The following is a 72,089-nucleotide window of genomic DNA, read 5'->3' on the forward strand; positions in this document are numbered from 1 at the left end:
AGTTCAGCGAAACTTCAAATCCTTCCCACGGGAGGAAAGAACCACCATAAAACTGGCCATTTGGTAAGTAGCATCTATGCAAGGGGAGAGGACATTACGTGGTGACTTTACATATGCGACACCCATGAAACACCCATCATTACTTTTCATTAAATTGCAGTACAACATATGTGTGATCCAGGGCCTAAGGCAAAGTGGATTAGAAAATAGCTATTTTAGCCCTGTTGACTTGCATTCAATTTTTTTATGTTCTTCCAGTGACCCATGAGTCGACCGGAAAGGAAACAGACTTAGGCCCTCTATCTCTGATCCGCTCCTCACGTGTTAACCTCTTTGACATGTCAATGGCTGTGAACAAAGAGAAACTTGTAAATAACTCATGAAAGAATAAAGTTAAATTCAAACAAAGCACACCATTGTTTTTCTTGTGAAATTCCCAATGAGTTTGATATGTCACATGACCCTCTTCCTATTGAAGAGACAAAAGTTGATACCAAGATGGCCAACTTCAAAATGGCCACCAGGATCACCACCCATCTTGAAAAGTTTGCCCCCTCACATATACTAATGTGCCACAAACAGGACATTAACAGCACCAACCACTCCCATTTTAATAAGGTGTATCCATATAAACGGCCCACCCTGTATTTCCAAATTCTTATAGGATAGAAATCATGGCGGTGCAAAAGTGGGTGTTGTGTGGGTCTTAAAAGAAGTGTGCAATGGCTAGAAAGGTGCAGAACCACCTACGCTTGCTTGCTGTGAGTGTTCATTCATACTGATAATAATGTCGTGTTTAATGGAAAATGATCTTAAATTAACCATCAGTATAGTCTTTGTGTAATAAACAGTTTTTTGATTTCAGGTCATCATGGAGACAGGAGTAACAGTCAACAGGACTGACGCTGTGGCTGCCTTACATCCCTGCTATGAGATAAATAATTTCAGTTACAAACTAACCACAACACCTTCTGCTGTATGTGTAATGTTGTATGGTTTCCTTACACTTTTGTCTCTTGTCACAGTGTGTGGGAATCTCCTTGTAATAATCTCTGTGTTTTACTTCAAACAGCTCCACACCCCTACTAACTCCCTCATTCTGTCTCTGGCTGTGGCTGACCTGCTTGTAGGGATTCTAGTGTTTCCTTTCAGCATGGCATTCTCTCTCAGCTCATGTATGCATCATGAAGGGTTGTTTTGTAAAGTCAGAGGCAGCTTTGATATATTACTCAGCACATGCTCTATCCTGCATCTGTGTTGTATTTCTATTGACAGATATTATGCCGTGTGTCAGCCACTAACATATACATTTAAAATCAACCGCCGTGTTGTATTCATCATGACTTCTTTTAGCTGGGGGGTTTCTGCTCTTGTTGGAGTTGGAGTGACAATTCCTAAACTAAGCAGTGAACAATGTGAGGAAACATGTTTTATTGATGAACTCATGGCAAACATAGTTGGACCAATATTGTCGTTTTACCTCCCAGTCGTCATAATGCTTTGTATCTACCTGAAGATTTTCCTTGTTGCACAGAAACAGGCACAACTCATCCAAACTAGGATGAAGTGTGGAGTAACTGCCAGCAAGATGGAAAGAAAGGCAACAAAAACTCTGGCTACAGTTCTGGGGGTTTTTCTCTTTTGTTGGACTCCTTTCTTTCTTTACATCACATTTCTTCCGTTTACTAACAATTCAGTACCGGTACCTGTGTTTGAAACACTTAACTGGCTTGCACTGTCAAACTCCATGCTGAATCCATTTATCTATGCTTTCTTTTACAGCTGGTTCAGGTCAGCCATTAAAACTATTGTGTCTCGAAAATTCATACAGTGTGATTTTACAAACATACGTTTGCAATAATTTAGTATTTGAGGTACGGAAATTCAGATTAGAAATCTGAAGGAAGAAATTTGAGAAAATAGAAATCTAGCTGGCAATATTCCTATGAAAGTAAACATTTTTATTAGATTTAATTGGTGTTCAAGAATATATTTAATTAACAAAATATTTTCACTGACTGAAAAAAAATCATTAATTAAAGTAATTCTTGGAAAATATATCCTGTGCTGTTATAGAGGCAGTGTGTGTGTGTGTGTGTGTGTGTGTGTGTGTGTGTGTGTGTGTGTGTTTGTGTGTGTGTGTGTAAATATATAGATGGTCTTCTGTTACTTCCTTTTTACATGTGGCGTTAGATGATGTTGCCCCTTTAAAAAAGAATAATTAAGCACAGGATGCTGGCTCCCTGGTTTAGTCCTGAACTAAGTACCTAAAAACAGAACTCTAGAAAATTAGAGAGCACATGACACTCTACACACCAGGAGGAGTCCTACTTATCTTGGAAAAATACTCTTGTGTTTTATAAAAAGCTACAAGCAAGAACAGCAAACTTTTGTCATTAACTGAGGAAAATAGGAATAATCCTAAATTTTTGGTTTTTGTCCCCATTTTAGACATGATCAGTCTATCCTTAGTAAATGGATACCGTAAATCCTCTAATATTGGCCTGTATTCAATTAACGGCCGGGTATCACATTTTGGCCGGTGTCGGCGGAGGTGAATAATGGCCGTTTTTTTATTGTGGTCGGGTGGAATGTGGTAACAAGCAAGTACCACAGGGGGGCGGTTGTGTCATCTGTCTCACTTTTGATTTGCCAGTGATAGACCGCGAGGGTAACTTTAACCATGGCAGGTGCGGAGACGAAGAGGAGGCGAAAATTTGATATCAAGTTCAAAGAGAACGTGCTGATTATGCTGCAGAACACTCTGGGAAGCAGTAGCAAGGGTTGTATGAACTAGTCGACTAGTGGACTTCACCGCTCTATAGTGACTTGTTATGCCTGTCATCGACTAGTCGCTGTCACGTGATAATGACCGGCAAGATGCAGTCCTCGGAAAAGACAGCAGCCTGCTGTCAGCAGGTGACAAGCTCCTGTGCATCGGGAGGCAACGCGCTGTGCCAGAGCGTCGGTACTGACACCCGCCGTAAAATGGACATTTAACCAAATTGTGACCTTTACCCTCTTGCAATTTAACCTTCCCCTCACCCCCATCCTAACCTTAACCAGCTTGCGCATGAAAAGCTCTGAATGTTGACGCGCTCCAGACATCTGCGTCCTGAGCACGGCCACAGTAACATTATCAAATTAGGTGTCGCCACCTCAAAAACAAATTTAACACGTTCATGTCGGCTCATTTCCTTTTATGTTTTCTGTTTTTTTATTTGTGCCTGATGCTTTTTGCTGCTGTGGAGCGGGGCGCATCACCTTGTCCTCCGGTGACGCACCTCACCGGTGCGGCCGGCGCACACCCCGCTGTTTTTGCGGTCGGTAGATCTTTTAGAACTGCAGTTCAAAGGTAACTCATAAGGTGAATATTGTGGCGAGCTCAGTCACGGAGGAGACAGAGGTTTCTTTGGGAGCACCCGTTTAATCTTACACACTTCAGCGCGGCCACAGCAACAACAACCAAAAAGGCACGCTCTCACCGGAAAAACAGTCGCCGAGAGAGCGCGTCACCCGTCACCATAGCAACATGACAACAAACACATAACTGTGATAACAGAACAAACCCCGAACAGCCCTGGCCTGCTACATGAACCCATGTAGTAGCCTAGTTTCTCTTTAGGACTGAGAGGAGATGCAGGAAGATAATAAACAGACAGGACAGAAAAATAGTCGGATAAAACAAGTTAGTTTTTGTACCTGGTGGTTGCAACAAACAGACACCACTGAAAGTAATCAGAAGTAAGGAACAGAAAATGAAATAATTATTTTAATGTTTAGAGCAGCAGGAACTCCGAGAGGCTGCAGGCACATCAGTGAGTTTGCGGCCGCTGCTCAGGGGAGGGGGGAGAGGGCTGAAGCAGAAACTACCGTTGTTAAAAGAAATGTGTTTAACTGAAAATGTGGGCACAATTTTAATTGTCAAAAACTCCAGCGAACCAACCGACCCCCCACCCCGCGCCGCTTCAGGTGTATGACGTCATCAACGACTACTCAAAGTCGACTCGATTTTCATTACTTGACTGTCGACTTTAAAAAAAATTAAGTCGTGCAGCCCCTAGTGGTCAAACATGCTAGTGGGGCTGCATGAGAACCTCGAGCGGGTGCCCAGCTTCTCCTGTCTCCTGTCCGGGAACAGTTGGAGCAGGCGTCTGGCTGTTCCTATTTCCCGGGGCAGCCGGCTGTACTCATGCTGGTCATTTGTGGATATCCAAGGGAGACCACAGAAACACTGCAGTTCTTTCTGTTGACACCGTTTCCCTTCTGAGTCGCTCAACCACATTTTCTTGCAAATAGTTTGCTGGTTGAATGGAGGAAATTCTGTGTGTTTACCATAACACTGCTTACTATAAGATGGGCTGAAATATAATGTGTTGGTGTGGCTAGTGGGTAAAAAAAAAACTACAGTTGTGGCCAAAAGTTTTGAGAATGACACAAATATTAGTTTTAACAAAATTTGCTGCTAAACAGCTTTTAGATCTTTGTTTCAGTTTCTATGATGCACTGAAATATGATTACAGGTACTTCATATGCTTCAACAATTACATGACATGTATGCAAAGAGTCAGTATTTGCTAGGCTGGCCTGCTGGACTCCTCCTCTGTTTAATTCTGCACAGAGAAAGGATCTGGGAACTCTCCTATTCAAATAACCCCACCCCCTGAGAATTCTAACTGAGCCAATCAGCGCTGAGTAGCATTCGTCACACGCCATAACGCCAAGTTTGTCATAATGTTACTTCCTCTTTACGTTTGGCATTAGATGATGTTGCCCCTTTAAAAAAGAAGGTAATTAGGGACAGGAAGTTGGCTCCCTGGTTTAATTCTCATTTACGAGCTTTAAAACTAAACTCTAGAAAATTGGAGAACATGGCGCTCTACTCACCATGAGGAGGCCTACCTATCCTGGAAAAATTGTCTTGTGCTTTATAAAAATAAGCTTCGACAAACTAGACAGCGTTAATTGAGGAGAATAAGAATAATCCTAAATTTCTTTTCAGTACAGTTGCTAAACTTAAACAGAATCATAGCTCTGAGCCATCTATTCCCTTAGCCCTCAGCAACAATGACTTCATGGGATTTTTTACAAGTAAAATTAATTCTATTAGAAACAAAATCTTTAGCATCCTCCCTAATGCGATTTCTTCTTCCTCAGTAAGTGAGGCAGCATCAGAGGTGACTGTAGAACCTCATCTGTGCTTGAACCGTTTTGATCCAGTTGAGCTTTCAGAGTTATCAAAAGTATTAGCTTCATCTAAACCTTCCACTTGCATTTTGGATCCAATCCCATTCAAATTATTTAAAGAAGCATTTCCTTTGGTTACTGCCCACATTCTAGATATAATCAATCTATCCTTAGTAAATGGATATGTACCACAGAATTTTAAGGTTGCTGTAATCAAACCTTCACTTAAGAAGCCTTCTCTGGATCCAGATGACCCAATGAATTATAGACCAATATCTAACCTTCCATTTTTATCCAAAGTCCTGGAGAAAATAGTGAGGGACCACAGATCTGCCCCCCAAAGATGTGTAGGAGATGGAGGGAGCTCCAAGTCCCAGAGATCCAGGCGCTGCCACAGAACACAAGAACCACAAGGAGACTGCAACCAGAAAGGCCCCCACCCCCCTCGAGAGGCACAGAGGATCGCCCCAGGGGGCCGCAACCAGCAGCCGGCAGAGTCTGGGGAGATATCAGCGGCAAGCCCACAGGCCCGCCCGCAGCCTCCCACCCCCTAGCTGGCTGAGCCTGGGACCCAGCGACCCGGGACCCAGGGGCAACCACCCCTGCCGGGGACCCAGCAGAGCCCAGGGACCCAGACCCAGTGATAGAACACATTAAATATGGAACCGTTATGTTGGGTTGTGGTTAAAACCATAATTTAGAATAACTGTTAAAACGAAAATACAGGAATTTTTGTTGTAGGAACAGTCATGTTAGTTTTGGGTTTATTTGTTATCTAAATATGCAAGACCAGAAAAAGTGATGTAAAACTTGTTAAGAGTCTCTTTATTTAGTACTTATCAATAGTTCTGACTTCTGTGTGTTGTTTGTGGGATGCTGACACTCAATACAAGCGAGTGAATAAAAGAACAGTGGTCCGGTTTTCCTGTGGTCATTTTCCTTATATTATCTCCCTTTTTAAGGGTAACATGTTGGAGGCACCACTGGGATCGTTTGGTGAGAGGACCCTTCACAAGTTCCTGTGCAACCCTTTTGCTGATCATCCCCTCAAAACAACCCAAGCGTCGCTAATAGGACAACGTGGAGGACTCCCGATGGCAGTTGACAATCTGTATCCTGAAGTGTGTTCTGACCACTAGGGGGCAACAAAAGTCAATTTGAGTCCACGGGGCTCCATTAAATGGTCTCTGGAAGCCTAAAAGTGCAACATGGAGTCTGGATTGGAAATTATTCAGTTGGAGATAAAAGGAGCATTGTATAACCTGACAGCTGAACAGTTAATTAAAACATGTATCACGCTGCAGATCTCAACACCCGAAAGAGAATCTTTAACTGGGAAAACACGCAGTCAGTTAATCTCGCATGTTATTAAATTTCTGGAGCGGGATGAGCTGGCTAATCTTGAAGATGAAGGGATGTCAGAATACCTCAGTATTTGGGACACAGTCAGTCAAGTAACTGTCCAAGAGGCATCTGAAGTTCAAACTGATGACCAAGAAAGCCTTCAAAAAGAGGTAGAAGCACTCAGATTGTCCTTACAACAAAAAGAAAAAGCAGTTCAGGATGTAATAAACAGGAAAACATCCCCGTGCCCACAGGCTCGAACTACACGTGCCACTCCAACATTTCCAGACAGTGTGATGTGGCGCAAAGACTTCAACATTATGGGTCAGATAGGAGAATCAGGCCAGAAGGATAGGCTGACATTCTCCAGCTTAGCAAGACAGATTGAAAGCGGACTTACTAAAGGCTATTCAGAGACAGATATTATTGATGCTGTGATCTGCGCAACAACTCCAGGTCTACAATTAAGGAGCTATCTGGAGGGCAAAGAGACTCTCACCCTACCTGCTCTCCGTAGGATCTTGAAGTCCCACTGCCAGGAGAGAGGTGCCACAGATTTATATAGGCAACTAACTTCTGAAGCTCAGCGCAGCAAAGAATCCCCCCAGAACTTCCTGATTACAGCGATGGATCTGAGGCAGAAAATTCTGTTTGCCTCTCAGGAAGCTGAGTCTGGCTTAAATATGACCCTGCTCTTGTTCAAAATTTATTCATGCATACGGTCAAGACTGGCTTGCAGAACGACAACATCAAAAGTGACCTTCAGCCTTACCTCACACAGCCTGACACACCAGATGAACTCTTGCTGGAGAAAGTGAACATTGCTTGCACAAACGAAAAGGAGAGACAAGACAAAAAGAAGCATGCTGCCCCATAAAGAGCAACTAGTGTGAGTACTGTCCAGTCTAGTGACCTGCAAACGGAGACTAAACCTTCCACTCAACAGAGTAGATCTAAATGTCCCCCGACTTGTTATCTGAGATCAAAGAGATGCGCTCTGACATGGTTTTATTGAACGATTTGAGAGCCGAAGTGTCCCAAATTAGGGAAACAATCCAACAAAAATAATACCACAGTACCAAAGCAACCTCCACAACGCCCAGAACAAGTGTCTGTATTAAGCCCAGCATTCTCATCCTCCGAACAGTCATCTTTCAGATCCATGTCGTCATTCTACCCTCGGCAACACCCAGAATTACTGCAGGAGAGCTGGCCTCAGTATGGGCCAGGACGGGTGAGAGACTGCACAATTCCAACAAAGGTTTACTCCACACAGATATTATCAAAGACCACGGCCACAACCTAGGTGCTTTGCTTGTGCTCAGGCCAATGAGGAACATTGCCAGCATTGTTTTAAATGTGGGAGTAGTGAGCATTTTAGGGCAGGTTGTAGAGCAGAAACAACAGTCAGCCTTTAGGGGCCCTTTAAACTAAGCGGGGTTGCCTCCTTGGGGCGTGGGGCAACCAAAGGAAATCACAAGTCCCACTGTTGCATGAACTGTGGAAAAAAGGAAATGAAGAGTGAATAAAACACTTTTCAATTTGTAGAACTGCATTTTATTGCTCAAAAAATGTCAGAAAACCCACTGGGCTGATCACAAAAATGACTGTAAGCCATATGCATGTTCAGGGGCTAGACAACAGGTCAGTCAACCACATGAACAATTAGAGGTCAAAAGAATTATAGCCCCCAACAAAAATCAAAGTGTAAAAGAACTGGTGGGAAAGAAATGCCTTATCAAATGCTTCCTGAATGGACAAAATACTCAGGCACTCTGGGACACAATTAATTATGATGGTAGCACTGTTGCCGCGCTGCAAAAAGGTTGCAGATTCAAGGCTTACATTTTACAAGCTTTTCTACACACTGTTAGTGTAACTCACCTTACCCAATTCAATACGATCTGTATCAGAAAAAGCAATAATTTTATAACTCTAGTCCATCCTTTTCTGTTTTTGTTTGTTTTCTTACGGTTGTTTTGTTTATTTTTCTGTCAACACAAATATTTAAAGCATATATGTGTCCATCTTGAACACAAGTCAAAATTGATTCAGGTCTGCTTTCATGGAAATGTTACTAGTTGTTTCCATAGTTTGTGTCTCAGAGTAACTTAATGTAATTTTGTGTTTGTAAGATCACATCGTAATATTTTTCCAGACATAATAATTTTAATAGCTGACCTGAACCAGCTGTAAAAAAACGCATAGATAAATGGATTTAGCATTGAATTTGACAGAGCTAGCCAGTTAAGTGTTTCAATCACAGGAACTCGACCTGGGTTGTGGGTAAAAGGCAGAGAAGTGAAACAGAGAAAGAAAGGAGTCCAACAAAAAAGAAAGACTCCCAGAACTGTAGCTAAAGTTTTTGTTGCCTTTCTTTCCATCTTACTGACAGTTGCTCCACACATCGTCCCTGTTTGGATGCTCCGTGCCTGTTTCTGTGCAACAAGGAAAATCTTCAGATACATGCTAAGTATTATAATAACTGGTAGATAAAAAGAAAATATAGGTCCAACTGTGTTTGCCGCAACTACATCAACAAAACACATTTCTTCACATCCTTCTTCTAGTCTGGATAATACCATGGCAATTCCAATAAGAGCAGAAAGCCCCCAACTTACAGTGATCATTACGACAACAACACGGTGGCTGATTTTAGATTTATATGTTAGTGGCTGACACACGGCATAATATCTGTCAATAGAAATACAGCATAGGTGTGAAATAGAGCATGTGCTGAGTAATATATCAAAGCTGTCTCTAACTTTACAAAATAAACTATCATTATATATACATGAGCTGAGAGAGAATGCCATGCTGAAAGGAAACACTAGAATCCCTACAAGCAGGTCAGCCACAGCCAGAGACAGAATGAGGGAGTTAGTAGGAGTGTGGAGCTGTTTGAAGTAAAACACAGAGATTATTACCAAGAGATTCCCGCACACTGTGACAAAAGACAAAAGTGTAAGGAAGCCATACAACATTACACATACAGCAGAAATGGTTGGGGTTAATTTAAAACTGAAAGGATCGACTAAAGAGCAGGGATTTAAGGTAAATACAGCAGTCTTGTTTAGAGTAATGTCTTTCTCCATGATGACCTGTTCAAAACAAGGTTTAGGAATGAAACTACAGACAGAAAACAACGCAACTCTGTGCTTCTATGTTGCTTGTCACACTGGACTACATGAGACCATATAAAAACCTACTCAACACCCAGTGGCACCACCATGTTTGTTGTCCAATAGGAATTGAGATCAACATCTTAGCTCATTCTAATCACAAATGAGCATGCGTTATGTATGTTCATGGATGTATTATGAAGTGTTTATCCAGAGACACTCAAATTTGAACTGCAGTTTTAAATTTAAGCAACTTTCTTGTACACTCAATAGCAGATTTTATTTGTATAAACAAGAGCTTCTGATGCAGTTTCACAGATTGTCATTTGGTAGGGTTATGTGCTCTAGGGATGCTAAGGAGATTTAAGGAGATTGAACCAAACACAAAGCTGGTAAAAAAAAAAAATTAAAAAATAGCTGAAAGCAGTGACTTTGACTAAACAAAGTAGCAGGGTGCAAAGTTGAAGCAGATGTTATGAACAAGACACTGAAGCATACAGAAAATAATGCTGCTATTATAAAGAGGGATGCAAACGTTTGGGCAGCCTCGTTAATCTTTAAGAAGGGTGACCTGAGGGTGTGTTCCAACTATAGGGGGATCACACTCCTCGGCCTCCCTGGTACTCCCCATGGTACTGGAGAGGAAGGTCCGATCGATAGTTGAATCTCAGATTGAGGAGGAGCAATGTGGTTTTCGTCCTGGCCGTGGAACTGTGGACCAGCTCTATACCCTTGCAAAGGTGATGGAGGGGGCATGGGAGTTTGCCCAACCAATCCACATGTGTTTTGTGGATTTGGAGAAGGCTTATGACCGTGTCCCCAGGGGCACCCTGTGGGGGATGCTCCAGGACTATGGGGTGGGTGGCTTTCTGTTAAGGGCCATTCAGTCCCTTTACCAGAGGAGCGTTAGTTTGGTCCGCATAGCCGGTAGTAAGTCGGACCTGTTCCCAGTGAGGGTTGGACTCCGCCAGGGCTGCCCTTTGTCACCGGTTCTGTTCATTACCTTTAAGGACAGAATTTCTAGGTGCAGCCATGGTGTGGAGTGTGTCGAGTTTGGTGGCAGGAGAATCCCGTCTCTGCTTTTTGCGGATGATGTGGTCCTCCTAGCTTCATCCAGCTCTGACCTTCAGCTCTTGCTGGGTAGGTTCGCGGCCAAGTGTGAAGCGGCTGGGATGAGGATCAGCACCTCCAAGTCTGAGACCATGGTTCTCGGCCGGAAAAGGGTGGCTTGCCAACTCCCGGTCGGGGGAGAGGTCCTACTTCAAGTGGAGGAGTTTAAGTATCTCGGGGTCTTGTTCACGAGTGAGGGTAGGAGGGATCGGGAGATCGACAGGCGGATTGGTTCGGCATCTGCAGTGATGCGGAAGCTGAGCTGGCCAGGCTCTCGATTTACTGGTTGATCTACGTCCCAATCCTCACCTATGGTCATGAGCTTTGGGTAATGACCAAAAGAACGAGATCGCGGATACAAGTGGCCGACATGAGTTTCCTCCGTAGGGTGGCCGGGCTCAGCCTTAGAGATAGGGTGAGGAGCTCGGACATTCGGGAGGGACTCGGAGTAGAACCGCTGCTCCGCCGGATCGAAAGGAGCCAGTTGAGGTGGTTTGGGCCTCTGGTCAGGATGCCTCCTGGATGGCTCCCTGGGGAGGTGTTTCGGGCATGTCCTGCCGGCAGGAGGCCCCCGGGTCGACCCAGGACACGTTGGAAAGGTTACATCTTCGACCTGGTTCGGGAACCCTTGGGGTCCTGCCGGAGGAGCTGGTGGAGAAGGCCGGGGAGAGGACAGTCTGGAGCTCCCTAGTTGGGATGCTGCCCCCGTGACCCGGACCCAGATAAGCGGAGGAAGACGACGATGACGAGGCTGGCGTTGGCATCGGAGAGGCTAGCCATTAGCGTGTCTAGGCTGGCCACTCGCTGGATTTCCTGCCCCCTCGACGGAACATTATCATGGATAGGCTGGCGTTAGCTTCGGAGAGGCTAGCCATTAGCATGTCTTGGAGAGTCACTTACTCTATAAGATTTTTTTTGTACAATTATATAGTTTTAAAATGATAACATCACAACTGAAATAATTATTAACCTGTAATTCAATACAAAGGATTTAAAATCCAAAGATGAAAAGTACAAACTAGTTAGCTCTGGCTTTTTCTCTGATATGTGCAAGAAAACCAAACTATGTAAAAAGAAAACACCATCAACCTGTAATTAAGAGCAAAATGGAGTTAACACAGCACCAAATCAGTGCTAACAGGCTGTCGGCTTTACAATATGCTTAAAGTTAATGTGTATAACAAAGCGTTCTGTCAAAGGAACAACTGTGATTGCTCGTTTCATAGTATGTCATCCGTTTATGGTATAGTGTTGAAACGGTCCTTGAAGCCCTGTCATAATGAATTTGAGTCGTGTAAAAAAAATACATGTATATATACTATGTATATATGTGTAGTTTTTTTTTAAATCAATCAGTTATCTGCTGATTCTGTGCAAATTAAAAAATATTTCTATAACAATGAATGAGTATTTTTTGTCTATGCTGAATACATTCAAGATGGATTTTGAATATTTACAATGTTGATTTAATCATTTGTCTAACTTAAGGAAATGCTTGTTCTTAAAAATAACAATGAAATAACAAAAGGATGCCTAGTTTTGCACACAAAAAAAACTAAATTAACTTTTCAAAAATGAATGAAAATTACTTTTATTCATCCCAGATGGAAATTTCAATGTTGTAGTATTTTTTTAATTACAAGTTCAAAGCAAGCTTCTCATAAATTTGTGGTTTTCTCCTACATCTTATTGTCAATGTTCATCCAGTTAAAATCCTTTACCTCAGAACCCTCCCCAGTCAAGTCTGGTGTGCCCCAGGGCTCTGTTCTGGGGCCCCTCCTCTTCATAGTATATCTCCTCCCTATCGGCAAAATCTTCCGCAAATTCAATATCCAGTTTCACTGCTTTGCGGATGACACCCAGCTCTACATTTCCAGTAAGCCCAACTCAACTCTCCCACCATCCTCCCTTACACTCTGCCTCTCTGAAATCAAATCATGGTTCACCTCTAATTTCCTCAAACTCAACGGCAATAAAACTGAACTTCTTCTAGTTGGCACTAACTCCACCCTCTAAACATCTGACAGCTTTTCTTTAACTATTGACAGCGCCATAGTCTCCCCCTCCCCTCACGTCAAGAGTCTGGGTGTCATTCTTGACAGCTCACTTTCTTTTCAAGCTCACATTAATAACTTAATTCGGTCAGCATACTTCCATCTACATTCCATTAACCGTCTCCGTCCCTCACTGACCCCTCACACTGCCGCCATTCTCGTCCACAGCCTCGTCACCTCCCGTATCGACTATTGCAATTCACTTCTTTATGGTCTCCCCAACAAACTCCTTCATAAACTGCAAATGGTCCAGAATTCAGCAGCCCGTATTATCACCAGAACCCCTTCCTTTCACCACATCACCCCGGTTCTCCAGCAGCTTCACTGGCTCCCAGTTAAATTCAGGTCCATCTTCAAAATTCTCCTCCATACCTTCAAAGCTATCCACAACCTCTCTCCTCCATATATCTCAGACCTTATAAATATTCACACCCCATCCCGTTCACTCAGATCTTCTTCTTCCATCCATCTTGCGGTTCCTTCTGCCCGTCTCGCTACCATGGGGAGCAGAGCTTTCAGCCGCTCTGCTCCCCGTCTCTGGAACTCACTTCCCCCAGACATCAGGAACATCGACAGTTTTACCCTTTTCCAATCAAAACTCAAAACACACATGTTTAAATCTGCTTACAACCTCTGATTTTATTGAACTGTTTCTCTCTTTGTTTTTTCTTCTTTGGGTTTTATTATTGTTTTATTGTATTTTATTACGTGTTTTCTGTAAAGTGACCTTGGGTGTCCTGAAAGGCGCTTTGAAATAAAATGTATTATTATTATTATTATTAATGTTAATTGTTAGTTGTTTCATATTTGTGACAACACAAGTTATCTTGTGTTCTCAATAAAAAATAACGTACAATAGTTTCCTTTACATGATTGTCTAACACATATATGTTTGATATTGCATATTTTTTCTAAGGTTAATGTATGTCGGTTTAATCTCATATATTGTTTTAAGAAGTATTCAAAACATACAGGTTTCATTTATACAAGTTTTCTATGAATCTAATATCTGGTTTCACTCTTGTATGCATTTCATACAAGTTTCTGACAAGACAGATACAAACTTTACAAGATTTATATATATTTTTTCCATACGGGCGGTGACCGAAAAAAAAAAAAACTGGTTTTAAGAGTAATTAGAGCACAAAAGTAGTAGATGAAGTAAACATGTCTGCCACGTCTACAAGCTTCTTATCTGCAGTCCCAAGTATTCATACATTCAGTGATTGTCATTTCTAATGTTTTTAGGCTCCATTTTTCCCTAAACATCTGAACAAACATCCCTTTTGCAAAACAGCCAATCCAAAATCATAAACATCCTGCTCTTTCCATCTCCAGCTCTCCTTTCCGGGTCTTATATATTATTAAGAGCCTAATTCAGTGACTCAGAAAGATGTGATGTCTGGGTTTATAGAATACATTTTGTTGAATTTTATTTAGATTTAATTAGTTATCGAATTAATCTAATTCAGTCTAACACCATTGTGAAGAGCCTACATGACCAGTGTAGTGGAAGTTTTTGGGGATCCGGTCGGCAAGCGAAGCCGCCTCGACAAAGCAAGTGAGTGGACTTCTGAGGTATCCGAGGGTGGTAGGCCCTCTCAGAATACGCACAACTGGTCAAAGAGACACTTTTTAGGTGGCTTCTAGTGGACTGTTAGGGTGCCGTTTTAAATCAAAAAGGGTCATCTTCCATGCATAACGTTTTGCCGTGCCTGTCTCACTTTACTGCTGGAGAGTGCCTCTAGTGGTTGTTGGCCAACAAACATCTACACATGAGCCGCACCATGATATTGGCCGCAGGCTTCAAAGCACAGGGAAATAATAGCGGCTTATAGGCTGGAAATTATGGTAAGTAAATAAAATACATACATGCTGTGTTATTGGTTCTCATTGCCTTCATTGGGCATGTTGATCTAATTTCTTATTGGACAAGAAATATGATGGAGCAAATGTGGGTGTGTTGGCATAGATTAGAAAAGTGCATACACAAAGATTAGTGGTCCAGTGCAACAAGCAGCACACCTGCTGTGTGTATAAAATACTCACAAAGACCTTCCTGTAATTGTATAAAATGTCTTTATGAAAAGTTATGTTAATTGTATCTTCTCTGTGGTTTAGTACCTGCTGCATCTAATATCGGGTCGTGATGGAAACATTCAACAGGACCGATGCAGTATCTGTCTTACATCCCTGCTCTGTGATCAATCCTTTCAGTTACAAACTAACTACAACCCTTACTGCTGTATGTGTAATGTTGTATGGTTTACTTACACTTTTGTCTCTTGTCACAGTGTGCGGGAATCTCCTTGTAATAATCTCTGTGTTTTACTTCAAACAGCTCCACACCCCTACTAACTCCCTCATTCTGTCTCTGGCTGTGGCTGACCTGCTTGTAGGGATTCTAGTGTTTCCTTTCAGCATGGCGTTCTCTCTCAGCTCATGTATGTATCATGATAGTTTATTTTGTAAGGTCCGAAACAGCTTTGTTATACTTCTTAGCTCATGCTCTATTTTGCATCTGTGTTGTATTTCTATTGATAGATATTATGCCGTGTGTCAGCCACTAACATACAAATCCAAAATCAGCCACCGCGTTGTTGTCATCATGATTACTGTAAGCTGGGGGGTTTCTGAACTTATTGGAATTGTCATGGTTATACCAAGATCAAATGAAAACTGTGGTGACACATGTGATATTGTTGCAAATGCAGTTGGGCCTTTATTTTCTTATTATCTGCCCCTTGTTATAATACCGTGCATGTATCTGAAGATTTTCCTTGTTGCACGGAAACAGGCATGCAGCATCCAAACTAGGATGAAGGGTGGAGCAACTGTCAGTAAGATGGAAAGAAAATCTACCAAAACTCTGGCTATTGTTCTGGGTGGGTTTCTTTTATGTTGGACTCCTTTTTTTCTTTGTTTTTCTTTTATTCCTTTAACCCATAATCCAGCACCTCTTCCTGTACTTGAAACCCTTAACTGGCTCGCACTGTCGAACTCAATGCTGAATCCATTTATCTATGCTTTCTTTTACAGTTGGTTCAGGTCAGCCTTTAAAATCATCATATCTGGAAAGATATTTCAATGTGATTTTGCAAACACAAATCTGCATTCCTTTGAGATTTCTAAAAGTAATTTAAAGTAAAGTAAATAAACGTGTTGATAAACCCGGCATTGCTTTTCTAAAATTAGACACAAATAAATGGATTAGAGTAAAAATTAGGTTAGGTATATTTACTTAAGTGTAACATACCGAAAGCCAAGAATTTACAAGTTGATACTGAATTTTTAACAATCAGTATCAACTGATACTGACAGAGTTTAAGATTAAACATTTGCTGCATTTATTTAACAGATATTTTCTAAGTTAGTTAAAGTGGGTCTGAGTCTCTATAAAAGAGGTTACACATATGTAATATGTAATAAATAACAAACACGTTTTATACTTACACACTTGGTCTTTTAGAACAACAGTTTTCTGTTTGTAACATCTCAGCATACTGATATCAGGGGACTGTTTTACCCCAAGCCAAGTGCAGTTCCCTGAAATCATAGAGTGCAAGCCGTGTAAGTTACGTTGGTGCAGCCAGTGCAGTGCACCGGGGACTGCGAGCCTCAGGGGCCCAAAAGTGGGCCCCTCCAAGGTCAGACTGGCTATCTGGAGCATCAGGAGACGGAAGGAGGGAGAGAAAAAGAGAGGCTGGCCGGGTGCCCAACAGAGGAGATGAGCACACATCTAAACTTAACTCCTTTTTAGGAACAGAGAAAAACAAAACTTGTAACAACATGGCGCTAAAGCCTGTAAAAGCTTGGGTTAATATTTATTTTCTTTCATGGGCCAAGGTGACGTTAAATTAAACTTTAATATAATTGAGAGAAAATGTTGGTTCACTTTAAGTTACTGTAGATGCTTTTTTTTCCATATCAGCTCCCTTATCAGACACAGTGGACATCAGGAGATACAAATCAACAAAAGGCTAAGCAGAACAGCTCAGCCTGTCTACACCACTGAGTGGTGGCAGGCAGTTTTATTTATCAATATTTGTTGTTAATGTTTAACTTTGTTCTAAATGATAAATATGGAAATGCCCCCCTCCATTTGCATATTACACAAAAATCAAAACAAATATTGAAATAAAAATAAATATTTAGAAAAAGAAAGTATTTTGAATCTGTGGTTTGTGAACACGAAAATAAAAAGCTCTGACAAGATCTAGACTTAAGAAATAAACATAAGTCACACTGGACTATAAGTCACATTTTAGGGAAATTTTATTATTTTTCTAACAAAATCTGAGACCAAGCATTTCACATTGCAAGACAAGTACCGGTAACAATAAAAGAATAAACAACGCGGGCGCAGCAGCGCGCCATGCTCTCCAGCAGAGGATGGCGGTGTTTGAAACCCTCCCAGCGGGACAGGGGAGCTCATTCCTGGGCCGGAGCCAGCCCGCAGCAGCGCGCCACAGGCTGCAGCAGGTGAAGCCGGGGCAGAGGAGCTGAAACCTGGGCCTGATCCACTGCACAACGCCGCGGAAAGGGCTCCGGCAGGTGATGGCTGTGTGTTTTTAATTCCCTGCGGGGCAGGTGAGCTGAAACCTGGGTCAGATCCAGCCCGCAGCTGCGCGCCACAGGCTCCAGCAGGTGATGGCTGTGTCTTTTTATTCCCAGTGGGGCAGGGGAGCTCATTCCTGGTCCTGAGCCGGCCCGCAGCAGCGCGGTATAGCCTACATAATTTGGTATATAAGTCGCAGGACCGGCCAGACTATGAAAAAAGGTGTGACTTATAGTCCGGAAAATACAATATATTCTGTCTTATCTGTTTATAATTGTTATGACTAATTTGATTCACAAACAATGCTATTTCATATTAATATTAATATTACCCCTATTATTAACTCACCACCCATTGTCACAGTTGTTAATATATTGGTCCTTGCATTCTTCTTTTTGGTGTTGTCTTCGTAAATGTCTTTGTGAAAATGATGGTGCCCCTAGAAAAGAATATTGTGAACAAATGGACATAATAATTCAAGGTAATTAGCATCACAGGTGTCTACAGCCTTGTAATGAGTAAATCAATGAGTCTCCAGATAGTCACTGTGTTGTTTAGACGAATGTACCACATTCAACATGGACCAGAGGAAATGAAGGAAAGAATGGGAGACCAAGTATGACACCCATTGTTGGTCAATCATACAACAGCTAGACCGGAATATGTCAATGTAGCGGAAATCCACATTTCACATTCTCAAACTGACTGGTTGGATTAACGAGAAGGACAAAAAAAGAAAACTGTCATTTCACATAAGGCTTTTCTTTCTTTTCCACTTCAACAGAGAAAAACCTGAGACTTACCTGCATATGGGCGTGTCTAAGAAAATGATATAAAAAAGCCAGGGTTAAACCCTCCTGCAGCAGAGAAAAGAACAAAGAAACAGGCCTTAAGCAAATTCTGCTAGGCTTCCCACCTCGCCTGGCAAGCTTCGTTGCTCGTAAAGTTTTTTCAAATTGTTAGCGCTTCCAAAAGTTACAGTATAACTTCGCTGTACCGAAGTTTTGTTTTAGACCATTTAAGTCAAACCAGAAGTTGTTTTTGTCAGGTAAAAAGTTTTTCACAATAAGAGTTAAACTATTTTGGATCAACAGTTTTTTTCTATTTGGCATCGTTCGAATCATTGGAACCTGTACTCTGAATTTAATGTTTTGGTACAGCTGAGGAAACACAAAGTCAAGTCACTGCAGAGGAAAGGGTTTTCCTCTACTACACAGACGACCGTCGACCAACTTGGGGGCCAAAATCCTTCAGTCCAAGATGCCTCTACTCAAGTGCTAGGACCCAGGCTGTCTCAGCCCTTGGCTACCCTCTGGCGGTGAGGAAAAAGGTCTGTGTAATACATTTCATCCGGCTGACATTTCCTGCTAGAAGCTGATTAGTTGAATTCAGACTATCAATATTTATGGCGTCTAAATCAATGTTAACTTTCACGATTTCTTTAGGGATGTCCCGATAAAACTTTTTTCACTTCCGATACGACGCCAATATTACAGCCTTCAGTACTGACCGATACCAATACCAATCTGATAGCACAAATAATACTTACTTTTACGTATTTGATAGTGTCTGGAATGTATGTAATTATAATCCTGTTGATTTAGCCTCTTTAATGGCCCAATATTGTGAACGCTGTGCTTAAATTTGTGAAAATAAAGTGTAATTCAGATTTTTACCACTGGGTGGCAGTCTCCTAAAGCACCCGAATAGAAAACGTTTTTCTCACTTGGTTTCCGGTTAGTATGCTGAGCAAGCGCCAAGAGTGGGACAGAGAAAACGGAAGGTAAATCTTTGATTAAAAAACGCTTACTTAGGAACAAATTTGATTCAAAATATAACTTGTAACTTATTTATAGATAAACCAGGTTGGTGAATGTTGTTGAACCACGCTGGAAATTGGACCTGAACCTTTTGATGTTGTCTCTGTGAGTGTATCCACCATTTTGTGCAGTTAGCACGTGGCGTTGTTACTAAGAACGAATGGTAGAAAAGGGAAATAAAATTATATCTAAACCTTATTTTTGCTATAAATCAGTCGAGATAACATTTACAAATGTATTTCTGGCTTAATGTAATGGGGACTATAACTGGTTTGTAGTTTGATTAGGTGTTGGGAGTTTGATTCAGGGTGTTGGGTCAGGACAGGGTTTTCTTTTTCCAGGTGAGTTCACATGAAATGAGAGAATGTCCAAATCCAGAATTCATCTTCAAACTCTGCATTATTAAGCACTAACAGTCCTCCATACAGGCATCAACTGAATGCACCAACAATCCAGCATATAATGAACCAACTGTAAGCACTATTATTCCTCCATACAGTGACCAACTTGAAGAGGTGTTTGGGGATAGTTATGTGGGCATGTGGTTTCTTGTGGTGTCTGTTTTATGCTGTTCTGTCTTTTATTGTTGTGTATTTTATCTCTGTCTGTAAAGTGTCCTTGAGTGTTTAGAAGGTGCTGTTGAAATGAAATGTATTATTATCATAAAGCGATCTCTGTCATTCTCCATGTAACGCAGATCGCTCTCTGATTCAAGTAGTGTTTTAAGCATGCATTGATGAAGTCTGTTGTGGTTATTAGCCAACAAATAATTTGTAATCTTTACTTACCCTTTGGATTCATCAATAAAATTCGTAAATCTGGAAATGTTTACCGATTTATTACGTTATTAGGATATCCGTGGATATGCCTTGGGGCACCACCCCTTTTTACAGGGGAAAAATTAATCCAAACCTCTATGAATCTGTCTAAAATTCTTTTAACGAGCAGCGGTCATATCCTATCCAACACAGACAAATTCACTCGAGACAAAACTTAATTGGCAATAACATTTATTAACTAATATAATCACCTCAGCTCCTTCAAAGCGCTAGCCAATCAATATCAACCAACTGATTTTATCAAACAAACAACAAGCAATGAAACCATGGAATGATAATGTGAAGTAACAATCTAATCAGACTGGTGGGGTGAGATGGTGATGTGATCAAGCAATGGTGAGGCTGCTTGATGATGTAATCAGGCAGAGATAGGCTGATTACCAAACTGGAAGGAGTTTTGAAAACAAATTGGCGGATCCTTGGTTTGGCGCAACAAAGGATCGAACTGTGTGTGTGTGTGTGTGTGTGTGTGTGTGTGTGTGTGTGTGTGTGTGTGTGTGTGTGTGTGTGTGTGTGTAATTTAGCTTGTCTTCCCAAACACGCACAATCAGTGGGTGTGGAACCCTGATCAGACGCATATTTGACGGTGTGAGCAAACGTTCACAGTAAACTTAATCAAAACACTTCAAATTGCTTCACAAACATCAAAAAACAAAAACAACAGATCAGTCATAAAGGCAAATTACATATCTAAACAGTCTGTCAGCCTGGCCACAGCATAAACAAACTTAGATATTAAACAATAAATGAAACGGAGCTTACTTCGAGATGGTCCATTGGCATTTTTAGTATGGAAGAGAGAGACCGTCTGTTATTTTAAAGCAGTCACGTGGTCGACCGCTTGTTTTGGACTATTAGAGAAGCGGGAGAGAAAGAGAGATAAAAAAAGAAAAAAATATCTTGAATGAACGAACACAAGGCGTCCTTCTGTGTCCAGGGCTGAGCAGATCAGATGGCGTTGGTCTGTTGATCTCAGCAGCTAGGCCTCATGCACACACTGCCCGGAGCGATAGGAGCAGAGGCGGGGGGTGGGGGGTGGGGTGGGGGGGTCTCCTTACACCAGATGAACTGGACGGGAAGAGAAAGAGTTCCGCTCTGCGCCTCGGCTTTATAGACTCGTCCAGCGGGCGGTCTCTGTAGGGGCCAGTATCCACCGAGGGCGTGTCAGACTTGGCGTCACTTGATGACATCATTAAGCTGCTGCCGGCTGCAGAGGATCATGGGACATGGAGTCCCTGCTGGCGCTGATATTAACATGCTTTATTGTCTATGCTTCAGGGCGTAGATGGCACAGTCCTTTGGAGAAAATACTGCGTAGTAATTTTCTCTTGAGGGCAGGACCCCAACAAGTCTGATTGCCATCTAGTGGCAGAAACTAAAACTACGTGCCAAAACACATTGAGAAGATACAGACTTAAAGGCTGTAAACAAGTAAATTAGCAGTCTTGTATACAACTGCCCCCAAATTTCTAGAGCAAATTTGTCTAATAGGTGTCTCTTTCTTGTCCTGAAAGAGCTGGCAGCTTAATGAGGCGAACAACCGGACGGGTGTAAGTTCTGTGCTTAACTTGAACCACCTCTGTCCTTACACATCCATCTGATCCAGGTATGATATTCTTCACTGTCCCCACTTGCCAGAGGGCTCTTGGTGTCTACTGATCTACGATAAGCACTATCGTGCCGACAGTAATGTTATCCTTCTCTTTCTGCCAGACCTGTAACGTGGGAAGAAAGTGGCGGATGTAATGTTTCCTGAAGTGATCCGTTAAAACTTGCGATTGACGCCACCTGTTACGGCTTAACAGTTCGGACTCAGGATACACCACCTGTGGAAGAGATGAATCTGGCCACCCCATTAACAAACTGTTTGGCATGACTGGGTCTGGTTCAGCAATATCAGAGGATACATAGCACAGGAGCTTAGAGTTGAGAATACAGTGATCCCTCGTTTATCGCGGTAGATGCCTTCCAGACCTGGCCGCGATAGGTGAAAATCCGCGAAGTAGGGACACCATATTTACAGTACAGTACTATATTGAATTATTGTATGATCACATTCTCTTTTTGTGGGTAAAACTCAAGAAAAAAAATTTACTTGGTTTTTTTATAGTTTTATTACAAAAAGTGCATTTTATGATGAAATTGATGAAAAAAACAGGAATTTCTTGAAATTTCGCATAGAAAAATACCGCGGATCGGTGAAAAATACAGCGAATCGGCGAATTTCCCTTGAATAAGGCTCCAAAGAAAAAATCCGCGAAGTCGTGAATCCGCGATAAACGAACCGCGAAGTAGCGAGGGATCACTGTACTCTCTATTTCGATAAGGACTAACATGAACATCTCCTCTGGCACCCTCTGAGCTCCTAGAATGGTGCGGATGGCATTCTTTACTGACTACACATCTCGCTTCCACGTTCCACCAAAATGTAGAGCATTTTGGGGTTTAAAGTGGAAGTGAATCTGCTGAGCAGCAAGTTGGTCCTTAACAATGTCAACTTGATTTATTATTGATTTATCTTGTGAGGTTTATTATTTATTTGGCTGAGATTCATTGTCATGATCCTGTTCCTGCTGTGACCTGTTGCCACAGCAACCTCAGCCTGCACCTCATCAGCTCCATTCATTCCACCTGTTCCTGTCATCAACTTACCCTCCACACATGTTTCCTCGGCTATTTAAACCCCAGCCTGCTCTTCAACCATCGCCAGATTATTGAATGCCCTGCTAGTAAATTCTCCAGCCTGTTACTCACCTTGTATTCGAAGATCCCGAACCCTGCTCCGTCCCCGACCTCGCCTTTGAGATTACTCTGTCTGCTCCGCCACATCTCTGATCTTCTGGCTCCGATCCTTATCCGCTCCCGACCTCGCCTCTTGGATTACCGTGTCTGCTCCACTGCATCTCTGATCTTCTGGCTCCGATCCTTATCCGTCCCCGACTTCGCCTTTTTGGATTTCCCTATCGGACAATTCCCACCTCAGACCTCCTGGTAACGACCTCCTGTCTCCTGACCTAGCCTTTGCCTCTTCCCTTTTAATAAACATTCTTAAACTAGTCATTCTGTGTTGGGTGTTTTTACAGATCCGCCAGTTAACTCATGACATTCATGCATTGGCACAAAAGATGGATGCGATCAAGGAGCAAGTTGATGAATCAGCACGGATTGGGATAGATTAATTTGCACCATTATTGGATTCAGAGGGGTTGAGGACCAACAGAACTTTAATACAGAGAAGAAATTATCTCTGTCTAGCCCCAAAACAATTTCTTATCTGAATCCGGTGCCCTTGAGCCTGTGAGGCTGAAACGAATATCCCCCTCAGAAAAAATGTGGAATGCTGCTGTCGCCATAGCAACTTGGTCTCCCTATCCCAGCCTTGGCTGGACAGTGAGCTGTGAAGGCCGCTGAATCGTTCCAGGAGTCACTGTGCTCTCTAAACCCAACGACCTCCCACCCCTGTCCAGACTGAGGTGACGAGCGCTGCTTATCGCGGCTGCATTCACTGACATGTGGAGAGTCCCAAACCCTACCACCCCTCCTAGTGGACACTTATGTGGTGTAATGTCTGAAGACTGTTGCATATGTGTTTGAGGAGTTTTTTGCATAGCAAAGCTGCCCTCCCTGTGGAGGGTAACTCTGAAGTGCCTTTTTTTCCTCCACCTGACCCAATCCTCATGTAAACCCTCTGATCCCTATTAAGGTAGCGTGACTCGGGTTGTGAATGACCACAGTCACCAATTCTTGTCATGTGTCTTTGCCTATGTATGTATGTCTGATCTCAGAATTGTGTGTACTGAAACTTTAATTTCCCTCCTGGATTAATAAAGTATCTTTGAATTGAATTGAACTGAATTGAATATCATGACACCCACTCCCAGTTGCTCGGTGCTTGCTATTACTATCACAATCTAGATGGAGAGAAAACACAGCAGAGAAGTGGAGAATGATAAACACTTGTATAGCGCCTTTCAGAGTAAAGGCTCCAAAGCACTTTACACTACAGTGTATCATTCATTCATTCACACACACATTCACACACTGATGGTGATGAGCTGCCTTGGGGTGCACTGACAGAGGCGAGGCTGCCGAGCACTGGCACCACCGGTCCCTCCGACCACCACCAGCAGGCAAGTGGGTTAAGTGTCTTGCCCAAGGACACAACAACAGAATTTTCTGTCCAGATCGAACCTGCAACCTTCCGGTTACTGGACAACCTGCTCAACCTGTTGACCTACTGCTGCCCTAAGAAGGGCAGCATGGTGGCGCAGTGGTTAGCACTGTTGCCTCGCAACACGAAGGTCGCAGGTTCGAAACACGGCTGCGGCCTTTCTGCGTGGAGTTGCGTGTTCTCCCCATGCATGCGTGGGTTTTCTCCGGGTACTCCGGTTTCCCCCTCAGATCACAACATGCCCTATAGGTTAAAAAAAATTGTAAGTCGCTTTGGGTAAAAGCGTCTGCTAAGCACATAAACATAAACATAAGGGGGGAAAGCCGCTGTTCAAGAAAATGCTGGTAATGCACATAGATGGCAGAGAGTCTGAGAAGAGCAGGAGGTCTGAGCTATATCCTATAACAGAACAGTTTAGATCACCACACCAAATCTGCCTTAAGATCACTTTATTTATACTTTTAGAGTTTATTTTACACATTACAGAGTTGATGCTTTCCGTATATGAGAGTTGGAACAATTTTAGGCTGGTTTTCTAGTGTGTCTACATCAGAATACATTGTTTGTCTAACTTACTAGAATTGTGTAAACAGTCTAAACCTGTAAATTGCACTGGTATGGGACTGACTCAGCTGTTGTTTTCATTCAGGAGTGTGCATGTACAGCATGCGTACCTCATGCACAAGCTTGCTAGAGAAGCTGCAGTTAAACGTTTGGCCTGAGAGGGCAATAGCGTGCATAAAAGTTTCAAACTTGTAATAGTCCCTTTGAATACTCGTTCTCGTAACTGGATTCACTTGTGTATGGAGGCCAAGGGTCACTGACCTTACCAAACTAATTGTGATATCCAATAATTAGTTCTAAAGTTTTTGGAATCGGTAAAATGCCCAGATGTATGCACCTGCCTAACTTTGTTGAAACAGTTATCGCACACTTTCTTTAAATCCTATAAACTTTGTTTCACTTCTCAAATATCACTGAGTGTCTCCTATATGGTATATTAAAAGAACATTTTTTCGTAAAAGCCAACAATTCATACAGTAAAATCATGAAGATTAACGAGGCTGCCCAAACGTTTGCATCCCTCTGTATAATAGCAGCATTATTTTCTGTATGCTTCAGTGTCTTGTTCATAACATCTGCTTCAACTTTGCCCCCTGCTACTTTGTTTAGTCAAAGTCACTGCTTTCAGCTATTTTTTTTATTATTTTTTTATTAGCTTTGTGTTTGGTTCAATCTCCTTAAATCTCCTTAGCATCCCTAGAGCACATAACCCTACCAAATGACAATCTGTGAAACTGCATCAGAAGCTCTTGTTTATACAAATAAAATCTGCTATTGAGTGTACAAGAAAGTTGCTTAAATTTAAAACTGCAGTTCAAATTTGAGTGTCTCTGGATAAACACTTCATAATACATCCATGAACATAATCACCTTTGGCGGCTGGCCAGTAGAGGGCGATAGGGCGCCGCCCTCCCAGTTTTCCCCAGTGTTTTTAATTTTTATTTAAAAAAATAAATAAATAAAATTAACAATAATCACATATTCTAAGTTAATTGTGTGTTTTGTAACAAAAATAAATCATATATATATATATATTTATATATTGGTCTCTGCCGGTCTCTGCCGAGCGGTGAAGGCTGTAGGCTGTTTTTGAATCGCCCAAACAGGACGGGACCAGCCGTCCAATTGCTGACAAGAAAATCAAAGGGTAGGAATGGGAATGTATCCAATCAGCGTCGACGTTGTTTTAGAAGCATGATGGGCGATGGAGCTACCGCCAAAGGTTTCGTTGGTGTTCGGTAGAACTCGGCAGAGTCGTTTTTGGTCGTGACGCAGATGTAACATGGACGCCGCCAGTGACTACAACCAGCATGGATACCGGATCTCAGCAGCCACTGAATTCAGTTTGGTCTCTTCTCCAGTATCCGTTCGAGAGGAGAACTATGATGGAAAAACTTAATGTCAAAGAGCTTGGACCAGATCAGCCCGACGTAAAGATAAGCCAGCAGGAGAAGGAGAGAGGTAAACTGTACACACGAGGCTTCTCCCGAAATTGGTACACCAGGAAGGCTTGGCTAGCTGGATGCAATCATGCTAATGCGTTATTTTGCTTTCCATGTTTGTTATTCAAAACGGCTGGGACAGATAAGGCATGGATGAGTCAGGAGTTACAGACATGAAACATTTTTCTGAGAAGGTGAAGAAACACGAGTCATCCCGGGCACACATGGACAACAACACGGTGAAGCTAGCCATGCTAGGCAGAGCTAACATTGCCATGCAGGGAACAACAGCAGCTGGGTGCAGAGGTAAGCTGTACATTACATTTCTGTGAACAAGACAATCAGAATCAGAAATCCTTGGTTGTCCCACAAACCAGGACATTTGTTTAATAACATGTTTAATGTGCAATAACTGTAAAAACTAATTTCAACACACATACTTATTATACATATTTAATCACGTAAATGTGTATTTCATGTAAATTTGTGCATACATCAGTCTGATTCCATTTTACTTGTTACACTTCTGCTGCAGCAAACAAATTTCCCAGCTTTTGGGACAATAAAATATTTCTGATTCTTAATTAGATGTTTTTACCTCAAATGTAAAAACATCTGATTGAGAATCAGAAATGTTTTATTGTCCCAAAAACTGGGAAATATGACATTTGTAAGAGGATACTGATGACATTATTTCCTATGAAAGTGTTTCCTATGTACTTATCAGTTGTTTTTTTATTTATCTACTTTAAAGAGGATTAAGACTTTCCTTGAGGAACACCATGACACAGGATGGGCTGAATGCTCTTGCCATGCTCTCCATAGAAAAAAAGCTTGTCACAAACATTCCTGACTTCAATAAAAAGCTCATTGAGAGCTTTGCCACTCAGAAGGACAGAAGGGCAAAATTTCTGTACAAATGAGGTATCACACACACACACACACACACACACACGCACAAATGCATCCACTTGATCTTTGTATAAAGTTGACCGTGGCACAACACTCCAGAAATATTTAACAGTGTAAATTTCTGGCATTTTGTCTAAGTAGTGTTTACTACCATTACTGTAACAGTGACCTGCTCATAATTTTTCGTGTTCACTCAAATGATGAAATTAAACAAAATGTTTTTGTTACTTGCCTCTTGCATAGCCTATTTACCATTTATGGTCATGTTATTTTATGTGCAATTTAATGCAGTATTTTTCAACCTTGGTCCGCAAGGCAGCGTGCCAATAGTCAGACACACCTGGATTAATCAGTTTGTCCAATGATGTAAGACAGGAAATAAAAGAGCTGTGCTTAATTCAGGAAATAGTGGAGTTGTGCACAAAGCTCAGAAAGCACAAGTTTGTTTAAAAATAAAAAATAGCACAGCCCCACCAAAAATATTTTTCACCAGCCGCTACTGATACTCACATAACGCATGCTCATTTGTGATTAGAATGAGCTAAGATGTTGATCTCAATTCCTATTGGACAACAAACATGGTGGTGCCACTGGGTGTTGAGTAGGTTTTTATATGGTCTCATGTAGTCCAGTGTGACAAGCAACATAGAAGCACAGAGTTGCGTTGTTTTCTGTCTGTAGTTTCATTCCTAAACCTTGTTTTGAACAGGTCATCATGGAGGACATTACTCTAAACAAGACTGCTGTATTTACCTTAAATCCCTGCTCTTTAGTCGATCCTTTCAGTTTTAAATTAACCCCAACCATTTCTGCTGTATGTGTAATGTTGTATGGCTTCCTTACACTTTTGTCTTTTGTCACAGTGTGCGGGAATCTCTTGGTAATAATCTCTGTGTTTTACTTCAAACAGCTCCACACTCCTACTAACTCCCTCATTCTGTCTCTGGCTGTGGCTGACCTGCTTGTAGGGACTCTAGTGTTTCCCTTCAGCATGGCATTCTCTCTCAGCTCATGTATATATAATGATAGTTTATTTTGTAAAGTTAGAGACAGCTTTGATATATTACTCAGCACATGCTCTATTTCACACCTATGCTGTATTTCTATTGACAGATATTATGCCGTGTGTCAGCCACTAACATATAAATCTAAAATCAGCCACCGTGTTGTTGTCGTAATGATCACTGTAAGTTGGGGGCTTTCTGCTCTTCTTGCAATTGCCATGGTATTATCCAGACTAGAAGAAGGATGTGAAGAAATGTGTTTTGTTGATGTAGTTGCGGCAAACACAGTTGCACCTATATTTGCTTATTATCTGCCAGTTATTATAATACTTAGCATGTATCTGAAGATTTTCCTTGTTGCACAGAAACAGGCACGGAGCATCCAAACAGGGATGATGTGTGGAGCAACTGTCAGTAAGATGGAAAGAAAGGCAACAAAAACTTTAGCTACAGTTCTGGGAGTCTTTCTTTTTTGTTGGACTCCTTTCTTTCTCTGTTTCACTTCTCTGCCTTTTACCCACAACCCAGGTCGAGTTCCTGTGATTGAAACACTTAACTGGCTAGCTCTGTCAAATTCAATGCTAAATCCATTTATCTATGCGTTTTTTTACAGCTGGTTCAGGTCAGCTATTAAAATTATTATGTCTGGAAAAATATTACGATGTGATCTTACAAACACCAAATTACATTAAGTTACTCTGAGACACAAACTATGGAAACAACTAGTAACATTTCCATGAAAGCAGACCTGAATCAATTTTGACTCGTGATCAAGATGGATACATATATTTAAATGCTTTAAATATTTGTGTTGACAGAAAAATAAACAAAATAACCGTAACAAAACAAACAAAAACAGAGAAGGATGGACTAGGGTTATAAAATTATTGCTTTTTCTGATACAGATCATATTGAATTGGGTAAGGTGAGTTACACTAACAGTGTGTAGAAAAGCGTGTAAAATGTAAGCCTTAAATCTGCAACCTTTTTGCAGCGCGGCAACAGTGCTACCATCATAATTAATTGTATGGGGAATTACTGTTTTTATAGAGCTTATTGTTATGGCAAAGCTCACAAAAATAAGATGATTTATTAAAGCTTCAAGAGGTTCATCAGATTTCTTTTGCTGCTTATATGAATATATTGTTAAAACTAATGTAAGTTGTGTGTAAAACTATTTAGTCAAGTCAATGAGTATAGTCCATTAAAACAGCATGTTGCTGAACAACAAGTAGAGATCAACAATAAATAGAATGTATATCGCAATTGTCAAAACAGCAAAGCTGGAATTTAAACAATAGATAAACAATATGTCAGTAAAACAAAGTGCACACGACCGGCTCGTGTAGAGTTTAAATACCAGAGAGTACCATTACGTTTTCAATCGAGATTAAAAATATCATTTGATTGTGCGGGAGGGATTGATCACATTTAGTCTTTTCTTGTTTTGAGGTAAGCTGTTGCATTTTGAATGTGTGTTTCATCACTGATTATTCAAATCTGTACACAGTGAGTAGCAGTAGTCCAGGCAAGATGTGATCAGGGCATGAATTATTATTATCTGATTCGGAAGATTTGGAATGTTGTTTAAATATCTGAGTTAACCAGTTTCTCAAACTTGAAGGCAGAGTTAAATATTACACCAAGGTTTTTAGCTGATGTGCTAAAGTAGTGCTTGAGAGGTTCAGTGTTGCAGCTGCACCTATTTAGCAAAGAAGGTGGACCAAATGTGTTTATTGAGTTAGACAACGCAGAGCCTGGACTGATGCATGGTTGTTTGTTGATACTGAAAATACTGTGGGTCATACAATAAGAATATGAGGGCAAAGTTGATTTATTTCAGTAGTTTCATTTAAAAAGTGAAAGTGGTATATTAGATTAATTCAGAACACACAGAATGATATATTTTGGTGATTATAACTGACATCTAATGAAAATCCCAAATGTATTAAATTAAAATTTACTGTGAAAAAGTTCAATATTGAAGACCCCTGGTGCCAAACTCTAATCAGCTAATTAACTCAAAAGACCTGCAAAAACCTTTAAGTGGTCTTCCAGTCTAGTTCTGTAGGCTACACAATTATGGGGACGCATGCTGACTTGACAGTTGTCCAAAAGACGACCATTGACACCTTGCACAAGGAGGGCAAGACACCAAAGGTCAAGAGGCTGGCTGGTCACAGAGCTCTGTGTCCAAGAACATTAATAGAGAGGCGATTGGAAGGACAAGATGTGGTAGAAAAAAGTTACAAGCAATAGGGATAACTGCACCATGGGCAGGATTGTGAAACAAAACTCATTAAGAGAGAGGAGGAATTGGAGGAGGAGGAGGAGAGGAACGGAATCCACATTGTTTGAGCTCCAGAGTAAAGTTTCTACAGTCAGTGATAGTTTGCGGTTAAACTTCATCTGCTGGTGTTGGTCCATTTTGTTTTCTGAGGTCCAAGGTCAGCGCAGCCGTCAGCCAGGAAGTTTATGAGCACTTGATGCTTCCTACTGCTGACCAACTTGATGGAGATGCAGATTTCATTTTCCAACAAGACTTGGCGCCTGTACACACTGCCAAAGCTACCAGTACCTGGTTTAAGGACCATGGTGTCTCTGTTCTTGATTGCCCCTCCCTCATCATCAGGAAACTCCTGCCATATCCTGAGGACAACAGAAGACGGCAGAAGGACAAGAACTCTGAGACCTAGATACCAACAGCACTGGGACACAAAGCACCTGTGTGCACAACGCCTGTTTAACTACTGTAGCGACATGAATGGCCTCATTTGTGACCCAACGGTCACACTTCCTCAGCTAGGTCGAGCTGTCCTGGCTGTACTTCTATTTACAGATTATCCATCACAGGAGACACAAAGTCTGCTGTAAAACATCTTTAATCTGACTGCCTTTTATCTGACTGTTGTTCCATCCGCAAGATGAAGGACACTTCAAGATTTAAAAGAATCATTTTTAATAAACTCTTTTCACTGTCTTATTACAAGGTTCATAAATAATCATCATGGTTCATTATAAATGTATTTAATTACTGAAATTAATTATTATTCTTTTGTTAATAATAATAATTATTTATGATAATCAGTAATGTTGATCAGTGACAGAAGGTCATGTGCACTTATACACACCATGCAGGACACTGAAATCAGGTTAAAGGTAACTGCATTCAGATGTCTTTATTCCATAACAACCAAAGCTTTCTATCTCTGAGAGGGCATGTTCTGAGTTATGTTAAAACCTAAACTCCTCAGTTCAAGTTCAGTTCTTGAGCTCACCAAAATCTCTCCGTGGCACGAGAGTCCCAGAGGATCGGGTCGGTCGCTCGAAGCCTCCACTAAGCTGTTCTGTCACGCAGATAGAATTGCTCCAACAAAACGCCATCTGCAACCAGCTGATGCAAACTCCGTCAGAGTTAATTTAAGACGCAAACTCAACACCTGTGTGCCTGTGGCAACTCTAGGACCAGAGAGTTGGCACCACTTGGGTCTTCTCTACCGGACCGAGTACCCAGAGGCTGACAACATCTGCCCTTGACCTTCAGATCCACACAGAGGGTCATCTGAGCCATGAGGTAGAACACAGATTGCGTCTGTATGCTGTTCCCTTTAAGAAATAATTTAGTTTGCTGCAAAACAATTCTTTCACCCAGAATGTGTTTTCTCTCTCTTGATAGAAACCTTCTGAGACCTACATTCACACATCCAAACACACACATTTCAATTTAGTTTTCATCCAGACACAGGTTGCTTTAATACCAAGTTTTAATATCAAAGCTTGGACAGTCCATCCCCAGGTCCCCCGGCTCTGGTTCCTCCTTGGAATGCGCATTGGTGGGATTGAGGAGATCCTCAAAGTATTCCTTCCACCATCCGACTATAACCCCAGTTGACGTCAGCAACTCCCAATCCCCATTGTAAACAGTGTGAGTGAGTTGCTGCCTTCCTCTCCTGAGGCGCCGGACAGTTTGCCAGAACCTCTTTGGAGCTGATTGATAGTCTTTCTTTATGGCCTCACCAAACTCCTCCCACGCCCGAGATTTTGCCTCGGCAACTGCCACTGCTGCACCCCGCTCAGCTATCCGGTACCTGTCTGCTGCGTCCAGAGACCCACAGACCAGCCACGCCCTGTAGGCCTCCTTCTTCAGCCTGACGGCTCCCCAAACTTCTGGTGTCCACCAACGGGTACGGGGGTTGCCACCACGACTGGCACCGGCCACCTTGTGACCACAGCTAGCAACAGCTGCCTCAACAATCGCAGAGTGGAACAAGGCCCACTCAGAGTCAATGTCCCCCACTGCTCTCGGGACGCGGTCAAAGCTCTGTCGGAGGTGGGAGTTGAAGACCTTCTTGACAGGTTCTTCTGCCAGGCGTTCCCAGCAGACCCTCACTATGCATTTTGGTCTGCCAGGTCTATGCGGCATCTTCCCCTGCCATCTGATCCAACTCACCACCAGGTGGTGATCAGTTGACAGCTCCGCTCCTCTCTTCACTCGGGTGTCCAAAACATATGGCCGCAGGTCAGACGATATGACTACAAAGTCTATCATCAACCTGCGACCTAGGCTGCCCCGGTACCAAGTGTACCGATGGGCATCCTTATGTTCGAACATGGTGTTCGTTATGGCCAAACTGCGGCTTGCACAAAAGTCCAATAACGAAACACCACTCGAGTTCAGATCAGGCGGGCCGTTCCTCCCAATCACACCCCTCCAGGCCATGCTGTCATTGCCCACGTGAGCATTGAAGTCCCTCAGCAGGACAATGGAGTCCCCTGATGGAGCACTATCTAGCACTCATCCCAGGGACTCCAAAAAGGGTGGGTACTCTGAACTGATATTTGGCCCATAAGCACAAACAACAGTCAGGACCCGTTCCCCGACCCAAAGGCGCAGGGAAGCTACCCTTTCGTCCCCCGGGGTAAAACCCAACACACAGGCAGAGAGTCTTGGTGCTAACAAAAAGCCAACCCCAGCCCTCCGCCTCTCACCCGGAGCAACTTCAGCAAAGGAGTGCCCAACCCCACTCAATGACTTGGGTTCCAGAGCCAATTCTATGTGTCGAGGTGAGTCCGACTATATCTAGCCGGTACCGGTCAACCTCTGCCACAAGCTCCTGCTCCTTCCCCGCCAGCAAGGTGACGTTCCATGTCCCAAAAACCAGTTTTCTAGTCCGGGGATCGGACCGTCAAGGTTCCCACCTCGGTCTGCCACCCGATCCACACTGCACCGGACCCTTCATGTTCCTCCTGCGGGTGGTGGGTCCACAGCTGGATGAGCCCATGTAACCGGTTCGGGCTGGGCCTGGCCGGGCCCCATGGGCAAAAGCCCGGCCACCAGGCGCTCGCTCACGGACCCCAACCTCAGGCCTGGCTCCAGGGTGGGACCCCGGTAACCCTCCGGGCCAGGTACTCCAACTCTTTGAATTTACATAAAATGAAAGATCCTGTGAACCGCTCTTTGTCTCACCCTTCACCTAAGACCAATTTGTCATGGGAGACCCTACCAGGGGCACAAAGTGCCTCAGACAACATAGCTCCTAGGATCATTAGGGCACTCAAACTCCTCCACCACGATAAGGTGACGGTTCAAGGAGGAGGCTAACGTCAGCCTATCCATGCTAATGGTCCATCAAGGGGGTAGGAAATCCAGCTAGTTGCCAGCCTAGGCACGCTAATGGCTAGCCTCTCCAATGCTAACACCAGCCCATCCAGGCTAACGCTAGCCTATTCATGTTAATAGACAGCAGAGGGAGTGTGTGAACCAGTCAATGACCAGCCGAGGGCTGCTAGTCCCTAGCGTATCTAGTAGTAACGCCGGTAAAGGTGATATTTCTCAGTAAGCAGTGCCAGCCTCTCAGTTACCGGCGCCAGCTGATCATTAATCAGGTCGGTAGTTTGCTTCAGAATTTATACAGCCTCCTGCTGCTGGGCAGTAGTCTTAATTTTGGCCCCCATACCGCGCCATATGGGGGAGCCGGTGGAGGTGGAACGGAGACCGGAGAGACAGTTGTTGACTCGGACCTTCTGAGTCCTGTTGGTTAAAAACTCCATATCCACAGGGTTAACTGGTCATCCAAATGAAATTGGGAGGAAAGTTTAGTAGCCAGGAAGTGAGGCTGCAGAGTGTTGAATGCTGATGAAAAGTCAACAAACAGAAGTCTGGCGGAGGAGTCAGGGAGCTCCAGATGTTTGTGGATGGAGTCCAGGATGAAGATTTTTGCATCATCTGTGCCTCTGCGTGCACGATAAGCAAACTGGAGTGGATCCATCAGGGGCTCAGTTGCTCTTACAATGTGCTCTTTTATGATCTTCTCCATGGCCTTAATCACCAAGGAGGTGAGCGCCACAGGACGAAGATCGTTTGGAGACTTTGGGTTGCCTCTTTTTGGGACAGGGATAACTGTGGAGTGTTTCCACAGCTGGGGGACGGTGTGACTGTCAAGTGAGATTTGAAATGGAGTCTGGAATACACTTCCTAGCTGCTCTGCACAGTGCCTCAGAACTCTACTACTGATGTTCTCAGGACCGGGTGAGCTCCTCTCCCTGGTCCTCCTGAGGGCTCTCACCACGTCGGTCTGGAAGGTGAGTGTAGAGCTACCAGGTTTGAGTGAGGATCTGGACTCCTCAAGCTGGGTGATACTGTCTGTCTCAAACCTGGTGTAGAAAGTGTTGAGGTAGTCAGGGAGGTGGGGTTGCTGCCCTCCACCAGGATGGTTCTGGAGGCGGTGACCACAGTATTCACAGCAGCCATGGTTTGGAGCCCCTGCCAGGCTGAGCGAAGGTCCCCTGTGGTAAAATTTTTTTCCACATTGTTTTTATACTTCAGTTTAGCAGCTTTAATGGCCCTCTTGACCTCCCTGTTGACTTCTTTCTTATCCTGTGCAGAACCGGTGAAGAAAATCCTCTTTTTTTTTAAGGATTTCCTTTAGCTCCATGGTGATCCAAGGTTTGTTGTTGGGGTAGATGGTGACTTTTTTGAGGGGATGATACTGTCTACACAGAAGGAGATGTATGATGATACTGTGTCGACTTGATCGTTGAAGTCTTCAGAGGAGGAAAGAAGGCTGACATAGTCAGTGGCCTCAAAACATCCTTGTAGGGTGGGGATACTTTCCTCTGTCCACTGCTGGATATGAACGATCATGTGTTAATAATGTTTTGTTGCGCCACCTTGAGAATTTATCGTGTGCCGGAGGGCAGCGGGCGCACCAACCATCAGCGCTCTGTGTCCTCTCTGCTCAACAGAATCCCGCTATGCTGAGAGTCCATGAATATTGTAATATAGGTAGAAACTGGGTCTTTGCCTGACAGATATCTAGCCCCATAACTCGATCCCTGCTCCTGGATGAAAAACCGGACATTTTGGTCAATGTAGGAAACCCCCCCGGATGCCCCGGACAGACAGTGAAAAGTGGACATGTCCGTGGGAAAGAGGACATATGGTCAGCCTACCATGGACTACCTGACAGCTCAGAAATAAAGACTTTGTTTTTCATTACACCATTTCCCTGTGTCGTCTGGGTTGCTGCACTTGGGTCCAACCATCCCAATCGTGACACTATATAGTGAAAAGAACTGGTCCAAGCACTGAACACTGTGGTACTCCATAAGTAACCCTAGAGTAAGAAGACGATTTCTCATGTGCATGAACAAACTGAAATCTGTCAAACAGGAACAGCCTAGTGCTTTTTCCTTTGATCCCTACAACATGTTTAAGTCATTCTTTGAGAATATTGTGATCAACTATGTCAAAAGCAGCACTGAGATCCAACAAGACCAAAACAGACACTAGATTCTTATCTGATGCCATGCGAATATGATTTGTAACTTCCACTAATGTGGTTTCAATGCTGTGATACGCTCAAAAACCAGACTGAAATTTCTTGATGTTGTGTTCTGAGACATTAGGTGGTAGCAGAGTACTGTGTATTTGTAGAGGTGTTGCTGAGAATGCTACTAGAGAATGAAGACTGAAGCCATGCTATTACTGTCCCTCCTATTCAATAAAGTTCATATGAATAAAGCTCTTACCTCCTCTTACTTTGTACCAACTACAAAACGTAACACTTGGAAAAATTAGATGCTCATATATTTGATTAGCCACTATTTTATTGTAAGATTAGATATTGGTCTATAATTCATTAAGTCATCTGGATCCGGAGAAGGTTTCCTAAGTAAAGGTTTGATTACAGCAACCTTAAAACCCTGTGGTGCATACCGTAAATCCTCTAATACAGGCCCGGGCCTGTATTTTACTCAAGCTCAGGAACCTCCAGGCCTTTATTGGGAGGAGTGCCAGAATTAGAGGCAGGCCTCAATTTCTATTTGAGTTCGGTTGGTTCGCTGGAGTTTTTGACAATTAAAATTGCGCCCACATTTTCAAAGTTAAACACATTTCTTTTAACAACGGTAGTTTCCGCTTGTCACATGCCGACAGCAGGGTGCTGTCTTTTCCGTGGACTGCATCTTGCCGGTCATTATCACGTGACAGCAACTAGTCGATGACAGGCATAAAAAGTCACTATAGAGCAGTGAAGTCCACTAGTCGACTAGTTCTTACAACCCCAATTCTCCCCAGAGTGTTCTGCAGCATAATCAGCATGTTCTCTTTGAACTTGATATCAAATTTTTGCCTCCTCTTCGTCTCCGCACCTGCCATGGTTTAAGTTACCCTCGCGGTCTATCACTGGCAAATCAAAAGTGAGACAGATGACACAACCGCCCCCCTGTGGTACTTGCTTGTTACCACATTCCACCCGACCACAATAAAAAAACGGCCATTATTCACCTCCGCCGACACCGGCCAAAATGTAATACCCGGCCGTTAATTGAATACAGGCCAATATTAGAGGATTCACGGTATCCATTTACTAAGGATAGACTGATCATGTCTAAAATGGGGACAATAACAAAAAATTTAGGATTATTCCTATTTTCCTCAGTTAATGACAACAGTTTGCTGTTCTAGCTTGTAGAATGGTCTTTTTATAAAGCACAAGACTATTTTTCCAAGATAAGTAGGACTCCTCCTGGTGTGTAGAGTGTCATGTGCTCTCTAATTTTCTAGAGTTCTGTTTTTAGGTACTTAGTTCAGGACTAAACCAGGGAGCCAGCATCCTGTGCTTAATTATTATTTTTTAAAGGGGCAACATCATCTAACGCCACATGTAAAAAGGAAGTAACAGAAGACCATCTATATATTTACACACACACACACACACACACAAACACACACACACACACACACACACACACACACACTGCCTCTATAACAGCACAGGATATTTTTTTCTAAGAATGACTTTTATTAATGATTTTTTTTCAGTCAGTGAAAATATTTTGTTAATTAAATATATTCTTGAACACCAATTAAATGTAATAAAAATGTTTACTTTCATAGGAATATTGCCAGCTAGATTTCTTTTTTCTCAAATTTCTTCCTTCAGATTTCTAATCTGAATTTCCGTACCTCAAATACTAAATTATTGCAAACGTATGTTTGTAAAATCACATTGTAAGAATTTTTGAGACACAATAGTTTTAATGGCTGACCTGAACCAGCTGTAAAAGAAAGCATAGATAAATGGATTCAGCATGGAGTTTGACAGTGCAAGCCAGTTAAGTGTTTCAAACACAGGTACTGGTACTGAATTGTTAGTAAACGGAAGAAATGTGATGTAAAGAAAGAAAGGAGTCCAACAAAAGAGAAAAACCCCCAGAACTGTAGCCAGAGTTTTTGTTGCCTTTCTTTCCATCTTGCTGGCAGTTACTCCACACTTCATCCTAGTTTGGATGATTCTTGCCTGTTTCTGTGCAACAAGGAAAATCTTCAGGTAGACACACAATATTGCAATGACTGGGAGGTAAAATGACAATAAAATTCCTAATGTGTTTGCAATAAGATCATCTACAAAACAGCTTTCCTCGCATTCCTTTTCCAATCTTGGTAATATCATAGTGATGCCAGTAAGAGCAGAAACCCCCCAGCTAACAGTAATCATGATGAATACAACGCGGCGGCTGATTTTAGATTTATATGTTAGTGGCTGACACACGGCATAATATCTGTCAACAGAAATACAACACAGATGCAGGATAGAGCATGTGCTGAGTAATATATCAAAGCTGTCTCTAACTTTACAAAATAAACTTTCATGATACATACATGAGCTGAGAGAGAATGCCATGCTGAAAGGAAACACTAGAATCCCTACAAGCAGGTCAGCCACAGCCAGAGACAGAATGAGGGAGTTAGTAGGAGTGTGGAGCTGTTTGAAGTAAAACACAGAGATTATTACAAGGAGATTCCCGCACACTGTGACAAGAGACAAAAGTGTAAGCAAACCATACAACATTACACATACAGCAGAAGGTGTTGTGGTTAGTTCATAGCTGAAATTATTTATCTCATAGCAGGGATGTAAGGCAGCCACAGCGTCAGTCCTGTTGACTGTTACTCCTGTCTCCATGATGACCTGAAATTAAATGTATTTAAATTTAGAAGCATGAATCATTCCAAAGAAATAATCACATCAAACTCATTGTTTATAATGACTGCTACAGACAGATATACAGTGGCCCTGTGAAATTCCTGACTTACAACAACAACAAAGAACTGCACATCTGTGTTAGTTTTTTTTAAAGCATGTCTTCACAACATGGTCAACACCTACTATTGCATCTCCATAATGTTTGTCCAATGAGAATTGTAAACAGTTTAATCTAATAGCAGTGATAGGCAATGTTTCAGCATGTGTGTGTACTTACAGGTATGACATTTCTGTTGTATCCTCAACCTAATAATTGTGTTTTATGAATTCCGTGAAGGGCTGTCAAATTGTTCAAAAGTCCTTGAATGAAATTTTTTTATTGTGTGGGTGTGTGTGTGTGTGTGTGTGCATTTGTGGGAACTTATGGTTTGTGGGCCTAATTTGTCAGGTTACACATCAGCTTTACGAAACCAATAGGTTTGAGACCTTTTTTGATGGTCTCTTAATATGTGATTTTTAAAGTGTTATAATTTTTGAGAAATATAAAAAATAAACATGTTCATAGATTATTACTGAGTTCGTAACTGCTATTATTATTTTAATTCATTATTTCAGACACTTAACCTTTTTAATTTTTATGGACAATTGTAAAATTGGTTTTATAAACCACATTGTGTGTGGTGTGCAATATTAGAGCCCCCAGCTGGTAAAAAAAACTGCACAGAAGGGCCAATACAACCCAAAGAACTTAGCATCTCAGCAGAGGTACTTCTCTTTTAGCCACAAACTTTGACTTCTCACCAAAAAAATATATATATTTTCATAATTTCGTCATCGAACGATACAGAGTCACTAAATTTTTTGTGGTTGTTTCTCATCCACTCCTAAACAATCAATGGTCAGAGGATGTCGTTCAAGCTCTGCTCCCTCACAACAGAAAAGGTCATGTTTTACTCTGAAAAGTCCCAATTCCAAACCTTTGACCTAGCCAATGAGAATTGCTGCCAAATAACATGTTGGGGTCACATAGCATCAAGTACTGGCAGGTTTTGAAAGGGGGCAGGGCTGTGGCGGCATGGCGAATTCAGGTGTGATGCCGTAGCAATACGTTTACTGCTCATTTCTCATCTGATATGCATGAAATTTTGCGTGTCTCTAATCTGACCTCAAACAAATTTGTATGCGAAATTCCAGGCGCGGCCTATTTTTTAAAATACCGGTAGCTCTCCCTGGGATCCCTGGTTTAATTCTGATCTACGAACTTTAAAACAAAACTAGAAAATCAGAGAGAACATGGCACCCCACACACCAGGAGGAGTCCTACTTATCCTTGAAAAATAGTCTTGTGCTTTATGAAAATAAGCTATGACAAGTGTAGAGTTTAACTACACACTGGAATCTACACTGTTGCTATTCAGTTGGAGATTCCAAAAATGACCAATCAGATTAACCTATGAGGCTTAGATCATGTATAAATATCCCGGATACTTATTTATCGATCTAAGTTCATACACCAACCTGTTTGGTCTAATTTTAATCCAAAGATTAATGTTTAATTTAAGTTATACCTTTTCTGTGTTTCGTTTCAATAATGAGGCAAGTTTAAAAATTAAGAAATTTTATTACTAACAATTTAAAACAAAGATTTGAAATGACAATTATAAACGACAATTTATGGATGACAATTTAATGACAATTTTTAACAGCTTTGATGTTAAATTTGTTTTAAAAAGGCAAACCTGTGGCTGGATGGAAGCTAAATTGGAAATACGAGTTTGGATGCGTGAATGGAATTATCAGAAGATTTCTTTCAGAGAGAGAGGAAGCGTTCTGGATGGAAATTATGTTTTGCAGCTAACTGAGTTTTTACTTAGAGAAAACAGCATCAAACACATTCTGTCAAAGTCTACCTCACCCAATCAGAAGACCCCTTTTTTGGATCCGAAGTGTCCAGGTGGAGATAGGTTTCCTCCAGGCACGAGGTTGGTAGAAAACCCTCTAGCATGACCAAATCGGTCCTGAGATGTCTCCTTGGGTCTCTCGACTGGTGGAACTATTTGCTTCTCAAAGTCCGTAACTCTGAAGGAGTTTTGCATCTTAACTTGACTCAGAAATCAATAACTCTGGGTAGAGTTTTCGTCAGCTGGTTACAGTTACGTTTATTCTTGGCTATTCTTGTCGGCGTGACAGAACAGCAGGTGGAGGTTCAGGGCGGCCGTCCCTTCTCCTTAGGATGATGTTGGTTCAAGAACTGAACTGAAGCTGGTGATGGTTAGTTTTACAAAGCTCTCAGGACACTCCCACTCTCTCAGCAAGAAAGCCTTGGTCATGAGTCAAAAACATGTGTTGCAGTTATTGTTTATCTGCACTCTGTGTTAGATGGATAAGGTGAAACAGACCTTCTTTGCTGAACACAACTTGTACGGTCATCAACCATAATCACAATTAATTATACCCAAAGCATAATTAATTTCATGTAATTAAAATACCTTTTTATTGAACCAAGTGATCATGTATGATGATTATAACAGTAATAAAATCAAAGAGTTTTAATATTATCTAATTATCATCGTGAATTTGAAGTGTCCTCCTCCTGGGACAGAACAGCAGATAGGTGATATGTTCTTCCAGACATCATGGCTCCTTGCTTAATCTGTGGATTTAAAAGTAATGTTTGACCCAGCTGGGTAAATGTGACCTTTGCCACAAATTAGAGGACCTTGCGTGATGCAACACAAGCTAGAATGGCATATTTTACATCGCTAATTGAGGAGAATAAGCATAATCCTAAATTTCTTTTCAGAACAGTTGCCAAACTTACACAGAATCATAGCTCTGAACCATCTATTCCCTTAGCCCTCAGCAGCAATGACTTTATGGGATTTTTCACGAGTAAAATTCTATTAGACACAACATCATTAGCATCCTCTGTAATGCGATTTCTTCTTCCTCAGTAAGTGAGGTAGCATCAGAGGTAACTGTAGAACCTCATCTGTGCTTGAACTGTTTTGAACCAGTTGAGCTTTCAGAGTTATCAAAAATATTAGTCTCATCTAAACCTTTAACTTGCATTTTAGATCCAATCCCAACCAAATTATTTAAAGATGCATTTCCTTTGATTATGTCATGTTGTGGTGAAGAAATCTAACCCACGACATACAGAATCAGATCAGAGACGGGGTAAAATGTTTAAATAAGGATTTATTAAAAGGGAAACCAAGGAAGCAGCATAAACATAGCTGAGTTCTTGCACAAGGAAGCTGGTGCGGGAAATCTGTGGACAGATCGGAGTTAGATCCAATTTTGAGGAGGGAACAAGGAATCAGAATTGTGCGGAGGACTTACGGTCTGGAGAGGAGGGAACTGGTTTGAGGGAGGAGTGGTCCGGTCTGGGTTGAGAGGCTTTGCAGGGACTGAGATCCAAGAAGTGAGACGTGGAGGGAGCTGAGCTTGTGGAGGTCCAGGAAGTTTAGGTGGGCAGCTGGAGGTGGTTCTGGCCAGGGGAGAGGCTGAGAGACGAGCGGGGTTGGAGTTCCAGATGGTGTGGACTCCAGAGTTCTGCCAGTGTAAAATGAGTGTGAAGGTTTGTCTGGAGACAAGAGCAGGAGGTCAAAAGGCAAAAATCCAATATCCAAAAACTCATCAAATTCTCAAAATCCAAATTCCAAAAACAAATCTGATTCTCAAAAGGTTAAAGAGCTCAAATAAGATATACAAGTGGCTGTTAGAAGGTACCCAGGTAGAGTAATCATCCAGCGAGGTGTAGAAGTCTCTCAGCTGCTTAAATACCCCTGGCCAGCTGATGAGCAGATCTGCTGCAGCTTGGCCAACCTCCAGACACGCCCACCTGCAGAGGGAAAACTCAAAAGACAGGGAGTGACAGCAGGAATACACCTCAGACCATGACAGATTATATCTAGAATGGGGGCAGTAACCAATCTATCCTTAGTAAATGGATAAGTACCACAGGATTTTAAGGTTGCTGTAATCAAACCTTAACTTAAGAAGCCTTCTCTGGATCCAGATGACCCAATGAATTATAGACCAATATCTAACCTTCCATTTCTATCCAAAGTCCTGGAGAAAATAGTGGCCATCAAAGTATGTGAGCATTTAAACACTAATGCTCTGTTTGAGGAATTTCAGTCTGGTTTTAGAGAGTATCACAGCACTGAAACTGCATTAGTGAGAGTTACAAATGGTATTCTCATGGCCTCAGATAAGAATCTTGTGTTTGTTCTAGTCTTGTTAGATCTCAGTGCTGCCTTTGACACAGTTGATCACAATGTTCTTTTAGAAAGGCTTGAACATGTTGTAGGGATCTTAGGAACAGCGCTAGGCTGGTTTAAATCCTACCTGTCTGACAGATTTCATTTTGTAAATGTACATGACAAATCTTCGTACTCCATGGTTATTTGTGGGGGTACCACAGCGTTCTGTGCTTGGACCAATTATTGTATGTATGTATATATATATATATATATATATATATATATATATATATATATATATATATATATATATATATATATATATATATATATATATATATATATATATCAAGACTCAAGACAACTTTATTAGTCCCCGAGGGGCAATTCGAGACAGCATTGTGAAGCAGCCGGCACTAAAATCTCTAATTTCTAAAAACACATCCAAATTACACATTTGTAAAACCCATAAAAACCTATATACACAGTCATGTCATAAACTCACATGTGAATGACCAACAATGATTAAAACTTTGGCTCACACACACACACACACACACACACACACACACACACACACGTAACTACATGCACGCACACATACAAGTAATGCACACGCCCCCTATCTGCACTGAGAATTAAGAAGAAGCTCAGCTCTGGGAACAAAGGAACTTCTCCTCCTCTGTGTTTTACAGCATGGGCATCGAAGTCGGCGTTTGGAGGGCAGCCACTCGAAAACAGTATGAAGAGGGTGTGATGGGTCTTTAATGATTTTCTGTGCTAAACTTCCTGTATGCTGGTCACATTGAGAAGTTAAGCTTCGCAGTGGTAGTCCAATGATCCGAGAGCACACCTTGACGGTGCTCTGTAGACGGTTTCTATACTGCAGGCTGACAGAATAAAACCAACAGGGGATGGAAAATGTGATAATACTCTCTATAAAAGAATAATAGAAAGTCAGTAAAATGTCCTTCCTGACTCCAAATGAATTGAACTTCCTCAGGAGGTAGAGTCGTTGCTGGCACCTTCTGAGGATGTCCTCGGTGTTGGAAGCAAATTTCAGGAGGTGATCAATGGTGGTCCCTAGATATTTATACTCTTCAACCAGCTCCACTGGCTGTACATGAATGATAGTGGAGGCAGCGGTAACCAGCACTCTCTGTTTGTTTGAGACGGACACCACCATCTCCTTGGTTTTGGTCACATTCAGCTCCAGGCATGCAGTGTCACACCAATCCACAAACTCCTGCAGGACCTGCCCGTGGTAAACAGTAGGGCCTGACAGAAGAGACAGGAGCACAGTGTCATCAGCATATTTTACCATGTAACTGTCAGGCTGGATGGATCTACAGTCATCTGTGTAGAGAATGAAGAGTAGAGGAGACAACGCGCAGCCTTGTGGGGTGCCAGTAGAGGTGTAAAGAAGGTCAGAGAGAGTGTTGTTAACCAGAACTCTTTGTGATCTGTTAGTTAAGAAATCCAGGATCCATAGGATTATCTGATCATCCAGGTGAAAAAGAGAAGTGAGCTTGCCAGCCAGGATGTGAGGTGGCAGGGTGTTAAACGCTGAAGAGAAGTCAACAAACAGCAGTCTAGCTGAAGAGTTAGGGATCTCCAGATGTCTGTGTACCATGTCTAAGATGAATGTTTTTGCATCATCAACACTTCTCCCTTTCCGATACGCAAACTGAAGTGGATCTAACTGAGGGTGTAAGGCTCAGATAATGTGATGTTTCAAGATCCTCTCCATAGCCTTCATCGGTAAAGAGGTCAAAGCCACAGGTCGAAGATCATTGAGAGCCTTAACCCTGCTGGTCTTGGGGATGGGTATGACCGTAGAGTCATATATATATATATATATATATATATATATATATATATTCCAATTGGTAAAATCATTAGGCAGCATGGGATAAACTTCCACTGTTATGCTGATGATAGATATATTTATCCATTAACCCTGATGAATCTAATCGGTTAGGTAGATTACAGGTTTGTCTTGAAGACATAAAAAATTGGATGACTCTAAACTTTTTGCTTTAAATCAAGACAATACTGAAGTTCTCATCTTTGGACCCGAAATTCAGAAAAGGAAATTGCTTAGCCAATCACCTGACCTGAATGGCATTAAATTAATCTCCGAGAACAAAGTAAGGAACCTTGGTGTTATCTTTGACCAGGTCATGTCATTCAAGTCCCACATTAAACAGGTTTGTAGGATTTCCTTTTTCCACCTTCGGAATATTGCTAAGATTAGAAGCATACTTTCCAGGAGTGATGCTGAAAAACTAGTTCATGCATTTATTACATCAAGACTGGATTACTGTAATTCATTACTCTCAGGAAGTCCACAGAATGTAGTTAAAAGTCTTCAGCTTGTCCAAAATGCTGCAGCTAGAGTTCTGATGAGAATTAAAAAGAGAGATCATATCTCTCCTGTCTTAGCTTCCCTACATTGGCTACCTGTTACATTCAGAATAGATTTTAAGATCCTCCTTCTCACAACATGCCCTATAGGTTATAGATTGTAAGTCGCTTTGGATAAAAGCATCTGCCAAATAAATAAATATAAACATAACATAAGTAAACATATAAAGCTCTTAACTATCAAGCTCCATCATACATCAGTGACCTGACTGTTCCACAACTTCCTAACCGAGCACTTTGCTCTCAGACTGCAGGTTTACTGGTGGTTCCCAGAATATCTAAAAATAGTGGAAGCAGTACGGAAACGACTGGAACAAGATGATTCCTTAAACAAGAGGACAAAACTGACTCCAGACCAGATCTTTACCCTCCTGGACCTCTGCCTTTTTACCACCTACTTCAAACACAATAAGTTTTACAGGCAAAAACATGGATGCACCATGGGCTCCCCTTTATCACCCATCTTCACCAACATTTACATGGAGGAAGTGGAAACCAGAGCATTTAACGTCTACAATGGAGCAACACCAAGCCACTAGTTCAGGTATGTGGACGACACATGGGTCAAAATTCTCACAAAGTAAGTAGAAGTCTTTACCAAGTGCATTAATGCCATGGACAAGAACATCAAGTTCACCAGGGAATATGCACACAACAACCAACTGCCCTTCTTAGACTGCTGTGCAAATTGAACAACATGGGTCTCAGCATTGAAGTCTACAGGAAACCAACTCACACAGACCAGTATTAGGATTTTGACTAACATCACCCACTGGGGCACAAAATGTCAGTCATCAGGACTTTACATCATCGGGCCGAGAACATTCCTACAAAGACTGAACGAAAACAAAGGAGAAAAAAACACATCAAGAAAGCTCTCCAACTTTGCAGATACTCTGGGCCTTTGTGAAATCTACAAAGATGTCTGGAAAAGCGTCCAAAGCAGCATCCAGCAAAGAAAAGTCCAACAGGTGCAAAGGAACAATCATCCCATACATTGGAGGAGTCTCAGAGAAACTTTGAAGAATCCTCTCCAAACACAACATCCTCAGACAGAAACTGGCCCATCCAAAAGACAAAACACCCAAACAGAAGCTCAGTGGTGTCGTTTATGCAGTCCAATGTAGTGAAGACTGTCCAGATCTTTACACTGGGGAAACTAAAATACAATTACACAAGAACATGGAGAGCACAACACAGGGATCCTGCTTTCCCAGTGAGAGCAGCCCTGTATGGCGCTCAGCCACTGTAGCCACAGGTGGGAGGGAGATCTGGGAGGAGCGCAGAGCACATTGACACCTGTAGGTTGATGACCTCGCCAGGCTGAAGTCCACCAATCCGAAGGCAGGGGGGGTAGGTCGGGTTTTCACAGCATCTGTCTGCATTCCTTCGTGGGGGTGGTTTGTTGTTGGCATCACAAGGCTTCCATGGCGTCAGATTCGGATAACAAGACTTTGTTTGGGTCAGGCAGAGATAATTTTCCTCTCTGCCTTCAAGTCTGTAACCGATCATTCAAGTCCTCCAGTGAAGCCAATTTAGGTTTTAAATTATACCATTATGAACAGTGCTTTGACTTGCCAGTCTGCCTCCTGTTCCTGCTCACCTGCATTTGGGTCCTACTGCAACCACTGCTACATCATGACAAATAATATGCCTTTGTTTTTATATCCATAAATCCAAAGCTTCTTTCAAGAGAAATAGAAACATGTTATTTTATTGATCACACCCAAAATAAAATTTTTCCTAAAAAATAAACACTCCCTTAGAAAACTTGTAAACATTTCTCAGGTCATCATAGATACATGTGGAATGTTACCTACGCTTAAATTTACTCAAGACCTCAGGACAAGACAGCTTTATTTATATAGCACATTTCCTACACAAAGGTTATTTAAAGGTCTTTACAGCAAAAACAAAAACAAAAAAACAAACAAAAAAAAACAGTACAGCTATTTGTACCAAAAATGTTTTAACAATTGTGTCAACATAATTCAAAAACTCCTTTAAAAAGTCAACTTTGTTACAAAAATTTCATGTCACATCTGAGATCTGCCCATTTTTAAAGATCAGAAATAATATTATAATATTAATACTAAGGAGCGTCTGTCAGCTGTCTCATACTCGTTAATATCCGTTCACCTAACGTAGTTGAGCTTAGAGAGACACCTGTCATCCGGTTCTGGAGCTCAGGACCTGACCCAAACACCAGCAAGCCAGTCCAGTTGGTATTTTTAAAAGCTGCACATGATCCTCTCCTGGTTGTCCGGGCGGCGTTTCTGATCCGGTTCCGACCCAGAAACCAGCTGGCCCACTGAGCCGCTCATCTCTTCTGGTGGTCAATTCTGACCTTGTTCTGATGGTGATCTTAGCTCCAGAAATCCGCATTTCATTTTTAAACCCCACCATGGGTCTCTGGAGCCCAGTGCTGACCTCTCTGTCCCGGTACCGACCCATGTGGGCTACAGAAGTACGTCTCTGGAGCCCGGCGCCGACCTCTCTGTCCTGGTACCGACCGATGTGGGCTACAGAAGTACGTCTTTTCAGCTGCACAAAACGCCCTCAGGCACGGAGATAGAGGCGTTGTTTCTCTTATCTGGAAACCCGTGGACTCGATGTCCAGACAGGCTGGAGTTGGAACTACCTTCACAAACTACAGTTTATCAACATGAACACAACCCAACACTAGTAAACACACACTGACTGGATAACATGATCTCTCTACCCTAAAACTAGCCACTCTCCACACTGAGATGAGGAAGCGCCTAGCTTCTAACTCTCTTTGGTTACGTCAGAGGTTCACATTTAGAAAAAAGAGTTTTTAGAAGCTTTGCTGAGAAAGGACACTTTTTACTAGAAAAACTGCTGTTATGTATTTTAAAACAAAATACCCACAATAAACATTTCAAATAGGATTTTTTGGACAACATTTTATATGAATTAGAAACAAATTTTAACCTGCATTTTGCTCTTTAAATACATGAGGATGATCAGGGAAACAGGTGGGTAAGATAATACGGGGCAGGCGAGTTCAATAAATACTTAACGAGGGGACATAGGACAACACGTCAAAGGGGGAAGGAGCAGGGGTCTCATTTAAAAACATTGCGTTGAATCCTTACTAAAATCGTACGTAAGCTCAGCAAAAGAAATGTACTTACGCCAAGTAGGTTTGTGACCTATCAAACATGGAGTATGCACAGCTTCACGCAGTCTCCGCTTTATAAATCACAAATTACCTAGAAATGTTCTCAGGTGTTACTGAATAACATCCCGCCCTCAACACGGCCACTTTCTGCCATAAATGGTCAATGCAAAGTGCCTTGTGGATCTCATGCATATGCATAAGCAGTCTCGTTGCAGCATGTCACCATCAGCGATGACGACCGCAGATCAAGGAAGATCAATTTCACCGAAGCAGAAGTTGAGGTACCTGTGGGTGCGGTGGAGAAATGAAAGGAAGTGCTTTGGCAAAACAAATAAGAGAAAATCCACAGAGTGGCACAGCGTTGCTGAAGCCATCAATGCTGTGAGTTCTTCAGAGAGATCTGTGGCGGATATTTAAAAAAAAAAGGTCCGATTTGAAGGTGGAGGCTAAAAAATAAGATGTTTGCCACTGCCAGTGTGTCTGTCACTTTTCCAATATTTTAAATAAAAACAAATAAAGGAGCAATGCAATGCATCACCACAGGTTAAACTCTCCCGGAGTTACCACAAGGACCAATTTGGTGTACTAGCCCAAACATTTCTTTGGACTCATCTGGCCACCCCTATCAAATTTTTCTGGAGGCACCCCTGCTCTTAGCTGTTTCTTACCAAGAAAATTAGTAAACAAGCAGCCCACCCTGGGCCCCACTACGGGGGTTGAGGAGGGTCACGTAGTCAGTGTAGAATGAATGAAAAAAACTAGGGATGATCATGTGGTTTCAGACTCGATCGGGCATTACTTCCCGATCTGGACTCAGATACAGGGTTCAAATTACAGGAGAGCTAAGGGAAACCCAGTTCTCCTGTAATGTTGTCGAGCTCCACTGAAGCCCTGAACTTACACACCCAGAGGGAGCCTGAAAAAGATCCTGTTTCTGCCTACAGTATAACACATAATTTATATGGACTCTCGGCATAGCGGGACTTGAGACAGAGAGCGGCAGTGCTCAGATTATTGACAGGCTCCAGGCAGCTGTGTCCTGCGCACGGCCACAGTACCATTCCCAAAGTGGCGACACCCAAAAAGTACATACTTAAACCAGGATAATTCATATTCTGTCCTAATTTCTGTCTTTTATTTGTGCCTGACGCGCTTTGCCGTTGCAGCGCTCATCACCCATGATCCGGTGACTCCGCGTCACTGGGGTGGCTGGGCAGCATAGTGCATACTCCGCTATTTTTGCGGTCAGTAGATCCATTTGATCTGCTTAGTTAAAAAGTAACTCGGGAGGTAAAAAATTAGGAAGTCAGGCAGCAGCTTTTCTTAAGGATTGAGAGGAGAGACAGGAAGAGCAGAGACAAACAAGACAGCTAAATAGGAAAATAAAAAACAAGAAAACAAAATTAAAAATTAAATGTAGGTAGATTTAACCCCCAGAGTTAGCAGAAATGTAAAGAAAAATGAAAATAACAAAACATGGTAGATATTACAGTCTGTCCAATGAGCAATGTGATTATTCAATGTAGGCTACGTCAGCCGGCTATGGATCACACAAGGAACTTTCCTTGAATGAAATGATCATTGCATTCAAGGGAAATCTGACAGAAATTGCTATAAAGAATTTGTCTTGAGTGAGGCCAATATAAACATAAAATGCTTATATTATTGCTGGTATGTTAGACTATATAGGGCTATCACTGGCGAGTACACCACTATCTGTATCTGTATAACAATCTAAATTATCTGTATACTGTAAATTATCTGTTACTCGGAGTGGGCGTGGCCTAACCCGGAAGTGGGTGTAGTTTAACCTGAAGTGGGTGTGGTTTACATCAAGACTTATTTCAAGTCTGATCAGAAGTTGCTATGTGTATTGTTTATTTGAAAATTATTTACAGAGCAGCCTCAGAGTTGAGATTAAATGTTTTTGATCACAATAGTAAAGGAACTATTACAGAACAAGTTTTTCAATAAAATCAGAACATTAATATTTAAGTGCATGAATTAAGAGAGAGAGAGAAGAAAAGATCTTTTCTATAGCGCCTCTCAAGATAAAAATCACGGGGCGCTTCACAAAAACAAAACATGTAAAATAGAAAAAAGAATTTAGAAAATGATTAAAATATATTTAAAATGAGCAAAAAATAGACGACTGTGGCTAAAAAATGTAAAGAAAGAGAGCGTGAATCAGAAAGAGGGAGTGGATCCTGAAGAAGAGGAGAGAGAGAGAGGGGGAAAAAACGACCAGAGAGGAGGCAGTGGCTGACGCAGCATGAGCCGTTTTCAGCTCTGTCTTGTCAAATGCACCACGTACGTTACGAAAAAAGTAACTTTAAAAAGAAGCAAACTGAAGAAAACATAGGGAATACTGAAGAAACGTGCACAGAGAGATCCGTTACTGTCTGTGTGTGTGCGTGGATGGACCGGACGCGGACTGAGCTGTGAGCTCCCCCTGCAGAGTTTTGCGTGTAGGGAGGGGCGGGCGCTCTATTTGACTGGCCAATCACAGAGCATGAAGACAGTCAGTTACCCAATGAGGATTTTCCTTCAGCACGATTACAGATAGTTACGAGTTTTAATCGTTTCATGCTCGTACTCGTCAAAAATGCTTTATCCGTACCGGATACTCGTTTCAGCTCATCCCTAGCTATCACCATTGCTAATCTGATAACACGATGCAGAGTGGAAAGCATTTAATCGTAGGTCTATACACTGAGCCGGAGCAGTATGAGGATGTGTTGTTTGTGTGAGACAGGGCATGACAGAGGAAGACTTGTAGCAGTAAATACTTACTGTAATCACTGCGAGTGTATCCCTACGTATGCCAGGGGCAGGGCTGTAATTAGGTGTGTTTAAATGAATGCAGTAACTTGTGACATTACTAATTCTGTTAAATTATAATTACACAAAAATGCATTCTGTTTGTTTAGTTCCATATCTGGCTAAGAGTTTTAAACCGCTGGTCTGTCTGAAAATGTGTGCTCCTCTCCAATATTTTTTCTTCTGTGGTTTGGTTTCCTTTAACCAAACTGCAGTGAACTTCCATTTGCTTCTGTGATTGTTTTTTTTTTTTAGATTTTTGAAAGGCATAGTGGTTTTCATCTTCTTGTTTTGTATCCAGATATGTAGAGGTATTCATGAATTTGTGTTGTACATGTAAAGTTCTGTGCACAGCCAGGAACCGAACCACTTTTGCTTCTGTGATTATGGGAGAGGCTGTTAATGGGCACAACATGGCGGCTTTCCTGCATTTCTATATGTGTCCAGTCCTAAATTGAGGTTGTTCTGTGAAGTGGACACAGAGTTTCAATAATCTAAACCAGGACAATACAGATGAGCAGCGGTTATTAGTAAAAACAATTAACTTTGGGGGAAAAAACCTTCACCTTGAAAACTGATTCAAACAACAAGTCAATGCAGTTTAAAGTTTGCAAAATCACCTCTTAAGAATTTTCCAGAAACAATCATTTTAAAAGCTGATCTAAACCAGCTGTAAAAGAAAGCATAGATAAATGGATTCAGCATGGAATTTGACAGCGTTAGCCAGTTAAGTGTTTCGATCACAGGCACCGAAACTGAACTTTTGATAAAAGAAAGAAAAGTAATGCAAAGAAAGAAAGGGGTCCAAAAAAAGAGAAAAACTCCCAGAACTGTAGCCAGAGTTTTTGTTGCCTTTCTTTCCATCTTGCTGGCAGTTACTCCACACTTCATCCTAGTTTGGATGATTTGTGCCTGTTTCTGTGCAACTAGGAAAATCTTCAGGTAGATACAAAGCATTATGACGACTGGGAGGTAAAACGACAATATTGGTCCAACTATGTTTGCCACGAGTTCATCAATAAAACATGTTTCCTCACATTGTTCACTGCTTAGTTTAGGAAATGTCCCTCCAACTCCAACAAGAGCAGAAACCCCCCAGCTAAAAGAAGTCATGATGAATACAACACGGCGGTTGATTTTAAATGTATATGTTAGTGGCTGACACACGGCATAATATCTGTCAATAGAAATACAACACAGATGCAGGATAGAGCATGTGCTGAGTAATATATCAAAGCTGCCTCTGACTTTACAAAACAACCCTTCATGATGCATACATGAGCTGAGAGAGAATGCCATGCTGAAAGGAAACACTAGAATCCCTACAAGCAGGTCAGCCACAGCCAGAGACAGAATGAGGGAGTTAGTAGGGGTGTGGAGCTGTTTGAAGTAAAACACAGAGATTATTACAAGGAGATTCCCGCACACTGTGACAAGAGACAAAAGTGTAAGGAAACCATACAACATTACACATACAGCAGAAGGTGTTGTGGTTAGTTTGTAACTGAAATTATTTATCTCATAGCAGGGATGTAAGGCAGCCACAGCGTCAGTCCTGTTGACTGTTACTCCTGTCTCCATGATGACCTGAAATCAAAAACTGTTTATCACACAAAGACTATACAGACAGTTAATTTAAGATCATTTTCCATTAAACACGACATTATTATCAGTATGAATGAACACTCACAGCAAGCAAGCGTAGGTGGTTCTGCACCTTTCTAGCCATTGCACACTTCTTTTAAGACCCACACAACACCCACTTTTGCACCGTCATGATTTCTATCCTATAAGAATTTGGAACTACAGAGTGGGCCGTTTATATGGATACACCTTATTAAAAAGGGAGTGGTTGGTGCTATTAATGTCCTGTTTGTGGCACATTAGTATATGTGAGGGGGCAAACTTTTCAAGATGGGTGGTGATCCTGGTGGCCATTTTGAAGTTGGCAATCATGGACTCAACTTTTGTCTCTTCAATAGGAAGAGGGTCATGTGACATATCAAACTCATTGAGAATTTCACAATAAAATCAATGGTGTGCTTGGTATTAATTTAGCTTTATTCATTCCTGAGTTATTCAAGGACTGAGCATGCACTGACGGCCGATCACCGGACACACGGCAGCGCTTGAAGCAGATGGTAGCTAGTTAATCAACTTCCACAAACAATTAAGATGCATTTTTGTCTATTTTACTCACTGACAATGCAAAAATAAAATAAAATAAAATAAATAAAGCTGATATATATAACACACTCAATCTGGAGATAAGTGGAGAAAATTTAGAAAGTTTCCAAACATATACTGAAGAGGTTTTTGAGTTTTTTGTCATGGGACCGAAGAAGGCAGCAGCAGCTGAGACGGAAACACCTGGGACCAAGAGGAGCCGTCCCCAGGACTCACCTGAGGCCTCATCTCCCCGTAAGGATGTCATAGATTTACTACAGTCCATAGATAAACGGCTTCTGGGATTTGAGGGGCGACTGCATCTGCTAGAGGTGCTTCACAAGGAGTTCCAGGACCCCCGAACATCTTTGGAGTTTAACGAGGAGCAGGTGGAGCGGCTCGCGGCCGAGAACACGTCTCTGCGGGAATCGGTTTCTTCCTTGACTGCAGGATTAGATCGGATCTCCCAGGACAACTAAGTTCTAAAGGAGACGGGTCTGGATCTCTAATCACGCAGCATGAGAGACAACCTGGTGTTTGCAGGCCTTCCAGAGAAGGCCGGAGGAGAAGTGGAAGATTGCGAACAATCAATAAAAAACTTTCTCCACACCCACATGAAGATACCCGAGGAAACGGAAAGCATTAACGATCAGTTTCCTAAAGAAATTCTGGATCGCCGCCGAATTCTCTTCCCGCTGCGTAAGAAGTTCATCCAGGATGGGAAGCGGGCTGTGATCTCGGTAGATAAACTGTTTGTTGACGGTAAGATCTACAAAGAACGAGGAAAAATAGACTGGCTTTATTAGACAACATCAAGTACAACTTTATTATTATTAACAGCACTCACTGGGTTTGAACATGTCAGGATTTATAGTTGCTAGATCCGTTTAGAAATGTTCACCTGTTCCCTCACCACCTCACACCCACAAAACTTTTTCTTTTCTTTCTTCTTTTTTCCTTTTCTTAACCTTTATAATTCCTTTCTTTCCCTTTTTTATCTGCATCTGGATCTTTACATCTGCATGGCACAATTAGCTTCTTTTTTTTCTCTTTCCACACTGCAGCACACAACGTGCGCACGCGCACACACACACACACACACACACACACACACACACACACACACATAGACTCCATACGCACAGTCACACAGATAAGTTGCCTAAGACGTTTCATTGCACAATCAAAACACTGTTGGGCTTGTCTTGTTATTGTTATTATTATTACTTTTATTATTATTATTATCATTATTATTATTATTATTATTATTATTATATTTATTATTATTTATTTATGCTTTATCATTACCAGCATTAATATCTTTATATTAATATTGTAAAAACATATTTTTTGCTAATATTTTTTATTAATGTTGCAAATAATAATAATGATTATAATAATACTCATTATTTACTCTCTATTATTTACTATAAGATTAATGTATGTGTTTAAATACTTATTTTATCTCATACACATGAAGGCGTCATATTATAGCTACTCACACACACATCTATGGGTGCACTAAGGTTTGTCTCATGGAACGTACATGGAACTGGCTCCAGAGAGAAGAGATTAGAATTTTTTAATCAGTTAAAAAGAGTGCAAGCAGACATAATATTATTACAAGAGACTCAGATCTGCCACATCTGCAGATGAACTTAAAACACATGAGTTTCCCAGCATGTTCTCTGCCTGCTATAACTCTAGGCAAAGAGGTGTAGCTATTTTAATACTCAAAAACATCAATTTCACAGTATTGGACACAATTTCAGATCCAGAGGGTAGATTTATAATGTTAAAAATATCTATACAGAGCCAAAAGCTTATGTATCGTCAGCATATACTGTCCAAATATTGATGACCCTTCATTCTTTTGTAATTTTTTCTCTGTACTCTCCGAACAGTTGGACTGTCCACTTATACTTGGAGGTGATTTAAATTTCTGGATCAACACTTTAACAGACAGGCTTAGTACAGCTGGGACTCAGCGCAATTGGCAATCCACTAACATAGTTAAACAGTACATGAGTGATTATGGGCTTTGTGATGCATGGTGATCTCTTCATCCTAACCGTAGAGTATACTTTTTTCTCACACGTCCATCACTCTCATTCATGTTCGGATTATTTTCTAGTCAGTAGTTCATTGTTGGCTGACATTTCAGACACTGAGATACACCCCATAGTTGTAAGTGACCACGCTTCAGTTTCTTTAACTCTGGTAAACAAGAAGACAATCCCACCAAACAAAAACTGGAGGCCCACCAAACAAAGACTGGAGGTTTAATACATCACTGCAGAAAGACGAAGGTTTTGTTGAAGTTTTTAAAAAGGAGTGGGCTTTATATTTAGAATATATGTAATGACCTGCCTGGAACATCAGCATCTGTTCTCTGGGAGGCAGGAAAGACAGTTACAGAGGTAAAATAATATCTTTCTCATCACATAAGAAAAAAACAGAATACAAACGTATTCAGGAGTTAGAAGAAATCATTAAGTCTTTAGAGGCATCCACAGAAGAAGAGTTACTGAGCCAATTACGTAAAGCTAAATTAGAACTTCTTGGAATTATTGACAAAAAGACACAATTTTTAGCACAAAGACTACGAATAGAAAACTTTGAACATAGCAAAAAATTAGGTAATTTTTTACTCAGCCAGTTAAAAATTAATAAAGAGAAAACTACCATATCTGCTGTTAAAGACCCAACCGGGAATATAGTTAATGACCCTGAAAGAATAAACAACACTTTCAGAGACATTTTCCAAACTTTGTACTCACCACAGATAAACCCATCAGATAATGAGATCAATGAGTTCCTTGACAGGATAACACTTCCTAAATTATCAGACAGCCAAGTTACAGTCCTGGACTCGCCACTAACATCAGCTGAGCTCCAGGAAGCCCTTAAATCCATGCCTAATAGGAAGGCTCCAGGTCCAGACGGGTTTCCAGCAGAGTTCTACAAATAATTCTGGATCATTCTGGCTCCAATATTTTTCAGAATGATGAGGGAAATCGAAGAGAGCTGCAGATTACAGCCAAACATGAATTCAGCCAATATTAGTCTCTTGTTAAAAACAGGCAAAGACCCAGCATTTCCTACCAGCTATCGCCCAATTTCTCTTATTAATGTTGATCTCAAAATAATTTGTAAAGCCCTGGCAAAAAGATTAGAGAAGGTAACCCCCTTCATAATACAACCTGACCAAACTGGTTTCATCAAGGGTAGACAGTCCACAAACTCGCGTAGATTACTTAATGTGATAGACTTCTCTTACAGTAGAAACATTGAAACTAGTATATTATCTCTAGATGCAGAAAAGGCTTTTGGTAGAGTTAACTGGAAGTTATTATTTGCAACTTTACATAAATATAGTTTTGGGAACTTCTTCATAAACTGGCTACAAAAATTATACAGTTCGCCAACTGCACATGTCAGGACGAACGACCAAATATCAGCTAGCTTCTGTCTTCAGAGGGGGACCAGGCAGGGATGCCCACTCTCCCCCTCACTGTTTGCTATCGTTATCAAACCACTAGCGGCAGCAATTAGGCAAACAATAGATATTAAAGGGATAGAGTATAAGGAAATAGAACATAAGATCAGTCTTAATGCAGTTGATGTTTTACTCTTTCTCCAGAATTCTCAATCCTCTCTCTCCCATTCAATAGAACTGATAAACACTTTTTCAAGAGTTTCAGATTACTCTATAAACTGGTTAAAATCCACAGTTCTACCAATTAATTTCTCTTTAGTCAGTTTATTTAATACACGATTGGAGTCAGGGAATATCACATACCTGGGAATTAATGTCTCTCCCAAGTTAGCAGATCTAACCAAACTAAACTACATCCCACTTTTAAAGAAAGTGGAAGATGATCTTGCAAGATGGAAATCCTTACCAATATCACTCATGGGGAAGAGTTGCTACAATTAAAATGATGGTCTTACCCAGAATAAATTACTTATTTTTGATGATCCCAAACAAACCACCAGCTGACTGGTTTAAATCTCTGGACTCCTCAATTACTAAATTCCTTTGGCAGGATAAACCTCCACGAATTGGCTTAAAAACGCTTCAGAAGACCAAAGACAGAGGAGGACTGGATTTACCCAACTTTTATTATTATTTCTTAGCCAACAGGCTGAAATATATACCAAGATGGTTGCAAGATAGCCCATGAGATGAGTCTGGTTAGATATAGAACAGACACTTTGCAATACGATAGAGCTTTCAGACTAACCATTTATTAGCTCAAGCATAAGAAAACATGAAAGCTTCAAAAGTATTAGTATCAGCACCTCTCTGACAGCATGGTGGGAGTATCTAAAAATGACAGCGTCTTCACTAATACCATGCAGATGCACACCTATCTGGAATAATCCTGATATTTTGTAAAATAACCAAATGATGAACCTTCCGGACTGGAAAAATAAAGGGATCCCATACCTGGAATATATATATGAAGGATTGGACTTCATCCCATTTAATCGGATAGTCTCCCAATTTGGAATGGATTCCCAATTAGGAATAGATAAGAATAGCTTTTTAGAATATCACCTAATTAAATCTGTAGTCAAACAAAAATTTAAGCTCAATAAAATAGAATTACAAACACCAACAAGGGTATTTGACTTTTATAATCTCAAACCCCCCAAACTACTGTCTAAAGCAGGGGTGCCCAATCCTGGTCCTCGAGGGCTGGTATCCAGCTTGTTTTAGTTTTTATTCTGCTTCAACACACCTGATTTCAATCAGCAGGTGATTAACAGGCTTCTGCAGAGCCTGATGAGATGCTGCACAGGTGATTCAACCAGTTAATCAAGTGTGTTGGAGCAGAAAAACCACAAAACCTGCTGGATACCGGCCCTCCAGGATCAGGATTGGGCACCCCTGGTCTAAAGTTTATAAGATACTGTCCAAAATAGACGATAAAATTGCAATCCCCATTGAAAAATGGGAGGTGGATCTATCAGTCAGCTTTGACCAGAAATTCTGGTCCCAAACTTGTTTAAAAACTTTTAAAATGATCAGACACTCCAATTTACAATTAATTCAGTACAAAATTCTACACAGAGTACACTATACAGGTCATCGGATGTTCAAGATGGGGTTTGTGTCGTCTGACACCGCATCGCTAAGAAAACTATCCTCTTGAATTGGAAAAATAGAGATACTCTTTGCATCAACCAGTATAGAAATATTTTGTTAGATCATATTACACTTGATATAGCCTCTCCTTCCACTTCAAATCAATCTCTTGGGGCTCCTTTGATCGGTTCCATCACATAGCGATGATAGGGGACCATTGATATTGTCCTGCGGGATGATGTGGGTGAGGTTGTGGAGGGTCTGAGTTTGGAGTATCCGGATGTTCCCTGGAGGTGGGTTCACTGGGGGTGTCTGGGACTGGGGGGCTGTTGCCACCCTCTGGAGGTGCTTGGGTTGCCTCGGGGGTGGACTGCTGGCGGTTGTGAGTGGGGCCCCTTGGAGGTCTTGGCGGTGGCCATGGGTCGCTGCCTGGCAGCTGCATTGCCCCTGGGCGGGTCTGGGTGGGGGCTTGGGGGCTCGGGGTGTGGGGATGGCTGGCCTCGTGTGGGGATCTAGGCGGGGCCTTGAGGGTCAGGTCCTGACATATATGCTGCCAGGAATAAGGCAGGAACATGCAGCAGTGCCTGGCCCGGGTTCAGGGGCCTCGTGTAGACCTTGGCTCCTCTGCTGTCCCATCACAGGGGAGGGGGAGGTCCAGGAGGGGGAGGACCAAACCTTACTGGATGTCCTATGTTTTATATATTCTGGAAGTTGTGCAAATGCAGGGATGGGCGTAGATTTTCTGCTGGGGTGGGGCTGGTTTGATGCCCTCAGACTCCGTGAGGCTCTGCAATGCTGCTGCTTTGGGCCCTGGCAGGATGGGCTGGGGTCTCCATGCCCTGGGTTGCATTTTGACAACAGAGGTGCCTATTGGGGCCAGTGGGGGAGCTGGCTCCCTGGAGGGCTAAGCCCAACCAGCCATTCCTCCCTATCCCCGCATATATTTTTCCTCCTGCTCCCTCACATCATCACACAAACATGCACATAGGACCTTGGGGGGTGGACAAGTCAGGGAGTGCGGGTATGGACCCCATTTTTGCATTCCTGTGGCAACCTGCCCACCAATTTTATTTGCACCTTAAACACTTCCACCAACAACATTCCACGCAAACACACACTTAGAGCCTTGGGAGTGAGCACATTCAACGGCAGTTGGCAGGGGGATTTTTCAGCCTCATGTTTATGTTTATGTATTTAGCAGACGCTTTTATCCAAAGCGACTTACAATTTATAACCTATAGGGCATGTTGTGATCCGTGGGGGAAACCGGAGTACCCGGAGGAAACCCACGCATGCATAAGGAGAACACACAACTCCACGCAGAAAGGCCGCAGCCGAGTTTCGAACCTGCAACCTTCATGCTGCGAGGCAACATTGCTAACCACTGCACCACCATGCAGCCTCATCCCGAGTGCCGGTGCCCACTTATAATTTTAACCTGCACTTAGACACCGAGGGCTGTGGGTGCAAGTGGGGTGATGCGGTGGCATCAGCTGGCATAGGCCAGACAATGCCCGCACTGCCCTCTCACCACAGCCATGGAATACACCTCATCAAAACACACTAACACTATATTGGAGCAGGCAGAGGGAGACTAGGGGTCTTAGCACACCTCTGTTGTTGCTTGGCTTCCTGGGGCTGGAGGCTAGGAGGGAGATCTGGCCATCTGGTTGGAGTCTGGGGTGGTGGTTTGCTGTGCTCAGTGTTGGGCGGGGGAGCCTGCTCATCAGCACCCCAGCAGAAAGGGTCAAACTCTGGTTACCGGTGATGGTTGTACCCAATGTGCAGCAGTGCTGCAGTACCGGGACCAGAGTTAATAGGGTGTGTACGGGGAGCATGAGTGCGTGTCTAGCTTGCATTTTTGTAAGTCTTGGGTTGTATGTGCATGTGTGAGCATGAGGGAGGGAGTGTGTGAGTGTGTTTGTATATGACTGTGTATGTCAGGTGGGGGCCTTTGACTCCTTCCTTCTCCTGGAACTTCTTTTGATGATATAGATCTTCGTCCCCCCTCCCCCTGCCACACCTGGTGTGGGGGGTTGTGCCTTGGTCTGCCTGAGTGTTCGTGGCAACCGGGTCTTGGGGTTTAAGATTTTTGGCATCTGTCTGATCAATCCCGGTGTCTGCCTGGTGGGGTCTGGGTCCCTGGGCTCTGCTGGGTCCCCGGCGGGGGTGGTCGTCCCTGGGTCCCGGGCTCGGCCAGCTAGGGGGTGGGAGGCTGCGGGCGGGCCTGTGGGCTTGCCGCTGATATCTCCAGGGACTCTGCCGGCTGCTGGTTGTGGCCCCCCGGGGCGATCCTCTGTGCCTCTCGAGGGGGGCGGGGGCCTTTCTGGTTGCAGTCTCCTTGGGGTTCCTGTGTTCTGGGGCAGCGCCTGTACCTCTGGGACTTGGAGCTCCCCCCGTCTCCTATGCATCTTTGGGGTGCAGATCTGTGGTCCCTCACACTCTCTGTTGGACGCTCCTACAGAGAAACCTTACATAAGCAAGCGCGTGTACACACACACAGGTGCTCACATGGTGCTCTCAAAAGTATGGGCTTGGGCACGTTAAACACAGGTCTTGAGTCTATGGTGGGCACTTAATGCACTGTGATTTATTATCGTGTGATTCTTCAGTTAAACAATGTTGATTATATATTTCTTCATCAAGTTGACGCAGTGATAGCTAGATCTTGTTTTATTGTTGTTGTGTCCCTTTTTTTTTGTCTTTTTCTGCAGGTCTGGTTGCCCCTGGGTCCCGGGTCACTGGGTCCCAGGCTCGGCCGGCCAGGGGGTGGTAGGCTGAGGGCAGGCCTGTGGGCTTGCCGCTGATACCTCCCTGGACTCTGCCGGCTGCTGGTTGTGACCCCCCGGGGCGATCCTCTGTTCCTCTCGAGGGGCGTGGGGGCCTGTGTTCTGGGGCAGCGCCTGGATCTCTGGGACTTGGAGCTCCCTCCGTCTTCTACACATCTTTGGGGGGCAGATCTGTGGTCCCTCACACTCTTTATTGGACGCTTTTATAGAGAAACCTTACATAAACAAGCGCATGTACACACACAGGTGCTCACATGGTGCTCTCAAAAGTATGGTCTTGGGCACGTTCAACACAGGTCTTAAGGCTGTCGTTGCCACTAAATGCACTATTATTTATTATGTGATTGTTCAGTTAAACAATGCTGATTGTATATTTCTTCAAGTTGATGCAGTGATAGCTTGGTCCTGGTGTATTGTTGTGTGTCCCATTTTTCTTTCTCTTTTTTCTCTTTCTGCAGGTCTAGAAGCAGACTCTTGTTCATTATTGTTTATTTTTGTGGACCCCCCCCCCTCCCCCCCTCTCCCCACCATTTGTCTTTTCCTTTCTCTTTCACCTCTGACTCCGTGTCTGGTTGAAATTTCAAGCATTCAAAAACAATAATAAAATTTTAAGTATCAGGCGTGACATTAAAAGCAGACGCTTTGATGCTCCACCCGAGAGTAAATCTGTAAGGCTTGTTACCGGCATTCAGACATCAATTCTGTTTGCTTCACAGCCAGACAGGACACGGGGTGAAAAAAAAAAATGAAATGATCATTGCGTTCTAGGGAAATCTGACAAAAATGACTATAAAGCATTTGTCTTGAGTGAGGCCAATATAAACATAACATGCTTATATTATATTATATTGCTGGTATAATAGACTATGTAGGGCTATCACCATTGCTAATTTGATGACACGATGCAGAGTGGAAAGCATTTAATTGTAGGTCTATACACTGAGCTGGAGCAGTATGAGGATGTGTTGTTTGTGTGAGACAGGGCATGACAGAGGAAGACTTGTAGCAGTAAATACTTACTGTAATCACTGCGAGTGTATCCCTACGTATGCCAGGGGCAGGGCTGTAATTAGGTGTGTTTAAATGAATGCAGTCACTTGTGACATTACTAATTTTGTTAAATTACAATTACACAAAAATACATTCTGTTTGTTTAGTTTCATATCTGGCTAAGAGTTTTAAACTGCTGGTCTGTCTGAAAATGTGTGCTCCTCTCCAATATTTTTTCTTCTGTGGTTTGGTTTCCTTTAACCAAACTGCAGTGAACTTCCATTTGCTTCTGTGATTGTTTTTTTTTTTTAGATTTTTGAAAGGCATAGTGGTTTTCGTCTTCTTGTTTTGTATCCAGATATGTAGAGGTATTCATGAATTTGTGTTGTACATGTAAAGTTCTGTGCACAGCCAGGAACCGAACCACTTTTGCTTCTGTGATTATGGGAGAGGCTGTTAATGGGCACAACATGGCGGCTTTCCTGCATTTCTATATGTGTCCAGTCCTAAATTGAGGTTGTTCTGTGAAGTGGACACAGAGTTTCAATAATCTAAACCAGGACAATACAGATGAGCAGCGGTTATTAGTAAAAACAATTAACTTTGGGGGAAAAAACCTTCACATTGAAAACTGATTCAAACAACAAGTCAATGCAGTTTAAAGTTTGCAAAATCACCTCTTAAGATTTTTCCAGAAACAATCATTTTAAAAGCTGATCTAAACCAGCTGTAAAAGAAAGCATAGATAAATGGATTCAGCATTGAATTTGACAGCGTTAGCCAGTTAAGTGTTTCGATCACAGGCACCGAAACTGAACTTTTGATAAAAGAAAGAAAAGTAATACAAAGAAAGAAAGGAGTCCAAAAAAAGAGAAAAACTCCCAAAACTATAGCCAGAGTTTTTGTTGCCTTTCTTTCCATCTTGCTGGCAGTTACTCCACACTTCATCCTAGTTTGGATGATTTGTGCCTGTTTCTGTGCAACTAGGAAAATCTTCAGGTAGATACAAAGCATTACGACGACTGGGAGGTAAAACGACAATATTGGTCCAACTATGTTTGCCATGAGTTCATCAATAAAACATGTTTCCTCACATTGTTCACTGCTTAGTTTAGGAATTGTCACTCCAAGTCCAACAAGAGCAGAAACCCCCCAGCTAAAAGAAGTCATGATGAATACAACACGGCGGTTGATTTTAAATGTATATGTTAGTGGCTGACACACGGCATAATATCTGTCAATAGAAATACAACACAGATGCAGGATAGAGCATGTGCTGAGCAATATATCAAAGCTGCCTCTGACTTTACAAAACAACCCTTCATGATGCATACATGAGCTGAGAGAGAATGCCATGCTGAAAGGAAACACTAGAATCCCTACAAGCAGGTCAGCCACAGCCAGAGACAGAATGAGGGAGTTAGTAGGGGTGTGGAGCTGTTTGAAGTAAAACACAGAGATTATTACAAGGAGATTCCCGCACACTGTGACAAGAGACAAAAGTGTAAGGAAACCATACAACATTACACATACAGCAGAAGGTGTTGTGGTTAGTTTGTAACTGACATTATTTATCTCATAGCAGGGATGTAAGGCAGCCACAGCGTCAGTCCTGTTGACTGTTACTCCTGTCTCCATGACCTGAAATCAAAAACTGTTTATTACACAAAGACTATACTGATGGTTAATTTAAGATCATTTTCCATTAAACACGACATTATTATCAGTATGAATGAACACTCACAGCAAGCAAGCGTAGGTGGTTCTGCACCTTTCTAGCCATTGCACACTTCTTTTAAGACCCACACAACACCCACTTTTGCACCGCCATGATTTCTATCCTATAAGAATTTGGAAGTACAGGGTGGGCCGTTTATATGGATACACCTTATTAAAATGGGAGTGGTTGGTGCTATTAATGTCCTGTTTGTGGCACATTAGTATATGTGAGGGGGCAAACTTTTCAAGATGGGTGGTGATCCCGGTGGCCATTTTGAAGTTGGCCATCTTGGTATCAACTTTTGTCTCTTCAATAGGAAGAGGGTCATGTGACATATCAAACTCATTGGAAATTTCACAAGAAAAACAATGGTGTGCTTTGTCTTAATTTAACTTTATTCATTCATGAGTTATTTACAAGTTTCTCTTTGTTCACAGCCATTGACATGTCAAAGAGGTTAACACGTGAGGAGCGGATCAGAGATAGAGGGCCTAAGTCTGTTTCCTTTCCCGTCGACTCAAGGGTCACTGGGAGAACAAAAAAAAATTGAATGCAAGTCAACAGGGCTAAAATAGCTATTTTCTAATCCACTTTGCCTTAGGCCCTGGATCACACATATGTTGTACTGCAATTTAAATGAAAAGTAATGATGGGTGTTTCATGGGTGTCGCATATGTAAAGTCACCACGTAATGTCCTCTCCCCTTGCATAGATGCTACTTACCAAATGGCCAGTTTTATGGTGGTTCTTTCCTCCCGTGGGAAGGATTTGAAGTTTCGCTGAACTTACGGAGAAAACAGATGGAAAATGGCTGTGTCTGTTTTGATGACGTCACTTTTGTGAAGCGCATTTGTATTCCTGGACTTATTGTCGGACAAAACCTAAAATAATGTTTCCCCTTGTTCAAAAATATGCACGTTCTTGGTCTCAAAATGCGTCTTTAAAATTCACGGACATCACATGTGAGATCCATGGACAGCGGAATTTGAAATTAGCGCATTTAGCCCCATTGACGTGCATTCATTATTTCGTTCTTCCAGGGACCCATGGTCAAGAAGTAGAAGGGCGTGACTTAGGCTGCGTTCGCACTGCAGGCCTTGTTGCTCAATTCCGATTTTTTTTTAGTAAAGCAGATTTTTTTTATTTTTGGCGTGGTTGTTCACCTATGACTGAAATGCAACATCAAACTCTCTCCAGTGTGAACACTTCATGGCCCCTTTGTGACCCGTATGCACAGAAGAAAAGAAGTCACTTACAGTGGATCCGAAACCAGGAGCGGCAGAGTTATGATGTCAAAGTTTTCACTGACGGTTTATACACAGGATCAGGATCACACCTGTCAATTCTTCCATTTTGTCCCACTTTTTAAATGAAATCAAAATGCCTTTTGTTTCTAATGACGTTCTTTCATGATAAAATTCAGTCTGGAGTTGAACTGGCATGATGTGTTACTATAGACTGAATCAATGACTCACATTTATGTTTGTTTACGTGTGACACTGTGCTCATAATTAATCTTTTAATGTTTTTCCATCACCATAAAGTGTAAATTACATAGTTGTTTACTTCTAAGTTTAGATTGGTGTAGCAGACCAGTGACAAGAAACTAAAGGAACACAGTTGCTATGAGACTTAATAAACAAAGAACGAAAAAAAAAGCATCCTCCAGAACCCATCTGTGACACTTGGGAATTTAAAAATGTATTTTATTAGCTTACAGAGAGATTTGATGTTAATTTATCTTGAGTCTAAAACATTAGTTCCACAATAAAAGCATTGCAGTCATAATCATGTCTCAGGGTAGGTACACCCTTCAATTAGAGGTGTTGATAAGGTTCTTGTCTCTGAGCTAATGCCCCTGAGCTCTTATCTTCAAACGCTCACATACTATGTAAACAAACATTTACACCCTCCCACCTAACACCTTTTCTACCTTTGGGCTTCTTGCTGTCAGGAAACAACATGTTTACACTACTTAATTCACAAAGATCAAACACAACCCTTTATTGAAGTTGAGGACAACATTATGTTTAAATGCCCAAAAACTGTCAATTATGACTCATTTTTATGTTATTATTATTATTATTATTATTATTGTATTGCTTCTGGTTTACCTAGCCACACATCACTAAACAAATCATCGATTTTACAATCAGATGTCTTTGTCTAACTCATCTATAATCATTTACTTTCTTGGACCACTTTTTAAAATTAATTCAACAACAAAAAAGCTGTTTAAAAATCAAACTGCAAAGTATACATAAACAGCATTGCTGGAAGATTTGACTGAAAAGGGCAGAAAAAAAGAGTCATCTTACATTTTCTGCCCTATTTACAAACCATAATTGCTTACCATAATGCATCCGTAGACTCCAAGCATACAGCACAATTTCAAAAGGAGGAGATGGTAAATTAAAAATAAAGTAATAATAAAATTCTTCTTTTAGAACCATAACAAAGATGCAAACATTTCGGTGAAATGATAAATTCCAGCAAGAATGAGGAAGCCATGTGGGTGTTTCCGGACGAGCAGCATTACTACTTGATAAGGTTCTGTCTTCATTACATACAGTACAACCTTGTTACTTTCCATAAGAATAAGACTGCACAACCAGTTGTCATGAGGGCTGCTCTAGACAGAGACTTCTTAGTCTTAGGTGAACACTTCAGAACTTGGTCTAACTGTAAAGATAAATTACATTAACTTTTTTCTTTTTTAACTATCTGTTTTTATAAAGTTCCAGAATCCATCTCAGTGACAAATTCCCTCTCTGTTGTCTTCACTCAGGCCCTGTCCACACGTAGCTGGGGATCTGCCAAAACGTAGATATTTTTCTACGTTTTGGCCTGTCATCCACACGAAAACGGAGTTTTTTCACACGAAAACGGATCTTTTTAAAAACCCCGGCCAAAGTGAAGATCTGCGTTTTCTCCGTTTTGGGTGTCTGCGTGTGGACGGACAAAACCGGAGTTTTAACGTCCGCAACGTCACTTTCCGCGACAAAAAAATGCTGACATCACGTGTGCGACCTGTGTTTACACTAGCCGACAGCATGGATGCCCTCAGAGCTGCGCTCGCTTTATCAATTGTCCAAGCGCTTTTTGCTTGTTTGTTTTTGCAAGCGGAATTACTGCTCCTTGCGGAAGACCACAGACGAAGGACGAGGTTAAGAACGGGGGAAGTACTGCCGCCTACAGGTCTGGCATGTCCTTAACAACGTATTTATCCGGGTACGTGTGGACAGAGTTTTTTTTTTTAAACGAGGTGGTGTGGATGCAAGTTTTTGGAGGGGCGGATATTTTTTTTTAAAACCGGCTATGTGTGGACTAGGCCTCAGTCTGCTGAGTATACATTCATATGATGCAGATCCGGCCATTGCACAGACCCACTCCTTAACCTCTGGATCTTCTGCTGCTTTCCAGTGTTTTAAAATGACTCGACAGGCTGTTGTTAATTCCACTGAGATGCTTGAAAAATTACATTTGTTTACATTAGGCAACTGAGATTTATCTCCTAATAAACACATTTCTGGGTTAAAAGGGATGTCCGTTCCACACCACTTACCGGTACTTAGGATCTTGACAATCCGAGTCCAGAAACATCTAATAGGAACACATTCCCAGATACAATGCATAAACGTCCCAATATTTCTTTTGCATTTCCAACATGAATCGTCGTCTACTAGCTTCATTCTAAACAGTGTAGATGGTGTAAAATAGTATCTGTGTAGTACATTATATTGCGTGAGTTTACTCCTTGCCTCTCTTACGTGCTTACCACAATGGACAACAATTGTTTTCCATTTATCATTATCAATAATTATGCCAAGGTCTTTCTGCCAGATCATTTTTAACTGGTTGGAGTCATCACTAAGGAGAGAGTTTTTAGTTCTATAACACTGTGAGGCTTTTTGTGTACTAGCTGGAAGTTTCATATACTCAGTTACTGTATTGTTTTTAACATAATGTGGCTGCGAGGTAACACAACTTGCCTGGTGAGTTTTTAATGCATTCAGTTGTGCTTTTAATGCAAAAAAAAGGTTATTGGTCACTACACTTCAGAATCAGAATAAGCTTTATTTCCAGCGACCCAGAGCATAGGAACTTGACTCCGCAAACACAACTTGACCAAGGTTAAACACACACACATGTAGACAAGACAGGTACAGGCAGTCCACGAGAGCAGCCAGAACAGCGGTCATTTCATTAGATGAAAAGGGTGTTAATGAGGATAATTGGGGTAAGATAAAAAAAAAAAAGGCATAGCAGAGTTAGTCCCAGCGGGGAGTAGCTCTATTATACAAAAAACTCCTCAACATAGAAGCACGAACATCACAGTTACAAAACATCAGACTCCGATAGGGAGTCGGGGGGGGGGATCCTGAATCCTCCAATGGGAGCTGCCAGTGTACGGCGCGCACAGCTGCAGTCAAACAGGTGGGAGGGAGAGATGAGGGCCAGAGAGCGCATTGAGTTTCCTGCAGGTTGATGACCTCGAAGCAGAAGCCACAATCTGAAGGCAGAGGGGGAAGGTCGGGTCTCAGCATCTGTCAGCATTCCTCCTTTCGTGGGGGTGTGTTGATAGCAGCTTTTGGAGGCTGCCTTGGCGTCAGATAAGGATAAACAAGACTTTGTTTAGGGCAGACAGAGATAAGTTTTCCTCTCTGCCTTGGAGTCTATTAAGTGATCATTCATGTCCACCAGTGAAGCCAATTTTACGTTCTAAATATCCCCACACCGTCCGGCGACCCTCTCCAAGATGACATCCATCTTGCGCACTAACACAGGCAACGCCGCGGGGACGTTGTCCAGCTTACGGTTCACCTCGAGCAACGTCCCAGTCTGTGAGGTCATCGCACGGGCGGCACATTCCGTGGGTGCGGGTCGCACTCCAATCGCTCCCGTCTTCCCAAATTTCCAGAAAACCAGATATCCTCCCACTCCAATCAGAAGAAATCCAGTGATCATCAGGCAGAATATCCACAAATCTTCCACGTCCTCGATGGACAACTGAGAGAGGCACACGATTCGCCAGATCTCCCAAGCATCGAATGCATATCCCGCTGCGAATGTCCCTTGAGGACAGGTGGGAGCCCCCTTCTCCGTTCTCATCGTAGAAAAAAATCTTATCAATCGCGTTGAATGACCAGTTAATTAAGTCCATTTTCCAAAAAGAAGTAGTGATTTTCAGGAGAAATGCAGAGAAGTGCTCTGTAGGCAGACAGGACAGAGAACCTTGGAAAAAAGCAGATAAGGGAGCTGAAGCAAAAAGCGTCTGTACTCTCTGAGAGCCGGATAAGAAGCTAACAAGCACAACACAGGACACAAAAAGCTACAGTTCCGCTCCTTTGTTTGAAGTCTGGCATGTTTCACATCATGGGCGTCGCACCCATGGGGGATGTGGGGGATTCAACACACACACTTTTCTTATTGGGAGCACCCACACTTTTCCAGTCGTTTTGCTCACCTCCACACCAGTCTGGTTTCTCGCACTCACTCTGTTTGCCTCATCTCCTTCTTCCCCTCCCTCTCCTGTTTCTCCTTAAACCCGACATCGGCATTCGGGTTTTAAGGAGAAACAGGAGAGGAAGGGAAGAGCTCGACTGAATTCATAGTTTTACATCTTGACATTAGCTCTATAAAGTCTGAGTTTGATAAAATGAAGAACAACAATTTTCAGAGATTTAGAACAGGCGCGGCGCCCGGTTTTCATTTTTGGGTGGGCCACGGTAATTTTGGACGGACCTTAAAGGGGCATTATGGAAGTTTGACGGCCAAAACATGTATAGAAATAATATATGTCTTCTTCATACATTCTCCTGTAATGCCCTGGTCACGTAGAATGAGCCCTGGCATTTTTACTGTGATTGTCTCTTTAGGCCTGTAAAATCAAAAATAAGATTTTGCTCGGGTCGAGCAGGCAGGCTTCCCCGGGTCTTCCAGAGGCAGCGTAATGCGCGATGATGTCATGCGCATTCACACTCAGGCATATGCCCGCAGTGTTTGTTTACTAGCTATAGCTTAGCGGCAGAGCGAGAGGTGGTTTGGTAGCATGGATTCAGCAAAGAACAAGAAGAGAGCTGCTTCAAGCACCAGCGGAACTCCAGCCCAGACCCCAAACAAGACAAAGAAACCAAGAAGAGTGTATTCCAGCGCAGGAAAACGGGCAAAACTCGAGTGTGATTGCAGAAGGCAACGAACGAGGATAAATATAGGTCCAGCATTTGAGAAATGGAAAATGCTGAGAGAGTCTCTCAGTATGAAGACAGACCCGCAACTGGCATCATTTTTGCTGGAAAGGTAAGGAATTATTACTAAACACGTGTGGGGAAAGGGCTGTGGATGCTTTCAAAGTAAGATGGGGGGGTTCCGTATATCATAACATTTATAGGCTGCTTGTCTAGCGTCTACACATCCACGGAGCTCTGCAACAGGGGGCGTGCTTAGCAAAAAATAAAAGACGTATTGCTTATATTATATCACAGTACACGATAAGATAATCACTTTTATGGATTTCTGACAAATCATACATAATTTCTGAAAAGGGAAAACTCCGGAAAGATACTTTAAGTCTGAACAAGAAGGAGCTCCATTGTCTTAAATTATAGCAGAACTCTGCAGCGAGAATCCTGACACACACTGATAGATCTTACATATCCCACATCCTAAAAGAACTTCACTGGCTGCCTGTGTCTTTTAGGTTTAAGTTCAAGATTCTGGTTTTCAGAGCCCTGCATGGACAAGCTCCCTCTCACATCAGAGATCTGATCAAACCCTAAACCCCTGCATGGGCTCTGAGGTGTAGGGATCTTAATTTGCTTAGAGTTCCTCTCACTTACTTTTGCACTAGAGGTGACCGTTCCTTCAAAGCAGTAGCTCCTAGGCTCTGGAATGATCTACCCACTGCCCCTCATGTAATTGACTCTGCCAACAAGTTCAAGAGTGAACTTAACACTCATTTGTTCAGGCGTTTGTCTGTTTTTTTGGGGGGGTTTTTTGTGGGTAGTCATGTTTTCTGTGTGGTCTTGGCCTTTTATGATGTTTTTAGGTATTGTTTTTATTAATTGTTTTTATTCTACATGGGTCCTGTGTGCACATATGTGGACATTGGCTCCTTGCACTTTTAAAATTTTATCATCTTCACCTTAATTTATATTTAATTTTAATATTTGTACTTTTGTTTCCGTTAATGAGAGTAGACTACTTTGTAATAGTTAGATGCATTTTTTTCTTTTAAGTCACATCAAATACAGGTTCGGGTCTCAGGAGGTAAATTTTTTACAATGTTGTGAAACACTTTGTGGCGTATGCCTGTGAAAGGTGCTATACAAATAAGGCATACTTACTTAATGTGTGTCACTTATCTTTGCTTGTCATCTAGAATCTTCTGGCACTGATCCAAAACTAGCAACAGCCAGGAAAGTCACCGAACGGGAATGAGAAATTGACTTTCTATTTAGAAAATGGACTGCAGTGCCCAAATTTGACAACAAAAGGAATTTCCTTTTTCATTCATACATACTACACCTTTGAATATAGGCCGATACAGGTGGCAAGAGTCTGTTGATTGCAGGATCTCTGGTGTGCCTGACAGACTTGCCAAATCTGACTAAATCATGACACATATTCTGTGACAATGTGTAGCATTGGGTTTTTGTTTTGTAGTCGTTGTCCGTGTGTTTCTATGATGGTTGGTTAACGAGATAACAGAGGACCAATGTCCCAAAACTTTGACCGCGAATATCTCCGGAACGGAAGCTCACAGCGACTCACAACCAGCTCCGTCGAAATAATTCTGGGCTTCTGAACACTCCAGAAGTGTCCGCGAGTTTCTATGACTTTCCATTCCAGAGATACAGGCAATTAAATGAAAAAATGGGCGTATCTCAGCACCGGAAGTGCGTAGAACAAAATGGATGCCACCGTTGGAATGCCTGACATCGACCTTGGGGGGTAGGCATTGTCCGTTTGTTTCTACCAGCTTCCTATCAAGAGATAATCTCACTTGAAATGTTGTAATTTTTAAAAATTTTAATTTATATAAATTAAATGCATTTAAAATGGTATAAAAGGAGAAAAACTCATATTACTCTGTCAGTTTTAGTTGGA

General features: G+C 42.1%; 6 protein-coding genes across 6 annotated transcripts; 3 read left to right on the forward strand and 3 right to left on the reverse strand.

Moving 5' to 3' along the window:
- The first annotated feature begins 871 nt into the window (after positions 1 to 871).
- Positions 872 to 1,861, forward strand: LOC107378222 (trace amine-associated receptor 1-like). The gene has a single exon (XM_015948308.3). It carries the CDS (start codon positions 872 to 874, stop codon positions 1,859 to 1,861), a length of 990 nt encoding a protein of 329 aa, XP_015803794.2.
- A 6,631-nt stretch (positions 1,862 to 8,492) lies between these two features.
- On the reverse strand, positions 8,493 to 9,667 carry LOC107378223 (trace amine-associated receptor 1-like). The gene has a single exon (XM_054748532.2). It carries the CDS (start codon positions 9,624 to 9,626, stop codon positions 8,643 to 8,645), a length of 984 nt encoding a protein of 327 aa, XP_054604507.1. The 5' UTR covers positions 9,627 to 9,667; the 3' UTR covers positions 8,493 to 8,642.
- A 5,299-nt stretch (positions 9,668 to 14,966) lies between these two features.
- LOC107378224 (trace amine-associated receptor 1-like) lies at positions 14,967 to 19,904 on the forward strand. Its single transcript, XM_015948310.3, has 10 exons — positions 14,967 to 15,961; positions 16,317 to 16,464; positions 17,266 to 17,407; positions 17,492 to 17,597; positions 17,934 to 17,991; positions 18,536 to 18,693; positions 19,117 to 19,158; positions 19,503 to 19,536; positions 19,624 to 19,728; positions 19,893 to 19,904. The coding sequence occupies exons 1-10, from the start codon at positions 14,967 to 14,969 to the stop codon at positions 19,902 to 19,904; spliced, it is 1,800 nt and encodes a 599-aa protein (XP_015803796.3).
- A 7,877-nt stretch (positions 19,905 to 27,781) lies between these two features.
- On the forward strand, positions 27,782 to 28,819 carry LOC129165398 (trace amine-associated receptor 1-like). The gene has a single exon (XM_054748533.2). It carries the CDS (start codon positions 27,839 to 27,841, stop codon positions 28,817 to 28,819), a length of 981 nt encoding a protein of 326 aa, XP_054604508.1. The 5' UTR covers positions 27,782 to 27,838.
- Positions 28,820 to 51,811: 22,992 nt separating this feature from the next.
- On the reverse strand, positions 51,812 to 52,801 carry LOC129165396 (trace amine-associated receptor 1-like). Its single transcript, XM_054748529.2, has one exon. It carries the CDS (start codon positions 52,799 to 52,801, stop codon positions 51,812 to 51,814), a length of 990 nt encoding a protein of 329 aa, XP_054604504.1.
- Positions 52,802 to 62,908: 10,107 nt separating this feature from the next.
- Positions 62,909 to 63,898, reverse strand: LOC129165397 (trace amine-associated receptor 1-like). The gene has a single exon (XM_054748531.2). The coding sequence runs from the start codon at positions 63,896 to 63,898 to the stop codon at positions 62,909 to 62,911; it is 990 nt and encodes a 329-aa protein (XP_054604506.1).
- Positions 63,899 to 72,089: the final 8,191 nt, after the last annotated feature.

This window comes from Nothobranchius furzeri, chromosome 2 (assembly GCF_043380555.1).
Source record: "Nothobranchius furzeri strain GRZ-AD chromosome 2, NfurGRZ-RIMD1, whole genome shotgun sequence".
Taxonomy (NCBI): domain Eukaryota; kingdom Metazoa; phylum Chordata; class Actinopteri; order Cyprinodontiformes; family Nothobranchiidae; genus Nothobranchius; species Nothobranchius furzeri.

What these genes read in the sequence shown, in the direction of transcription:
- LOC107378222 (XM_015948308.3), top strand. Translation starts at nt 872, where the DNA reads ATGGAGACAGGAGTAACAGTCAACAGGACTGACGCTGTGGCTGCCTTA.
- LOC107378223 (XM_054748532.2), bottom strand. Translation starts at nt 9,626, where the DNA reads ATGGAGAAAGACATTACTCTAAACAAGACTGCTGTATTTACCTTAAAT.
- LOC107378224 (XM_015948310.3), top strand. Translation starts at nt 14,967, where the DNA reads ATGGAAACATTCAACAGGACCGATGCAGTATCTGTCTTACATCCCTGC. An exon ending in TTTAATTCCCTGCGGGGCAG is followed by an intron (nt 17,408 to 17,491) that starts GTGAGCTGAAAC and finishes TTTTATTCCCAG; the next exon opens with TGGGGCAGGGGAGCTCATTC. An exon ending in AGGAAAGAATGGGAGACCAA is followed by an intron (nt 17,992 to 18,535) that starts GTATGACACCCA and finishes GTTTTGGTACAG; the next exon opens with CTGAGGAAACACAAAGTCAA.
- LOC129165398 (XM_054748533.2), top strand. Translation starts at nt 27,839, where the DNA reads ATGGAGGACATTACTCTAAACAAGACTGCTGTATTTACCTTAAATCCC.
- LOC129165396 (XM_054748529.2), bottom strand. Translation starts at nt 52,801, where the DNA reads ATGGAGACAGGAGTAACAGTCAACAGGACTGACGCTGTGGCTGCCTTA.
- LOC129165397 (XM_054748531.2), bottom strand. Translation starts at nt 63,898, where the DNA reads ATGGAGACAGGAGTAACAGTCAACAGGACTGACGCTGTGGCTGCCTTA.